We start from the raw sequence: 72089 nt of genomic DNA on the forward strand, positions 1-72089 counted from the left end.
TCGTCCCAGTTGACGGGTGTACGTGGTTGGTATCTTTATGTAAAATATTACTTATCACGATAACTTTTGTTAAAAATTGGTCACTTTAGTTTTTTATGAGTTTAGTGGCATTTAGTTAAAAAAATACAAATTTAGAAGAAGAAATAAAAATTATATTAATAGAAAAGAAAATTATTTATTGCTCTAAACTTGTACCCGAGTCGTATATACGAATTGGTTCAATTCATATATATTTTGATCAACTGCCAAAATCTTACGTTAGGTGTAGACGGCTCAACCAAAATCAAAATATGTTTATCTTGCGTGCTATCTATTTGATGTGATAACCTTAAGTTACATAGTGTTTCTTAATCTACTATCTTAGTAAGAATTTTGATTATTTTCATTATTTTTATTATTTTAGCTATTGATTAGTTATATTTTACCTAGACTCTTTATTTAGGTATTTAATTTTTATAATAATTTACTTTTTATAAGACTATATTTGATATGGATCCTTATTTTTCTATTATAACCCTAATTTTAATTTATTATTAATTTTATTTTATTTAGACTCTTTATTTACATATTTTGTTTCTAAAACTGTATGGAAATTAATCTGTTGATTTTCTATAATTTTTAATTTCGAATTTATGCATTTTTAATCTATTTGATATGGACTCTTCAGTTCCAAATTTAGTTATTTATTAATTATATTGATATATGCTCTTTGTTTTAATTTAGACGGTTAGATATTTATAACAATAAGTAGTCTAAATTATTTTCTTTTTTCTAATTAATATGGTAGTTTCATGATCTTAAGAGTGATGATTTCTTTTTCTCCTCAAATAATACTATAATAGATAGATTGGCCGAAATGCCCTACCCTTGTTGTTTCTTCTCTCTCACATTGTCTGTCTCCCACCCATATGTCTCTTACCTCCAAACCGAGTTACCACCACATCATGACTAGATGCACTAGTGCAAGAACGGCACCGAGGCCGAGCTTGAGGACAAGGCGCGGGAGGTGGGCACTGCTTGAGGACAACAAAAACTAGCTCCTAGTTTTGGCACTGCTAGCCCGGCTCGTCGGGGCAGGGAACACCGACATCCGATTGCCCACGAGGTCATCGTTATCGGAGTGGGCAGAAGAGAGGGTGGCCGTGAGCAGCAAGGAGTGGAGATGGAGTTCGGCGGCGCGCGGCCACAGCAGCTCCGATCTTAGCCGTCCGGCAACGATTCCAAACAAGATGCTGACTGCGTGTACAATCGAGTTAGCTTTGTTCTTGGATCGATTCCATCCAATTTCTCCAAATCAAAACCAAGCTCAAGAACGTTAATTTTGTGCTTAGTTTTCTGATTGGACCAATTAATTCCATCCGATTCCCCCAAATCAAACCAATGAAGATGATCCACGCGATGACTCCGATTCCATCTGGTCTTGGTTCTTGCTCATGCTCCGTACGTCCCCTTGTCCCTGGCAGTGTCCTTGATAGAGAGGGTGGGGCGGTACAAGGGGAAGCGGCAGAGTCGGGCTGTTCACGAAGCAGATCCGATGTTGGGCGACTCACGACTTTGTGAGTGCAGGGATTGGGATTAGGAGGAAGAGTTCGTTTTTTCCAAAATAATTTAGGAGGAAGAGTGAACATGAAGGGGTCACGGCGAGGAAGAAGACCAAGGGGTATGGATGACTTTTTTTTTTATCTCAGTTAACAGCTATTTGATGGGATTGGCATGAAGGGAAAGACAAAATAGAAGTAGTGGTATATAAGAAAACTCTATTTTTTTTATGACTTTTCCTCACGGCGCGGTCTTCTTTGATTTGAGAGGTGCGGGACGGGGTTCGAACACCTGTCGGCTTGGCTCCATCCAGAGCATTGTCACCAAACTACGTACTCATCCGTAAAAAAAAAGTCTATAACATAGGATAAACATTCCATAGCATAGGAGGGATTTCTCTTCTTTCTTTCCGGTATACTTAGTAAAGAATAGTCCATCCATGGGTTCTGATCTCCTCAACGTGCTGGGTTAGGGTGGCAACACGGTTGGGACTTGGGACTTCAGAGTTCCCAGTATATACGCAAACATGTCACTGATCTGGGATTAAATGTGGGCTCAAAAGTTGGACGCGCTGGCGCGAGTCTTGGATGCTTTGAAGCAGATATGTCCAGCGCTGACATGCGTGCTTCGGAGGGGAGATCAAGAGACATAGATGATACAACTTGGAAGTATTCCCGGAAAATCCGATGGGTGATGATACAACTTGGAATGTTTGATTATCTATAGAATGGGGTTTGAATTTGTGTTACTGGGCTAGATACACTCGGTCAACCCATGGTTCGATCGATGCTTAGTTTGGAGCAAGAAATGTGTGTGACCAACCTAACTGCATTCTTTTTCATTGTGAAACAAAGACTCACTAATGAGGATCGAGAGCAAATTTTGTTTTCTCTTTAGGTTCATAGAATTCTTGAAGCCGTGATGACAGTTGTCTGCAGACTATGACAGATGAGATATGCACCATTAGAAGAGACTCCCACGCTGAACAAGTGATTAGGGCAATTGGGTCGGGATATCTAGGTTGGATTGTAATAGGGCAATGATCATTTATGGATCCGAAACGTGGTGGAGAATAGAATTGGCACTGCTAACAGTGCCACAAACTATTTTAGAGCCTACAAGTTGTTCAGTGGTGTCATGTGTGATTTACAAGTCGAAATACCAAATATCGCTTATTAATCCGGGAGTTGCTGGTGGTGTAGTGGAAAAGTAAAATAGCACTGCTAATGATGCCAATGACTATTTTGGAGCCTGCATGCCGTTTTGTGACCCGAGTTATCGTTGTGTATTCATTACATGTTAATTCACGAGAGAAACATGAGCGTAAGTCCAAACGTTGGATGGTTATTCATGGATCCTGGGGCTGCTGGTTCAGTAGCCCAGCGGAGAATAGTATCGCCACTGCTAATACAGTACTGTCGCAAACTCTTTTGTAGGCTGTGAGTCCTCGTATTGCATTCATTGTCATGAAAATAGCGAAGAAAAGAGAAGCGGAAGTTGACATGCAAGCGATCATCTTCATCACAAAATATAGAACTCATTAAGATTTAAAAAAATTGAAAATATTTTTTGAACATTAATTTTATTTTGTAATATATTATCAATGGTGCAAAATCAATATTGTATTAAAAGATTTATGAAATATGGATATATTGATATAACTTTATACATTAAAACAGACGTATAGTTTGACTAATTATTGGTTAAAATTTATAAAGTTTGACTATTCCAAATTCTAATATACCCTATATTTTGGAACGGAGGGAGTACTTCATCTGATCATAAATAAATGTCATTTTGGATAAAACATGGTCTCCGATACATAATTTTGACCACTATTTTTTATTCCCTCTAGTCATAAATACTTGACGTTTTGGACAAAATACAGTAAAACTTGTAAAACTTTGACTATCAATAACTTTTAAGATATTTAGTTTAAAAATATGAAAACTATATGCATAGATTTGTCTTGAATTTTTTTTTTCATAATCTTGCAAGTTTATTAGATTTTACAAATATATTTTAATAGAAAAGAGTGATCAAAAGTATGTATTGATAACCGTGTCATATCTAAAATGTCAAGTATTTTTGTCCGGGGGAGTATTAGAATATGATAATGATTTGTGAACCGTCGATCTAACAAACTTATTGAAAAAATAGGGGATGATTTGAGTGGACGGATTGCAGGAGAACATATGGATGGTTTTATATAGGTTCGGATCACCCTAAGGATAATAACCCTACGTTCTATTTGTCATTGTATTGATGTGAGCCTATTACACGATGTTAGTAACTAGCCTTGATGGATTTAAATCTATGGCCGAAGATGCCGAATGCTGTTAAATTGGTTCGAATCCGGCGAAAGGATTTTTCTGGGCCCGGATTTGGTCAAAGAGGCAGAAAAGCATGTTCTGACTATTCGGAAGTGTCTTCTCATGGCTCAATCACGATATAAGAGCTATGCGGATCGCCGCTAGAGAGAACTTGTGTTCGAGATTGGAGATTTTGTGTATCTTAAGGTTTCTCCTCTCAAAGGAGTTCAACGCTTTCAAGTCGGAGGGAAGCTAGCACCTTGATATGTGGTACCTTTTCAAATTGTTGCCCGGCGTGGAGAGGTGACCTACCAATTGGACTTACCTTCGCCTCTCTCCGTTGTGCATAATGTGTTCCACGTCTAACAATTGAAGAAGTGCCTTCAAGTCCCCACCGAGGTCATTGAAATGGCAAATCAAGACTTGTAACCCAATCTGACATATTGTGAGCGACCCATCCGAATTTTGGATGAAGCGGAATGCAAGACTCGACGTTGCTCAATTAAAATTCTCAAGGTTCAATGGAGTAATCACTCCAAATATGAAGCGGTGTGGGAACGAGAAGATCGGCTTCGTGCCGATTATCCTGAGTTTTTCGCCGACCTGTGAGTATTGCATTAGATTCCATTTCTCACAAACATGGTATCTGCTTACAACATGACTCCTAAACTCATCGTACCCTTCTCCGACTCGTACCAAATCTCGGGACGAGATTCTTTTAAGGGGGGAGGTTTGTCATGGTCCGAAACCCGTAATCACTTAGTTAAGCATAATCATGCTTCTTAAGCATCGTGCTTAAGTTTGAGCAATTTTATTTGGAGCAAATGAGTGTTTTGTTTTGAGTCAATCGGATGAGGGAAGAAAATTCGGGAGAGAAATGATGGAATTCACAGTTAAAATATCTTTTTCCTCTAAAATGTGGGACCCACCGGCCGGCCTCACACCTCACCCACTCTCTCTCACTCCCACCAGCAGCCATCTCTCTCTCACCCCACCCACTCCCTCTCCCTCACGTGCTCTCTCTTTCTCTCTTGCTCTCCCAACTGGTCTGGAGAAAAAGGAGAGGGGGAGGAGAAGAAAGGAGAGGAGGAGAGGCAAGGGGAGGCCAAGGAGGAGGTCTCCAGCAAGCTCCCCCACTAGAGGTGTTCTTCCCCGTCGAGCCCAAGCTCCTTGGCAATGTCTTCCTCCTCCTCAAGCCATCCATCACCTCCCCGATGGTGATTTTGAGCTCCGGCCATTCCCCAACCTCCACGATAGAACCACGGGCTTGCTAGGACATGGTGAGTACCCTAGACCCCCTCCCATTCCTTCCCCATGGCTAGATCAACTGGATTTGAGCTCACCGAGCTCAACAATGGCTTCCACTGCTATTAGAGGCAATAGCTGAGTTTCGGTCATTTTTGGTATGTGCTTGTTATCCTATGCGGCAGAGGAAGTCAATATGATGCTCTAGGTCCAAAATCCCCACCTCAAAAGTCGTCAAAACCATCGCCCAAGAGATCCCAGGTGAAAATCCGCAGTTTCTGACCTCACCCGGAGTATCTGGGTCACAACCCGGAGGATCCGGGTGATTCTAGCTAAAAATAGCTGAGAATCCCCACCCAGAGATTCACCTGGAGACTCTAGTACCCGGAGTATCTGAGTCAACTCGGAGTATCCGAGTCAACCCGGAGTATCCGGGTGTTTCTTTTTTTGTTTTCTTGGCTGAAACTTGTAAAATTCATAATAAATTCTCTATAGCTCAAAAAATTATGAAACCAAATTCTGTAGCTCCAAAAATTATGAAACCAATTTTATTGGTTTCATAATAACCTCATCTATCTATTAAAAATATCCCATCCATGAAATAACTAATTAACTTTTGAGGTAAATTAATTAGGTTAAGGCTTCATTAAATCACCGTTAATTCTTTACGAGTCCAAAAATTGTGAAACCAATTTTGCTAGTCTTCTTACGACTTTTTCTACTAGGAAAAATATTTTCATGCATTATAAAACATATTTTATGGCATTTCATATGCATATTGTTGTACTTCATTTATGCTCATAATTGCATGTGTTCTTCTTTAGTGAATGAACAACTGGAGCATGGTGTGACCATGGTTGAAGGTGACACCAACCTCTCGTAGTTCTGTGAGTGTTGTGCAGGAAGTATCAGGCAACCGCCAGAGCAGCAAGGCAAGCATCTAAGCATATTGCACCATTTGAATTGAAGTGTATATTCTAAAATTGATAAGATATGCTCTATGTATGTTTGCATGTGTAGCGAGTCAATGTCGAGTTTATGTGGGTAGAACCTATGTTGATTATATTACCTCTAACTTGAGTTGTTGAATATCCACATCATTGTAGCCTTGGCGATATTGTTGATGTCTAATTTGCAAGGTCATTCGAAATGCTTAGCAATGCATAGGTCACTGGTAGAAATCGAGTAGTGGAGTGTTCCATCACTCGCAAGCTATAGGTTTAATTACGGTTCACTATGATAATATTGATGATGTTAGTTGGGTGAGTTGTGAGGATAAGACAAGATGTGGGCGGTATTAGGGGTGTCTTCTGCTCCGAAGAAGTTCCTCGAGGTAGTTCAGGAGAGGAGCCCAGGCACCATAAACCGTTCTGCATCATTTAAGCACCGTCTGTCGGTGTCGTTGGCTTTAGCACTTTTTGTACTTATTACATGTCGCATTATGGGAACGACAAGCCAAATACCTTTGTAGCTATGGCATTTTAGCGTGCGAGTCGATGGTGTGAGCAAACGAGCTTGTAGGGGTATCCAGTTTGTTCCAGAAGTAGTTCTGGATGACCCCCACACCTATCGACGCATGAGCAAACGGTTATGGCTTATTGGAAAAGGTTGACTTAGGTACCCCTTGCGTGGGCCCGTGTGGACACGTGAGCTGTATGATATTCAAGTTGTGTAGGTAAAGGAGTATCCCTCTATAGGGTGTAAAAACAATTTAAATTGTCGCTCTTTTGGTCATAAGTATGCTTCTGTCCATCCGCATCGGTCATTGTAAGGATCAGTGACATCCTAAGAGGGGGGAGAATTAGGACACTTAAAACTATTTTAGCTCCAAAAACAACACAAGATAAATATATATCAATTTCTATCTAAATATTCTCTAGGTTATCTAGTGTGTCTACTACCCATCAAAGCACTTGCAACCTATCTAAGAAGTTAAATTGCAAATAAGTAAATGTGAAAATGTAAATAAGGTAGAGAGAGCAAACTCGGTACAAGGATTTTTTTCCGTGGTATCGATGGTATGAATGCCACCCTGGTCCATATTGGAGCTCCACAAAGGATATGCTCCCGGTCGGCACCCGGTCACGACCTTTAAGCCACCGAGTCACAAAGATAAGGCCTCCACTCGGATGAGTCACCAAGCCACCAAGGCAAGGTCTCACCACTAGCCTCTCTTTTGGTTCCTCGCCATCGTGATCACTTTGGAGCTTGAGTCACAAAGGCAAGGGTCTTCGCGTCCCCGCACAATCGCCTTGCCGCCGCTCCACACTAAGTCGGAGGGTAAACAAGCTTGCCGGCGAATTACCAAGACTCAAAGGTACCGACGTACCAAGAGGTACACTGTTGAATCATTCATTGATCCACTTTCTCGGCAGTAATCACCTAGCAACTCACTCTCTAGGCCTATTAGCACTAATCACTCACTAATCTTGTATTTAATCTTCTTAGATGATCACTTTAAGCACTTTGATGGCTTGGATATCTTCTCAGGTGTACATGAACTTCTCTGAACTCTAGCCTGCTCAAATGACTGAGTGAAGGGGTATTTATAGCCTCAAACTTGGGCACTAGCTGTTAACCCAACGGCTCTAAAAAGCTATTAACACCAGATGATCCGGTGAGAACAGTAGTACCAATACCGGATCATCTGGTGAGTACACTCTCACAAACTAGCTGTTTGAACCCCACTCAAGCCTCTGTGAACACCAGATACTCTGGTGTATACTCCATCTTCATCACTGGACTTTCTGGTGAGTATACCTTAGCTATCCGAGCCAACATCTTCTCTATATAAATTGCTCCAGTATATTCTTTGGTGCACAACACATCATCACCGGACCATCCGGTGCGTTATCCTCCACCAGCCGAGCCAATGCAACCCTCTCTAGAAAATATGCTACGGTGTACAAATCTTCACAGAACCAAACCTTCCGGTGAGGTCACTGCATTCTCCCCTTTGTCAACAATGCTCCGGTGCATTCCTCCGGTGTGTTCAAATCAATCACCGGACTATTCGATGGGGTCTTCTTCTCCTTCGTCTTTGCACTGTTCATTGTCCGATGTATTGTCCTGTGCACTTTTCTTCATCACCGGACCTTCCGTTGTGTTGACCTTCGTTCTTCAACAGCTGCAACCTTCTCTGATGAACATTCTCCGGCGTGTATCCTCCTCTGAGCACCGGACCATCCGGTGAGGTCAAATGCCTCTGGACACAATGCTCCGATGTGTTCAACCATGTGAACACCATACCATCCGGTGAAGTCATTTCTCTTAGGACTTCTTCCAATTCAACCAAATTTTGTCCCAGCTTCGGTGGCTTCTTCATGTATTGTATCCATGAGATCTACTAATATATATTCTTGATAAACATATTAGTCCCAATGACTATATTGTCATTAATCACCAAAATCACAATCATGGCCTAATAGGGCCATTTTCGCTATAGTCATAGAGTTAAGAGTATGGGACGATGGTATGGATGGTCTGTTGGGAAATGTTAATGTTGGCTATTCATGTATTACTATGTTTCCATTTATATTTATGTGCAAGTTGTTGGTTACAGGGTATGTTGGTTTAGCATAGGTGCTCACACATATGTGTCTAGGTTGCTTAAGCATATTAATGTACTTAACCTTGTGCCTTTTTTTGCTAATGGCTCAATGCATGATCCTTGGAGTCGGGTTATTTATATGTACTCTATATAGATTAAGTATTGTGAGTATCTTCGTACTCAGCTGCTCTATAGGTTTTGCAGGTGAGTAAAAGGCGGTGTTTAGCTACTTCACGCCTGTCGAAGGTGGCGGGCATGAGTAGGCAACTACTTGATGGTCGCACTTTTGGGGTGAAGCCTAAGGGCATATGGCTTCACCCAACTTTTGTGGTCTATAGCTTTTGTTTCCACTGCGTAGTTTCTCTTTTGGCTAGGAGTTGATCTATTTTAGTATCCTCCTATATCTCTTTTGATGTAAATTGTTAAACTTGTAAATGCTTCAGAACTTGTAATATAATTTAATTACTTGCTTTTTATTAAGCTTCGTTGTGATTGCTCATATTGGAAAGGCGTGTGTTTCGATTTTGGGCACAAAACACATGCTGGGATTACCAGGATAGTATTTTGGTTAATCGTTGAAGTTGTGATTAAATAAATGATCGACTTAATGATTAATTAGAATATTGTTTGGACAGTTCCTCACATTAGCCAAGTCTCCAATGCCATCTATTTCATCTATTGATCAATTTTGAGATTTTTGTCCCAACATTGTTAGGTCCTAAGATATTAGTCACAATAGGCTTGGTAACACAAATGACTTTTTTTTCCTTCAAGCCACTTTGAGTACCAATCAATTTAGCAAACACATTGTCAATTTTATTATTTTTAAGCAAACAATTATTATTGACGATTTGATGCTTAAAATAGATACCTTGGGGACATGATGAAGACAAATGTCCCTTATTGCAGCATATTTTGCCGCCTAGCCTCTTCACTTGAGGCTTATCACCTTGATGATCATTTGTTTGACCCCTTCACTTGTATGATCTTGAAATGGCTTGGGGCCTCTTCTTTTGATGTTGGTTATCATGATGAGAATTTCCTTGACCTCTTCATTATGAAGGAGCTTATTCCTTCATAGACCTCTTGTCTTGTTATTACTTGATCAAGTATCTCTTTTTCTTCTTCTTAAAAGAGCAATTCCGAACATGATGATCCTCTTTCTTGCACTTGAAGCAAGTCATGAGTGTGGTGGTCTTCTTTTGATCTTGACCCTTCTTCTTGACATTCTTGGACTTGTTCTTGTTGGAATTGAATCCAAGTTCAATTTTATCTTTTGGATGTCTTCGGTCAACTAACATCTCATCAAGAGTGGTCTTTCCTTTGAAGCAACAAGTCAAATCTTTCTTTAAAGAATTGACTTGATTCTTGAGCTCCTTAAATTCCTCTACAATGTTAGTTTCACAAGTAGAACTAGAAGAGACAATTTTGTTAAAGCAACAAGGAATAGATAGTTCATCATTGGATATAGAATTTTCATTAGATGAATTTCTAGAACTAGCACTTGTTAAATCTACATTATGCAAAGAATGTGTGCTATTATCCATATGAGGTTCATCTGATTTTACCTTTGTGAGAATTACCTCATTAGCTATTTCTAGCTTGATATGAGAAGATAAAACATTTTAATGAGTGCGCAAAAGCTTATTATGGTTTTCTTGTAGTTCCACATACTTACTAGTTAACTCCTCAAGTTGAGCCCTTAGCTCAACATTTTCTTTCTCCATAGATGTTATATGAGAAATAGAGTTAGAAGTGTAAGCATCATCAATATGAGAGATAGTGGATTTATCCTTAGATAAAGTATTACAATTAGGACATGATATTTCTAAATCCACTAGAGACATATCATCTAATTTATCAATCAAAAAAATATGCTTAACTTTAAGATCCTCACAACAATTAGATAAAGAATTATGAGATTCTTGAAGTTTTTCATATTTCACATATAAGGTTTTAAGTTCTTCAATTTTCTCTACGAGGTATTCATCTTGCCTCTCGAGGCTTTCCTCTTGGCCTTCTATTATGCGTATAAGTTTGATAATTTTAGTCATATCCTTTTTGCTCAAAAAATCAAACTCGAGCTCATCACTATCACTAGCATTAAAACTAGTATTATCAAAATTAATCTCACTTACCGTTTTTTTCTTACCTTTTGCCATAAGGCACAATGGAGCATCAGAGTGAGGGGATAAGCATCTTGAGGAATGGATGCTTCACTTTCAAGTTGAGGACAATCCATGCTATAATTTCCACATAGATAACATGTATAGCACTTCCTCCTTGATCTTCTCTTAGGTGGACTTCTCTTCTTGATTTTCCTCGAGGCATTTCCACCTAAGATTTGTCTCAAGTAAGCTTCTATTTCTTTTAAAATATTAGTTTCACAAATACTAATAAAAATAGATGCATTACAATTAGGATAATTAACCATATCATCATAATAAATAAATAATTTTGCACTAGATGATATGCAAGTGTCAACAACACGAGCGGATATGGAATTTTCATTACTAGTGTTGTAGTTGGGGTCTGAAGAGAGAATTGAATACTCACTTATCACACTCACCATTTCATTACCTTGCTTGTTGTTAAATGTTGGTGAAGTGGATGATGGAGTGATATCCTATTTGATAAAGGAGAGAGTCATTTGGTGCTCTTCATGATATGATGATGAAGTAGAGCACTCTCCAAATGATGTCTCCAGAAGAAGAACCTCATCATTCCATTTGGACTTGTCGTATCTTTCTTTAAGCGTTGTCCAAATGAGATGAGCGTCCTCAAGAAGCATGATCGTGTTAAATGCATCTTCGCTCAAAATATTAAATAAAGCATTAGTAGTTTGAGAATTGAGATGTATGCATTTCTATTCCTCGTCAAATAATATGAGTTTATCACTAGGAGAAGAAATGCTCACATCTACAACTCGCTCTATTTGACGACCCATAGTCCTAAAATTATGAAACATGAGAGTACTCCACTCAAAATAAGTAGACCCATCTAATATGAGTGGTTCTATGTACACTAATCCACTTGTCAACATCTTTACTCTCTAGACAGTAAAGCTATGAAAAAGAGATTTGGCTCTAATACCAATTGAAAGGGCACTGATGTCGCCTAGAGGGGGTGAATAGGCGTTCCTACAAAATTAGAACTTCGCAATGGATTATACAGAATCTGGAACTTCCAGGTTTAATTCAGAACTTCCAACTTAAGAGCTTTGCAGTAGATTATACAGAATACGGAACTTCCGAGTTCAATCTGAAACTTTTGGGTTCAGCTCAGAACCTAAACACGCTGGGTTCAACTAGTTCTCTAACACCCTAAATCCTTGGGTGATAGACACGCCTAACAATTCTAAGCAAGATATGCAAGAGGGTTCAAGAATTGATATCACAAATATAGATACAAGCATGCAATTCAATTCTACACAAGATATGCAAAGGGAGATAGAATGAATTGCAAGCAAGCATATAGCAATTAAGCACAAAAGTAAATAAGACATGAATACACTTGATTTGTTATCGAAGTTCGGACACCTCTATTTTAGGTTCCTACGTCTCCGCTGAGGGGCTCGGTCACACTTGAGCTGGGTCTCTTTCAACCTTTTTTCTCATCAAGCTCGGTCACACTTGAGCTTGGGCTTTCACTCTTAAGTGTTTCCCTTGCAGAGACGAAATCCAAGCCTTCACAAACTTCCCGCAGCACACCATAACCTTCGGTGCTCACCGGCGACGCCTAGCCACCTAGGAGCTTCTAGCTCCAAGAGTAACAAACTCCCGAACTTGTGCACGATCAACGTCAAATGCTCAAACACACACAACCTATACAGTAATCTATAGGCTACCAAAGCACCACACCCTCTCACACCTCTCTCTCTCCACTCACTAAGCCGCTAAGCATTGATTCTCACGAAATCTTGTTAGAGAGGGAGAGAGAGCACTCAAAGGTGGAACAATAAGTTCAAAACACCTCACACCACCAGCACAAAGCCAGCCAAGTAACCTCCTCCACGCTAGGAGGACAAATAACATTTATATCCTACTCTAAAAAACTAGCCATTGGATAGATTTTGCACAACTCGGAACTTCTAGATACCAAAAATCTCAACGGTCGAAAACTAGCCATTACACAGCTTTCCAGGTACAACCCGAAACTTCCGGGTTGGCGTGAGACCAAGGTGACAGAGAACCCCAACCCGGAATTACAGGGTCCGGATAAAGATCACAAGAATCTAGAAGTTCTAAACCCATCCGAAACTTTCGGGTCCATACACTAAGAGCACTCGAGAACCCCCAGTCTAGAATTAATCCAGAGGTTCTGGTGTAGGACACTAGAATCCGGAGGTTTCGGATCAATCTAGAACTTTCGGGTTAAACTAAAAAGCTCAAACCGAACACCCTTGCCCAGAACTTATTTGGAGGTTTCCGCTACCTGGAATTTCCAGATCTCACCTGGAACTTCCGAGTTTACCACAACTGATCCTTAAAAAAATGGTGATAACTTTTGATCTCAGAGTTCGATTTCGATGATTTGGACAGTACGTAAAGCTTATTCAGAGGGCAACCTGTCCCAATAGAAAATATGATCTCAAACACATAAGATCAAACTAGGAACACTCCGAAACCCAATTCGAACACTTCCACACTTTCGGCACCGGACTCCTAAAGTGAACTCTCAACATAAACACATTTTGCACTAAGCACATCGTTTGAGCACTCGACACCACAATCAAGTAACACTTTTGGTAGTCCCTCCAGATAGTGTGGCAAACCTATAACCCGGTCTCCCACCATATTCTTTGAGACCGGCAAAACTAGAAAACATAGTCTAGTTATACATTTGCCTTGAGCCATCCCATCGGACTTAACGAACATATCATCCAAGTCACGATGCTTCTCGTAGCTCTTCAAGGCTTGTCATCAGCTCTTCACTTAAGCATGAGGATGATGTTCATCCTCACTTTTTAGCAAAAATGGCCCTATTAGGTCATGATTATGATTTTGGTGATTAATGATAACATAGTCATTGGGACTAACATGTTTGTCAAGTATATGCTTTAGTAGGTCTTATGGATGTAATACATGAAAAAGCCAGTGCAGCTGGGACAAAGATAGACTGAATTGGACAAGTCCCAGAGAAGAGAAGCCACTGGATAGTTCGGTGCAGAAGAAATTGAACTCGCCGGAGCATCTCTGACAAAAGGAGAGAATAAGCAAGAGGACATCACTGGATAGTCCGGTGCTCAGCAAGGTGTAGCACCAGAGCTTTATCTATAGAGAAGAGCAGAACTGAAGATGCCATCGGATAGTCTGGTGTTGATGAAGAATGTGCACACCGGAGTATTTTAGCTCAGGACAGAAGAAGTTGAACTCATCGGAAGGTCTGGTGATGAGCGGAAGATATACACCGGAGAAATTCTTGCAGAGAGGGTTGCAGGTGTTGAAGATCAGAGAATAACAAAATAGAAGGTATGATGATGGGAAATGAGTGCACCGGAGGGTTTACCGAAGCATTTCTTGCAGAGGCGATTCCAAGTAACGAAGAACGAAGATGAACTAACCGGATGGTCCAATATCAAGAGGAAGTGCACCGGAGGCTTACACTGGAGTGTTTTTGCATAGAGAAGAAGTGGTGCGGTCTGGCTCAGGATAACTCACCGGATTATCCGGTGATGGAGATGAAGTATACACCGGAGTATCCGGTGTTTAAGATGACTTTGAGTGGGAGTAACGGCAAGTTTATGATGATATACTCACCAGACGATCCGATGTTAGTACTACTATTCTCACTAGATCATCCAGTGTTAACAACTTTTCCAAGTTGTTGGGAAAACAGCTATTTTGCGGGTATGAGGCTATAAATACCCCTCCACTCAGTTATTTGAATGTGTAGCATGCTGCTGGAGTCCAAAGAAACATAGAGACACTTGAGAAGACATCCAAGCCACCAAAGTGTTTAATGTGATCATCTAAGGCAATTAAGCACACATTTAGTGAGTGATTAGTGCTTATAGGCCTAGAAAAAGTGTTGTTAGGTGATTGCTTCTTAGAGAGTGGATCAAGGAGTGATCCTAATTTGTACTGGGTGGTGAGTTGCCGACACCTTGAGCTAGAATTGCTCAAGCTTGTTGACCCTCCAACTTGGTGTGAAGTGGCAGCAAGACACGTGTACGGGGACGCGGAGATCCTTGCCTTGGTGCCTCAAGCTCTAAAGTGAAGATGACGATAAGTGATTAGAAGAAAGGCTAGTGCTGAGACCTTATCTTTGTAACTTTGTGGCTCATCCGGGTTGAGGCTTTGTCTTTGTGACTTGATGACTCAAGAGCCGTGACCGGAAGAGCCTGACGACTGGGAGTATATCCTTGGTAGAGCTCCAATGTGAACTAGGGGTAATATTCATGTCATCGATACCATGGGATAAAATCTCTTATGCCGAGTTTGTTTTCTCTACCATTTTTACACTTTCGCATTTACATTCTTGCAATCTACCTTTGTGCGTTTACTTTCCTAGAGTAGTTTGCTAGGATTGGCTATAGGTTGCAAATCTTTTGAACGGTAGAATAGACATACTAGATAAATCTAGAGCACATTTATATAAAAATTGATGTATGTTTATCTTGTGAAGTTTTTGGAGCCAATTTGGTTTAGCCTTTTAAATGTCCAAATTCACTCCCTCTTAGAAATTCATCGATCATTTACAGCTTTCTTTCTTATCTTCATATGATTGATGTGAATTACTCATAGTTTCCCATGACATCGCATGATCTATTGGCGTAAAGTTTTCACTCACCCTTCACCTTCGGTGCCAAGCCATTTGATTTTCCTTCACCACCGAATGGTCAATCACACCCGAGTATTGCTTGCCCTTCACCGTCTTATCATGGAAAGCCACTTTGTATCCGGCATCTTCACGCTCTTCACTTTGTTCACCACCAAGACATGAACCGCAAGCATTCAAGCATATAAGTTGTCCACTAAACTTGTCTTGATCTTGCTTTTCCAACTTGACATATTGAATATTTCAATTCAACTCATGCCTTTTAATGAAACTTAACCCCAACTCACTCTCAAATACAAAACATATGAGTTAGTTCATAAAACGTAATTGACAATCTCATATCTTTAGTCATTTAGTCTCCATAAGTGACTTAGTCTTTACTCATATCGTCGATTTTTTTGAGCTTCTCCTTCTTCTCATGAGCATCACTAAGAGCTCAATGATAACGATGTATTGTCACCATTTACTGGGGCATCACATAGAGTTCATTCATGTTGATACATATCTTTTCTCTATGCATCACTAACATGTTTAGTCCATATGTATTATCATTATTTACCAAAGCCACATTTAGAGACTAGATGCACTTTCACCTACGGATAGTTTCATTTCATCCAGTGATCCCCTTCCTGAAGATAAAAATATACTCTGATAATTACGGAAAACCCTAGGGTGTACGGATATGCCCAGAATATGTTTACAAAATCCATTGAATTTGTGATATTATGAAATTATTTTTCTAGACAAATCTACATATATGGTTTCAAGGTTTTCAAACTAAATGTGGTGAAAACTATTGTTAGTCAAAGTTTTAAAAGTTTGACTGAACGTTTTTTAAAATGACATGTATTTATAACTGGAGGGAGTAGTAAAATACCCCTGATTCATAAACAGTAGGTGTATTTTGTTTGGACTCGGTCTTTAAATTTAGATTTTAACTAAGGTTTTTATTACAAAATATATCATTTATAGCTACAAAACCTATATAATGTGAAATCATTTTGAATTGTGATTTATATAATTTTTATACACTAGATGGTCTTATAATTTAATTAAATATTAGTCAAAGTATATAAAGTTTGACTTTTTTCTTAAAAAATATGTTTACTACTCTCTCTGATTGCAAATGTAGGTCATTTTAGCCTCCTCAACTATTCTCTAAATATAAGTCATTCTCAAGTTCCTATGCACTTTTTTCTCTTTTGTTCCCTTTTTGCCCTTGTTTAATAAATGATATCACTCTCACAAATAAATGAGTTATCTTTTTCAATGCAGAATAAATAAGAGACAACAAGATCATTTGATCTACTTTCTTAATTCTTGTGCATAAGTCTAAAACAACCTACATTTGCAATCGAAGGGAGTATTTCTGAATGCTGAACACAGGAAGTAATAGAGAAGAGAAATAGCAGTACCAATAATGCCATGAAGTATTTTGGAGCCTGCCAGGTGTCTAGTAGTATGAGTTATGTCTATGATGTGAATCAAATCTGGCCAAATGGCCCCCCCGACATGACACGGTTCAGGCTCATTTAGGCATGGCCTGGTTAACTTTGTTAGCCAAGCGGGCTGTGTCGAGCCTTCGGCCTAGGCACGATCCACTTAAGGTCAGGTTGTGTCGTGCCGGCCTGTGGCACACCGGGCGAGGCGACAGGGCGGGAGAGGCGGCATGAGACAAGGTGGGGCGGCGTGACGTGGGGCAAGGTGAGGCAACGGTGGGGCGATGCAGGGGGACCGTCGATAAGGCAAGATGGCCGACGAGGCGACATAGATGGGCCATGCCGTGCCGGCATAACGTGCCGTATACTTAGCCCAGGCACGATTTGTCGCCACGTACCATGCTAGTTCGATCCGACTAAGCTCAAGTCAGCCCAATAGATACAGGCTAGTTAGCCAAGTTTGGGGGTGAATTATCGCTTTGCATTCACTGTAGCGAGTATTGTGGTAGAGAAGCGGAAGTCGAAATGATAGATAGTCGATTATGGATTCGAGAAATGGCACTGCAAAATGCTCAAACAAATTAGGGGGCGCGCAAGCATTTAGTGATGTGACTTATCGTCTCCTTTCATTGCCACGAGAATCGCGTGAGAGAAGAGAAGGCATAGTCAAAATCGTCGGAGCACTGTTGATCTGAGAACTGTTGATCCGGCGGTAGGAAAGAGAAATGCCACTACTAACAACACCACTTACTGATTTAGAGGAGATAAAAGGGCCGGATTTGAACCGAAGTGGACATTGCATGACACATGATTAAGACAAGACGCCTATGGTGAGAATCATGTTGCGGCACAAATGAAGCATGAAAACCAAATGCGTGCGCTACTACCGATCTGCCATCCACTCATTCGGAGAGTTGCTCTTGGACCAATCGTTGGGTGGGTGATGAACTTTGAATGGAATAGACCAATTGCCAATTTGCCAGCTACAAGTTCCATGACATTGATGAGTTACGACCAGAGCAAGTAGGCATCCACCAACTGGTGGCCAAGCCAACACCTTCCGGCATAAAACCAAACCAGCTCGGGCAGCGAGCGAAACCCATCCCATTTTGGCATTTTCATTTTTTTTCATTTTTTTTCTGGGCCCGTAGTCAAAACTCAAAACCCCACCCCTCCTCTGCTCTACTTAAGGTGTAATTAGTTATCCGTATGGGTTATTATCTGTATAGATTGTATATGCAGGCTGAGAGAAAATAGATTGATAAGAGTTATTTAAAAAGAATAGTATTTAGTTGGTTATATATGTCTTGATATGTTGAGCTGTGTTTCTGTTGATCGAATTTGAGGCTGTATAAGCAGATGCAAGAGTTGAGATCGTAATTAATTACTCGTGCAAATGTGATTTTGTGACAGTAATAAGTAGACTCACCTGCATGAGCAGATGTAGAAACCTAGATCCACCGAGCCAGACTAGAAAAAAGCTTGATTTGAACTTTTCTCTTAGATCAGACTATGAGCGTATATTTACATCTACTATACCAGGTTTAAATACATACAAATAATCAATACACTTATCGCTAAAATTACATGTATTCGTAGGTCATACGGGCAACCAATCAGACTCTTAGTGCATATTTGGTTGCTCACATTAGGAGCATCCTGGCTCTGCTTGTGCGTATATTCTCACGGAAAAGATCGTTTGGTTGCCTATATGTAATGTTCCTCCCTACATTTGTTGATACAATTATACGGTTAGAGTTTAGCAAATATGGCCAAATGGGCCGTTCGTGCCGGCCCGGCACGGGCCTGACTCGGCACGGCCCAGCTACGGCACGGCCCAAACGGCCCATCTACAGTAACGGGCCGTGCCGTGCCGGCCCGCGTGCCTTCCCCTCGGCCCACGGCACGGCCCGTCGGTGACCGTGTCGTGCCGGGCCGGCCCGGGCACGATTTCGGCCCGACGGCTCGGTTGGCCCGACGGGCCGAAATAGATAAAAAAATATAAAAAAATGAAAAAATACATAAAAAATATATAGAAAATAGATAAAAAAATAAAAAAATATTTAAAAATAGATAAAAAAATATTTAAAAATAGCTAAAAAATTAAAAATATAAATAAAAAATAGAAAATAGTGCCGGGCCGAACCGTGCCGGGCCGTGCCGGCCCGTCGTGCCGCGCACTCGGCCCAGGCACGGCCCGTGGCGTCGTGCCGTGCCGGCCCGGCCCGTCGGTAATCGGACCGTGCCGTGCCTGGACCGTGCCTACAGTACCGTGCCTCGGGCCGGCCTAGTAGGCACGGTCTATTTGGACGTCTTTAGAGTTTAGTCTATGGATACGTCTGCATCGAGCTTCTCTATAGAGTATGATCCGATTGATACATTATATCTACTGCAATGCTGTAATGACCCACTTGTTACTCTCGAATGCTAGATCATTACATCCATTCATATAGATAATTAAATATCTTCATATAATTATTACATCTACTTATACAATCCATTATATCTATCCATAGATAACTAAACAGAATTAGTATATCCACACCGAATCTCTTCTTACTTAAAATATATATTGTAGCTCTAAAAATAACACCCAAACACACCCTTCTCATCGGTGATGCTCTGCCTGCCTCTCTGTCTCTCTCCTGTCTCTGTCTCTCAGTGCAGAGGTCAAACCAAAAGCCGCACACCGCCGCTACCCAGCCCGACCCACCGCCGCCACCGCTCTCCAATGGCGGCTCCTCTTTCCCTTCAAAACCGCCTCCTTTCCCTCCCCCTCCCCATTCGTGTCTTCCTCTGGTAGTGCTCTCATTCTTCCCACAAGCGAAGGCAAGGAGTTTATTAGGCGAATCTGCGGCCGCAAGAGCGTCCGAGAGCAAATGGAGAGGGTGTGGAGGAAGGCCAAGAAGGCGCTGGGCGCCGGCCTCTGCGTGCACCTCCCCACCATCGCCGGCGACCGGGAGGACGGCGCCAGCGAGCGCCGCGCGTCGGATGCGCACTCCCTGGACTCCTCCGCGGCGGCGGCGGCGGTGCACGCGTCGGCGCCGAACACGCCGGCGGCGGAGTCCGGCGCGCTACGGAGGTCCAAGTCCGGAGGCAAGTCCTCCAAGGTGAGACCTTTCTTCCCCTCCCTTCTCCGAGCAAGGTTCTCCCGTCATTCCGAGTTAAGATTTGCGCCTGGTTCGTTGGCATGCGGGGGAGGGCGGAGCTGGGTAGGCTAGGTGTGAGATGTCGCAGAGATGGAGGCCGGCTTGCCGCGGTCTGGATTTTTTTGGTCGGGTTTAGGTACGGATTGGAGCAATGTGGCTTCACCTGCGAACGATTTTGCTCCAGATGCGGTTCTTCTAGTCGGCAATCTTTGGCAGCAGCGATGGACGTTTTGGTTTGGATGTTCTTGCTTACGGCCAACATTTTTGTATGCATCTAATTTTTTGATGTCGTTCTTTGTCTTAAGCTGCTCCTCTACTAGTTGGGATTTGTCATTTGTTACTTTGTCTCGAGTTGAAATCGTCTCATGTTGTTTTTGTTGAAATCGTCTCATGTTGTTTTGTTGAAATCATCTCATGCTGTTCTGCGGGAAGCATGTGTTCATCAAAAATCCTTTTTCCCCCTGCAGATACTGGTGATTTAGTGAAGCTTATTCCCCCCTTAAAATCACCTAAGAAAAACATTAAAAAAGATGCACCTTTGCAAGATGATGTGATCCTCTATTGTTAATATTTCCGTTTCATGGTATTTATGTACTACATCTTTTTGTCATCATTTTCTTCTCTCGTCCAATGCACAGAACCCCCAATTTCTTTTCTCCTCTCAGATCTCAACGTTTCAGAGATTCTTAGGGATCTGAGGATGCGGTCAGTTTGCTAGTTTTGTCAGGGTATCATTTAAGGCACTTTGGGACGGGTCAATCCCAAAGTGCATCTTTGTGTGATATACGCAGCTTAACGTAAGCTTCTTTTCCACTGCCTCTACTTGCTCTTCCCCGAAAGGGAAAGTTGTCTCCTTTGCCGACCAGCTTGCCAACTTCTCATTGTGTTCACGTGTATCATCTTCTCCCCACTACCACTCGCCACCAAATTTCTTATTTTTTAATGTCAACCATATTTTCCAACTCGAAGCTGCTGTTCATTGACAGGAATGCCGAATTGGCAGCATTATTAGTATATTTATTCATCTGTTTTCCTAAAGGACGTAACTGGATATAGTTGTCATGGTAGGCGCGTGATTTCTTTGAATGGTCCAAGATCTGAAATTTTCCTGATATAATCTTCGTGTGGCTGGGACGATGCATGGATGCCTTTATTGATGGTTTCACACTTTTTTGTTTAATGGAATTATGCCGGACTTGGTTAGAGTTGTGTATGGGAGTGCCCTGATTTGACCAGCAACTTCACGAGCATTTCTCTCACAGGGTTGACATTTATGCGTGTCGTGTGCTTGGCTGTTCTAAACTTTCTTGACCTGGTCAAAAGTAAAGACTAAGATGTTAGGAAAATAAAAACTAAATTATTTGTTTTATTGTGAATTTTGCATTATTGCCTTTGCAAACATTAGTTTGTCCATGTTTTCAAAGTTGACATTTTGGCAAACCAACATGAGATACACGGTTGGGTTGAATTTTATTGGCAAGCATGCAAGTTTGACTTTTTTTTTCTGTTTGTCTGTCTGGTCAGGCCTTGAATTTTCTGAAGCGTGCCGCGAATTGTGAGTGATTACCAATATTTTCTGTTTGTTTGTTTTCTTATACATTTATGGGTTGGAAATTTGTACCATATGTTGGTTGAAACAAGCCAAAGAATTGCCTTTTTTTGGGGTTTAGCTGTTGTCCGATGTGGATGGTTTTGATTGTTGTTTAGTCAAACTCCTTAAACAAACACCTTTGTTTTAGGATTTCTTATACAGTGATAATAAGTATTTATTTTATACACACATTTTGCTGTGAGGTACTATTTCTACATAAAACTAAGGATATCATACTGTTACTTGTGTTCCATTCCTTCCTGTTTTGTTTGAAGAAAGGAATAAGATAAGTTAACACACCTTTTGTTGTTTTGTCAACAGAGAATGTGCGCTATATGTTTTGATTCCATGAAGCCAGGTCATGGACAAGCTCTGTTCACTGCTGAATGTTCTCATATGTTTCACTTTCACTGCATCTCCTCCAATGTGAAACATGGAAACCATGTATGCCCAGTTTGCCGGGCAAAGTGGAAAGAGATACCCTTCAATCGCTCATTTTCTTCTATAGTTTCCCGTGGAAGAGGTGGGCTGAATGTGAACCCAGCTCGATTACCACAGCAAGATGCCTACATGGCTCTTCTCCACCAGGTTCCAAACCACCAGAGAGAAGCTCCTGTTTTGCATACTTCGGAACCAGTAGACTTCAATGATGATGAACCTTTGCAGAAGATGGAGGCTGCTGACAGTTGTGATGTTGGATCCAGTAGAGCTGTGGAAATTAAGACGTATCCAGAGTTTTCGGCTATTCCACAGTCATCATCTCAATATGACTTTGCTGTTCTGATCCATCTGAAGGCCCCATATGCTAATCCAGAGCAGGTCACAGGAAGACCGGTCAATGCAACCTCATTTGGGTATCCTACATCTCGTGCTCCTGTTGATCTTGTTACCGTGCTTGATGTTAGTGGAAGTATGGCAGGCACTAAACTGGCACTCTTGAAGCGAGCCATGGGTTTTGTTATTCAACACCTTGGGCCATCTGATCGCCTTTCAGTCATTGCTTTTTCTTCTACTGCCAGAAGATTGTTCCATCTGCGACGGATGTCACACTCTGGCCGGCAGCAGGCCTTGCAGGCTGTCAACTCACTTAGTGCTGGTGGTGGCACGAACATTGCTGATGCACTGAAGAAAGCTGCTAAGGTTATCGAGGACCGAAGCTATCAGAATCCAGTATGCAGCATCATTCTCTTGTCTGATGGCCAAGATACATACAATATTCCCTCTAATGTTAGGGGAGCCTGGCCAGATTATAGGTCACTTGTTCCATCTTCCATTCTCAATCACACATTTTGCTTAGTGCCTGTGCATGGGTTTGGCTTTGGTGTAGACCATGATTCAGATGCTTTACATTCAATTGCTGAGGCCTCTGGTGGTACATTCTCCTTTATCGAGGATGAATGTGTGATTCAGGATGCATTTGCTCAGTGTATAGGAGGGCTTCTTAGTGTTGTTGTTCAGGATATGCAACTAAATGTGGAGTGTGTGCATTCTGGTGTTCAGCTTCGCTCCATCAAATCTGGTAGTTACCTGAGTAAGGTGGCTGGAAATGGGCGAAATGGGTCAATTGATGTTGGTCATCTCTACGCCGATGAGGAGAGGGACTTTTTACTGTCTGTGAGCATACCATGTTGTCATGAACAGACCTCATTATTGAAGGTTGCTTGTACCTACAGAGATCCTTTGACAATTGAAGCCATCAAGATTCAAGGTGATGAGGTAAATATCTTGAGGTCTAAATCAGCCAAATCTGATCCAGTATGCATGGAGGTTGATCGTGAGAGAAACCGTGTCCGTGCCGCTGATGCTATTGAGGCTGCAAGGGCTGCTGCTGAGAGAGGTGCTCTTTCTGATGCTGTTGCTATTCTTGAAGATTGCCGGATGATACTGTCAGAATCCTTTTCAAGCCGTAGTGGGGACCGTCTGTGCATGGCCCTTGATGCAGAGCTGAAGGAGATGCAGGAGAGGATGGCTAATCGGCAACGTTACGAGGCTTCAGGGAGGGCATATCTGCTGTCTGGACTGAGCTCGCATTCTTGGCAGCGAGCTACTACACGAGGAGACTCCACAGACAGTGCTACACTTGTTTACTCCTATCAGACACCATCCATGGTTCAGATGCTGCAGCGCTCACAAAACCACTACCCTTCACCTCAGGGCCCATCACAGGTTGAACAACCTAGGCCTTTCTTGGCAAAACCCCAGCCAAGGTAGAAGGCTGTTTGCCATTATCTCGAGCAAGTGCATGGATGATGGTGAAGAAATCGCATTGGTATGGCTGCTTTGTAGGCCAGTGTAAACTTTAGCACCTCTTTTGTTTTTCTTATTTGCATGGTGGTGGTATACCGGAGGTGGTGGGGTGGGCTTGGAGGTAAATATAATCAGGGGGTATACTGGAGAGTGAGGGGCTTTGGTGGTAAATACATTGTGGGGGGTATACTCCTGTGATGTGAAGGAATAAGGGTTGGGAATTAAAGTAGACTAGTAGAGGAGGGGCTGGAGAAATTGTGTAATAGCTTCATTGGGGTAAGGTCTAGCTAGTTTGTCTAGGGTCTGGTCAGTTCATTGTCAATGTATCCTTTTCTCTTTGGTCTTTGGCGATGTAGATAAGAGGGTCTGGTCTGGGGTGGTATATCATGGAATCTAGGGAAATTTTGATTTGGGGTGCAAAGCTATTCCATGGATCCAAACTTTTGTTTCAGTGACCTTGTTCATCCCTGAGGCATGTTGCAAGTTGTTTCTTGTGTTGTTCGTGCCTGTTGTTATGTTGGATGGTCTCGAATTCGGTCAGACACTGTTGATTTGATTTGCTGTGTTCTTGTGCATAGGCTCCCCAAGAGAAATCAGACTAAGTGAGCTTTGTAGAGGAAGACCTGAGATACGCGTTTCACTTCTCTCGGGAGAATCTAAGTACTTATTCCCTCATTGATTTAACGCTTTTATTTTCAAAAAAATTAAACCGTTGAACTCATTCAGATTCATAAACAAAGCTGAATAGACAATAATGTTAATACTTAACACAATGGCAATCACGTACTTAATTGCTAACATTAGGTATAAATTGCAAGCTTATATCACTATCAGGCCTAGAACAGAATCCAGTTTTCCCTAAATAAAAGGATAACATACTTGGATATTGCTATTGAACAAATCTAAATTTCCACGAGAACTTAACCAAGTTGCGACTCGTAAAACTATTTAGCCTTATCACCGGTGCGCGGCTACATTAACTGCGCGCCTAGGGAGGGCGACATGGAGCTCGTTGACGTCGGCGCTGTGGCGCTGCGCGTCCCCGAGGGTGCCGGCCCCGCCGTGCGGGTGAAGAACCTCTACCTCTCCTGTGACCCCTACATGCGCAGCAGGATGTGGCTCTTCCATGGCTCATACATCCCCCCGTTCAAGCCTGGATCAATGAGTTCTCTGTCGTTAATTGCCTGAGAAATCAGGCGTGCCCTTGTCTGTTTAAAGTGGATTTGTTTTTTGGTTAGGCAATTCCTTGATCTGCCAAAGTAATTGAAGGTTTGTGCGTAGGGAGAGTGGTGGACTCTACTCATCTATGATTCAATGCAGGCGACATTGTTTCAGGGATGACTGGTTGGGAAGAGTACAGTATGATCAGCAAGCCTGAGCAGCTCAGGAAGATTCAAATGAGGTTTATGAAATTGTCTTCATGAGTTATTCTTTGATCCAACAAGCTTACACCTTTTATAATGTTGTTCCCCCACATGCATGCCTTGTTTTACAGCTTATGTTGAATTCTATGAAATCTGTTCACCAAAGGAAGGGGAATTTGTCTTTGTTTCTGCTGCATCTAGAGCAGTTGGCCAGATGTTGGTCAACTCGCAAAGCTCCATGGATGCTATGCTGTGGGAAGTGCTGGAAGAAATCAGAAAGTACTCACTCATACAGTCATACTTCTACCTTTTTCTTTTTTTTGAAAAAGTACTCGTACCAGTACTTGCCTGTATAGTTACATCATCCAGGGTCCACAATAATCTTTCAGGTTGAGCTCTTGAAGGAAAAGTTTGGATTTGATGCAGATTTGATTCGTGGCTGTTCTGAAACCTGAATTTTATTTTTGTTAGCTATTATTCATACCTCTAATAGGAAAGGAGTTTAGCCACTTTCATACACTGGAAAGGAGTTATTTTGTGATATATATTTTTTCCATTCTCCTTGCCTCTTTAATTGTTTGTAGTTGCAAAATGGCATTTTTTTCATTTTCCATTTCAAAACGTCTTTTTAGATCTATTTTCTTTATTTTTTAAGGCTCCTAGAATATTATCATGATATGATTATCAAGCTTTAAACTGAGAGCAATTGTGTTTCACTATAAATTTTTTGACATGTTATCAATTGTCGCAACCATCGAGGGTAATGACTGCTAAAGCATGATATATTAGAATTGATATGTGCATTTGGAACTCTAATTGTTGCAGTATGCAAATGTATCTTTGACATGGTTTTTCATTGCTTAAAGTGGATTTCCGATGCTTAATATTACATGGTGTGAGAAACTTATTGTTTATTCTAATAACCACAAGGATTTCATAGTACAACGAGCACATTTTTGTTTTGCAAGTGTGTGACACGCGTGCATAGTTACTAGTACCAAACTAGTATAGCATGCACGGCCGGTATTTAGCAGCGTCGTCAAAGAAATATTCAATGATCTCAGGCGCAGGATGGAGATCCAACAGCTCGTACATTTCTTCTTCCTCGTGATGTGTTCTCTCTCCACGCTTTTTCACCTCAACTCTTGTCAGTTCGCTCTCCCACCTCAATGCTGCCCAACGCTTGTCCATCACGTTCCGCCTACCACCGTTGCCAAGGGACAGTTTGGTTCTTGCCTCGAAGAGCCAAACCAAAATTTGACCATACCTAGGAAATTTGGCTTTTATTTGGTTCTAGGCCAAAATTTGGTTGTGCCCAATGAAATAATCGGTGACATCCTAAGAGGGAGGATGAATTAGGATATCTAAAACTAATTGGCTTCAAAATTTTCAAAAGATAAACCTAAATCTATTTCTATCTAAATATGTTCTAGGTTCATCTAGTGTGTCTACTCTACCGTTCAAAAGGTTTGCATCTTATAGCCAATCCTAGAAAACTACTCTATGAAAGTAAACATGCAAGGATAGATTACAAGAAGAAAATACGGAAATGTAAAGATGGTAGAGAGAGCAAACTTGGTATAAGAGATTTTTATCCCGCGGTATCGATGACATAAACACCACCTCTAGTTAACATTGGAGTAGCCACTAGCTCTCAGACGGCACCCGATCACGACCCTTGAGCTACCTAGGCCTCAACTAGGTTGAGCCATCAAGCCACCAAGATAAGATCTTACCACAACATCTTTTCCGATCACATGCCGCAATATTCAATTCAGAGCTTGAGCCACCAATGCAAGAGTCTCCGCGTCCCCGTACAAGTATCTTGTCACTGCTCCACACCAAGTTAGAGGGTCAACAAGCATGAGCCACAAAGCTCACTGTGCCGGTGAGTCATCAGGACTCAAGGTGTCGACGTACCACTTGTTACAAACTAGTATCACTTCTTAATCCTCTCTCTAGGCAGCAACACCTAGCAACAACTCTTTTTAGGCCTATTAGCACTAATCACTCCTTAATCATGTGCTTAATTACCTTGGATGATCATTTTAAACACTTTGGTGACTTGGATGTTTTCTCAAGTGTCTATGAGGTTCCATGGACTCCAGAACACTTAAATGGCCAAGTGGAGGGGGGATATTTATAGCCTCATACTTGCACACTAGCCATTGCTCCAATGATCATAAGTGACTATGAACACCGGATGATCCGACGTTAACAATAGTACAAACACTGGACCATCCGATGTGTATTACAGTAGAAAACTAATCGTTGAAATCCCACTCAAATACATTGTGAACATCGGATATTCTGTGTTAATTTGAACTCCATCACCAGACTATCCTATGTGTATATTTCATCTAGCTGAACTACTTTTTCTACAATATTCATTATCCGGCGTGTAGATCTTCAAGACACCAGACCATTTGGCATGTACAACCACGTCAAACTAGCCGTTGAGACCTTCTCCTCAAAAATACTCTGATACATTCATCTAACGTGTACACCTACAAACATCGGACCATTCGACGTGTAGATACCAATTGAAAGTGCACAAAGATACCAACTAAAGATGGATCAGTTGTAAATAAAAGATCATATCTTTATAATACCTTATTCTTACCTTCACTTTGTTCCCCTTTTATTGTGACTTTTATAGAGATAATTCTCCCACTTTGTCCATCGCCACTATCTCCCTTGATTGACTCATGCAATAACTATTTACTCTGCGCGCTTCTTTCCTTGATAGCACTTGTAATCCTTCTATGTGCACTTCTTGCATCATGCTTCTTCATTTCTCAATAATCTTCAATAATTTTACATCATGCAACTTCAACTTTCTTTGGTCATCAAAATTCTCCCTTTTTTTCAACAATCTCAAAAAAGCTACAAATATATGTTGAACTCAAGGGAAAATGTTAAAGTACACGGGAGAGATCTTTATGAACCATGATCCAATTAAGATGATACCACTTGTAGAAATCCATTTGAAATAAATGATACCAGCTGTAGGGTAATACCAATCGCGTAGGTATTCATACCAATTGTAGAAATCCAATTTAAATGATCTATGTGAATACCATTTGAAATGAAAATATATATATCACAATTCATGAAACTCACATAATATGATTTAAACTCCCTCTATATGTGTGCATATATATGATGAGAGTGAAACAAATGCACAATAGATAATATGTAGAGATAGAAAGTTTTAAGCCATATTATGAATGAAGGTAGCTTAAATGAACAAATGAATCGAAAATAGTACTAATTGATAAATAAGCATTGCATATCTCTGAGGACTTATAGATTACTCCATGAGACTACAAAAGATATCACTTGCAACACATGTTAGTCTCAAAATCATAATTCATAGGGTATGCTCCCCATAAATATGTGCATATAAATGTCGAATACTTGTGAGAGACTTACACTTGTCATTGATAACAATAAAAAATTTATCCTATAGATTGGATTCATAGCACATAAAGAAAAAACTTAAAAACAAGTGTCATATAAAGAACCTACAACTCATGAACCATGTATGTTGCTCATGAGTTAGAGATAAATACAAGCAAACTACCATATAAAAAACCTACACTAGGTATACTCATACAATCCTAGACAAGGCAAAATATACTAGATACAGAAACAAAATGCATAAATAAAAATCTAGCTACCATTAACTCTTTTACCTTTGGATGGGGATTTAGGTATATAATAATTAATACTTTCATCAATGCGCCCAATCTTGTAACTTGGCTTCTTGCTTAAACTTTCACCACACCTTGTGCGCCAAGTCTCCAAATCCCCTGTGCCAACTCATGGAATTCAAGTCTTCTTTAGAGCCTAAACCGATTGGAGCCTCTTAATATTGATGATGAATTCCTTGGGCACCCAAATAGGTTGGTTCCACCTCTAATCCTTTCTCCAAACGATGTGTGCAATCACTCTGCCATTGTCATTCTTTTTGAGCTTGTAGTGGTTGCTTTTGGTCTTGATCTTATAGTTGGGCTTGGTGTAAAAGTCGGAGATCTTGTTTAAGAAGTTCATCATCTTTTTCTTCTCTTTGTTTTCCTTCTTTATTTGCTTGCATTGAAAGGACTTGTGGCTTTATTGATGATACTTGAAACATGTCATGGTAAACCCACCCATAAGCTTGTTTACTATGTTGTCACAATTATCTTGAAGAGGTTGGACATGATTCTTGCCCTTTAATCTTGCTAAGTCCTTGATTTTTCTCCACTTCTTGCTTGAGCTCATTATTCTCTTATGCAGTAAAATCATTACATGATTCTACAATAATATTGTCAACATATGTCTCATTGCAAATGAGTGATCTAGGTAAATCAATCAAATCATCACAAGAAGTGAAAGTATTTACCTTAAGATTGAAATTAAAGAGAGAGAGAGAGATAGATTGCTTCAAAGATTCCTTAGATTGAGATTCAATGCTCTCAAGTTTTGCCTTAAGTTCTTCATGCTCCTTGTTTAGTAATTCAAATTTACTCAACAATTGTTTATAATTAAAAACAAAAGAAGTATGAATATCATTAAGGGCATTGAATTTATTAAGTTCTTTAGCTTGTTTCTTTAAGACCCTTTGTTGCTCATTTATCAATTCAAGAAGTTTTTCTTGAGAGGGTGAATTCTCATCGGATTCATCATCACTTACATCACTTTTCGTACCTTTGGCCATAAGATACTTGTGTGATGACGAATTGCGTGATGACGACATTGAGGAAGAGTTTCTCTTCGAGGAGTAGATGGTAAAGCTCTCATCACTTGAGCTTGAATCTTCATCTTCACTCACCCATCTTTCTATGCTTGTTAATATTTTGCCTCTTTCCCTTATCCCATTCTTGTTCTTGATCTTCTTCTCCTTCTTAATATGATCAATTGTGTTGACCAAGTTTTTCATGAAGATTGGATGATCAATCTTAGCATTGATCCTCTTGATATGAGCTTAGCGATCTTGAGATCCATTTCTTCATAACTTGAAGAGCTTTGCTCATCTTTTTCATCCCTCTCTTCATCTTCATCACTATCATATTCATTTGAGCTTGACTTTTGCTCTTGCCTTCTTATCATCTCTTTCATGTGTGAGCAAGGAGCTTACTTGCTTATGAGACTAAGGTTCTTGGCACCGAATGAAGATGAATATTCAACCTTTATGTTTATGGTCATCTCATGAGTGGTGATCTTGCTGAGAATTTGGCTTGGATTCATTTTGCTAATATTGTTGTTATTGTAAATGATGGAGACTATCGACTTGTACTTTGGAAGAAGAGCTTAAAGTATTATTATCACCACCTGATCATCTCTAATTGGCGTCAGACCTAGCCCATTAATCTCATTGACAATAATATTCAAATATGAGTACATGTCATTAGCACTTTCATGAGAAAGTTGTTTAATGCTATTGAGCTCAGAGACTAACACATTATATTTCTTATTGCGTGTATCATTTGTGTCTTCATGTATGAGGTTAGTCCAAATATCATGACCATTGGTGAGAGAATAAAGTCGATTAAATGCATCAATGCTTAGAGATGATAAAAAGATACTTTTTGCTAAAGCATTGAATTACTTCTCCTTGTTTCTGACACATTGAATCATCCCCTCCTCAGTGACTCTCCAAACATCTAAACATTTAGCTTACAAATAACAAGTCACTAGAATTTTTCAACGAGAGAAACGAGTGTCGTCAAAATGGAGCATTACCGATATCCATCCGAACCCCAGACGTCAGAACTCACTAGGCAGTGAAGCCTAACCGATCAAAATAAGAACACGGCTCAAATGCCACTTGAATTGGTGTATCCTTGTGAAAGGTGTGAGCCCCGGATCTGATATCAATTGAAAGGATCAATAATGTCCTAAGAGGGAGCGAGGTAAATTAGGTCATCTAAAACTAATTGGCTTCAAAAACTTTATAAAATAAATCTATATAAATTTCTATCTAAATATGATCTAGATATATATAGTGTGTCTACTCTACCGTTCAAAAGGTTTATAACCTATAGCCAATTCTAACAAACTACTCTATGAAGGTAAATATATCAGGATAGATTGCAAGAAATAAATGTGGAAACGTGAAGATGGTAAAGAGAGAAAACTTAGCATATGAGATATTTATCTCATTGTATCAACGGCATAAACGTCATCTCTAGTCCATGTGAGTAGCCACCTAGGCTATACGTTCCGGACGACACCCGGTCATGGCTCTTGAGCCACCTATACCTCAAGTAGTATAACATCCTAAGTTTTAGCATGTAAATTTATTACAAATTTCACTCCAAATTAAAAAATTTCTAATTATTTAAACCAATATAAAACCAAGAAATATATATTAGAGGTATATATACTTGTATGTATATATTCGAATATATTATTTGGGCTAAGTATTCCAAATAGCACCAAGACAATTTTTGAATTAATCCCTGATTTAAATTGGTTCATATGCTTTGGTTTGAGATCTTTATGGTTTTTGTGTGGAGATTTGAATTGAATGCCTCTCAAATTCAAATGTACTCCTAGATTCTATTCGGCTCAAATCCAATTCAAATTCAAATTAATTAATTCAAATCATCTTAGAAAGCTCAAGATTCAAGTTCAAATAATAATTCTAATATATTTATTTGAAATGATCCAAATCCAAAGTAAAATTCAAATTCAAATCTCTCATTTGAATTTAATTCTAAAAACCAAATTCTTTTCCTTTTTTTTCCTTCCTCGGGCCGGATCTTCTCCCTCGCACGGCCCAGCCAGCTAGCCCGGCCTCCTTTCCCCCTTCTCCCGCGCGCGCAGGCTGCCGTAGCCTCACGCGGCCCAGCTCCCACGCGCTCGGCCCACTCGCTCGTGCACCGGCTAGCCCGCGCTCCGCGCATCGCTCGGTCGTCCGTGTGTCCACGTGTCGTCCATCCGCCACTCGCCCGCGCCTTCTCCTTCCTCCCTCCAGCGTGGCGCCGCAATGCACTGTCCTGCGCCACCACGACAACCACCTCTCCTAGAAAAATCGCCACGACACCCGCCGCGATCTTTGCTCTCTCTTCTCTCTCGCTCTCTCTCTCTCTCTCTCTTTGCTGCCCATTCTTGCGCACCCACACCGTGCGACTTCCGCGCCCACACAAGCGTGTGACCAACGCAGTCCGACCATGCCACAAAAATAAAGGTGGGCGCCGCCTCGCTACCTCACCGTCGCTTAGCTCACCGACGATCTCGTGATGCGAGCGACTGCACCGCCTCGCTGCTCCCTTCCCCCTATATAAATATCATAGCCCCGGCCCCCTCTCCTTGCCCTTTTTCCCATTCACTGCCGTCGCCACCATTGCACGCCACCGCAGCTCACCGTCGTCAATCAGCTGGCCATGTGCTACCCAAGAGCTCGAGGAGGATGTCACCATCCCTGTGCCACCGTTCGTTCACCAGAAGCCCGATGGGAGCCCGCCCGCGCTGGTAGCCGAGCCGCCTCTGCCACCACCGCTCCATCGCATCATCGGTCGCTATCCAGCTTCTCACCATTTTCGAGCTCGGAGAGCTTCCCACCCCCTCGCACAACCCCCTAGCTAGCATGTCGTTCCCCCCGTGCTTCCTTCTCGCATGTAGCCATGCACCACTGAGCTTTAGCTCTGCTGCCATGTTTTAGCTTCCTACCGGTGTGCTTGTGCCTCTGATTGTGGTCCGACCATCGTGCCTCTAGTCTAGGGAGCCTTAGGCTCCTTTTTCTTGCAACGAAATCACGCGTAGGATAGGGGAAATGCTGCCCAATTTCTGTGCCGCTGCATAGACCTCCTTCGGTCGCCGTCTGGCGCCACTGTGGCCCCAGCCCACCGACGATAAGCCCCAGACGAACTCGTCATCGCGCGTAGAAGCCCGGTTACCATCCATCATCGTGAAACCCTGGTGGGTGAGTAATACCGGTGAGTCCACCGGCGTTGCTCTACCGCAATCGCTTGTCATCAATCCCCCCTTTGCAGCTCCGCTCAGGCCAGCGCGCCTACGCAGTCCAACCGAGCCAGCTAGCCCAGCCACTCGCAGGTCGCTCCCCAGTGGGCTGGCCCAGCTCCTCAGCCTGTTAAAACCGGCCAGCCCAACCCTAGTGGGCCAATACTGTGCAGCCCAAGCCTGGCCCGACCCATTCAAGCCCGGATCCGGCCCAATCCAAGCACATTTCGGCCCAATCAGCTACTGTTCATGTGGGTCCCATGGAGTCACTGTTCATATGGGCCTAGGCTATTATTTAGTGGGCCCCACCTGTGGGTCCCACCTATGAGTAGTATCATTTCATAATTTCCTAATTTAATTTCTGATTAATTCTTCAAGGAGCGATAACTTCTCCGTTCTGCCTCCGATTTCAGCGATTCTTTCGCTGAAATTCAACTAAAATCAAGATCTACTCATCTATCACATTGTGATATCTATTAGGATTCATTTGGATTTCCATTATTATTTAATTCTTCTCTAGTATAGCCATTATTGATCGTAGTCACAATTGCAGAGCAACCTGAGTTCTGCGAGTATTGTGCGTGAAGTGTCAGGAGCGAGGAGGATCCTGACTACAATCAAGAACTCGAAGAGAACTTCGGAGAAGGAAAGTCATATCTCCTTGATCAACTTAAAACTGGACTTATATCACATGTGCTATGTATTGAGGTTTTAGAAACTACTTTTAGTAGTTAATCATATTAACCACATGTCATGCCATAAATGTTATCGTCCAAAACACATATCACCCTGGGATTACATGTTGTTATCTATATTAATGACAGACGACGTCTTGATATCTAGCATGCGTAGGATTGAATACCTCTCCTCGAGGATGTCGCCTTGAAAACACCTCTCCATGGAGATAAGATTTACTGTTATCAATGATAACTCATATACCATGAATTCTTGATGGTTGTGAATTCTGTGATGGTTGTGAAATCCTTGATATCATGTGGGATATGGTGGGAAATGTGTAAAAATGGGTGAAAACTATTTTTGCTGGGGCAGGTGGAGTAGTACTCTGGTGGAGAATGCTCCTAGGGGCTTGAGTCACCTATGTGGTGTTCATGGCCAAAAGATACATACCCTGGCCGCTTAAGGACCGAGTATTGGGCCGTTATGCTTAGCCACCCCTGTGCAATCATGCGTCCTGAATGAGCAAGACTTGACTTTTCTTCACCAGACTGAGTTGGACATCATACTAGGAGGCTAAGAGCAGCAAGTAGTCAAGTGGCCATCTATCCCTCTGTTTGGAGGTTGCTAGTATCGGCCTAGGCTTAAAAAGGGGGCTGATCTTCAGTACATGGATTCTGACGCTTGGAGGTAAATCTCGTAGAAAAGCCCGGTAAGAAAGGTGATTGGAGTGTCTCGGTATGATTCGCTCATCCGCTTGCACGGATAGAGGCTAAGCTTATCGTGTGGGTACAGTGTACAACCTCTGCAGAGTGTAAACCTATTCGAATATCCATATCTACAGTCATGGACATGCTAAGGCATGGTCACACTTAAATAGACTCCGGCTGCATGTGTCTTGATGAGTGTGTGAGTGGACTAGATGTCTGTGAGATGAGGTTCCTAGCTCAATCCGCCAGAGACGTGAGGTACTAGAGGTACACCGGATGTGATGATAGGGACTGCGGAGTGAGGTGTAGCCCCTCCCAGGACCAAAACACCTGATATAGCTTGTTGCCTTGTTTTGACCTACTCAAACTATTTTAAAGCCAATCGTAAATGATACAACTGAATACATGCATAAACTGCTTCATGTTTAAAACTAAACTGTAAAGCGTCACCCTTGAATTACACCTTTATGCATCTATCGACACCTTGAAGTAGTATAGAGCTTGCTGAGTACCTTCCGTACTCACTCTTGTATCATTCAGATGAGGAAGTCGATATTGACTTCGCCGGAGGTGAAGGTAGGGATGAAGAGTAATCTTAGAAGTCACGTTCGTACCCTAAGCTGATTTTGGCTTAAGCTTTTACTTTCCACTGTGTTTTATTGGCTTCTCGGCCAGGTTTGTAATATACAGTATGGTTTGTAAACTTTTGTACTCTGTAACCTTAATAATTATGTTCAAAGTTTAACTATGATATTATAACTGTTATATTATGCGTATTAGCTACTTAATTCAGGGACTGATACAGGAGGCACATAAGAACTCGGGTTTGGGGTCTTACAAGTAGGTTGAGTCGCTAAGCCACCATAGCAATGCCTCACCACATGCCTCTCTTCAGGTCATTTGCCACCGTATTCACTTTGAAGCTTGAGTCATCAAGGCAAATGTCTCCGAGTCCCTGTACAAGTGTCTTACCGCCGCTCCACACCAAGTCGGAGGGTCAACATGCATGAGCCACCAAGGCTCACGGTGCCAGCGAGTCACCAAGACTCAAGGTGCCGACATATCATTTGGTATAAGCTAAGACCACTCCTTGATCCTCTCTCTAGGTAGCAACAACTCTCTCTAGACCTATTAGCACTAATCACTCCTTAATCATATGCTTAATTGTTTTGGATGATCACTTTAAGCACTTTAGTAGCTTAGATGTCTTCTCAAGTGTCTATAGCTTCCCTAGACTCAAGTACACTCAAATGGCTAAGTGGAGTGTATTTATAGCCTCAAACTCGCGCACTAACTGTTGCTCTAATGGTCATAAGAGAATGTGAACACCGGATAATCCATCATTAATAATAGTATAAACACCGGACTATCTGGTGTGTACAGCAGTAGAAAGCTAGCCATTGCAATCCCACTCAAACACATTGTGAACACCAGATATTCCAGTGTTAATTTGAACTTTATCACCGAACTATCTGGTGTGTATACTTCAGCTAACGGAGCCACTTCTTTTACACTATTTATTGTCCAGCGTGTAGATCTTTAGGACACCAGATCATCTGGCCTGTACAACCATGACAAACTAGCTGTTGAGACCTTCTCCTGAAAAATACTCCAATACAACCATTTGGAGTGTACACCTCGGAGCACCGGACCATCCAGCGTGTAGATCTTCAGTCTTTAATAGTTCTCTAGAGAAATACTCCAGTGTGTATATCCTCTCTGAGCATCGGACCATCCGGTGTGTACAAATCTTCTGCACCAAAATATTCCTCCTAGAATGCTCCAGTGTGCACATCTTGCTGCGTATCGGATCATCCGGTGTAGTCTTCACTGATTCCTCTAAGCTGAAAAATATTCTAATGTGTATAACTTTCAGAGCACTAGACCATCCGGTGTGTTATCTTCTCTAAGCACCTATCACATCCCAAATCTTGTACACATGTCATTAAGTATAATCATGCATCATGAGCATCATGAACATCATGTTTAATTGTTGAGCAATTGTTGAATGTCTTTTGTTTTCCTTTGGTGGCTTAACTTTTGTTAAGGGTTAGGAAAATTCCTGACCGTTGGGTTTTCTTTTAGTTAAAGCTCCGCTTAGGTGTTCTGGGTGAATCCTATTAAAATAGGATCATTTCGTTTTGTAATCGCTGCACACACAAAATGTGAAGAATTTTTGGAGCACTAGAGCACCTCGTTTTGGGTTAATATAAGGAGAGAAAGAAAATGAGGAGAGAAGAACAATAATTTTAGTTGAAATGGAGTTATTTGACTAGCGAGTGGGCCCACTTGCTGGCCCACCACCTCTCCTCCCTTCAATTGCAGCAGCAGCAGCCCCACTCCCCTCCCTCACTCCCTCTCACTCTCACATGCTCACTCCTTCTCCCTCACTCCCAACCAAACAGCAAGAGCAGCAGTCCCTCTCCTCTCCAACTCTCCTCCTTTTCTCCCCAAATCCTCCCTCAAGAAACAAGAATCAAGGTATGGATGTCACACCATCATGTTCCCTAACTCTGTAGCTCTTCATTCATCCAAGTTTCAGTTGCATGAATGAAGATTTGGAAGCATTTCAATCCATTGTCATCACCTCTTTTCTCTGAAATTTTCAGTAGCCTTGTCCCTCTCTTCCTCAAGCTTTTCATTCATTTTTTTCCTCACCCAACGGTCACCAACCTCCACAAGGACATGGGGTAAGTCTCCTAGGATCCCATGGCGAGAATGCACATTTTTAGTTTGGTTTTGGATAGCTTTTGGAGCTGTGTTTGAGTGGTTGCGAAGTACCATTTTTCTTGATGTTTTGGAGCTAATAGGAGTTTGGATGAGAAGAAGCTACAAAATGGTGTTGTTTTGTTGGTGGATGAAGTCTAGAACCAATGTACTTGTACGAAACCCTCTTCTCCTTGAGTTGGTGAGGCATGCAAATCGAATCGGCCAAGGTTTATTCACGAAATAGACAACACTGAAGCCACCCAGAAGTTTAGGGTATATCCCGGAAGTTCCAGATTAATCTGAGTGAAACTATCCCGAGAGCCCCTGTCCGGAAGTTCTGGCCTTTAACCTAGAAGTTCCTAATTAATCCGAGTTAAGCCTCTCGAGAACCCTGTTCAGAAGTATACTGGATGTTCTGATCCAACTCGAAAGTTCCGACCTTAATCCAGAACTTCCGAGTTAATAAAAAAATTGCAACTCAAGTACCCCTATTTGGAGTACCACCCAGAAGTTCCGACCATCCGAAAGTTCCGACCTCAATCAGGAACTTCCGGTTAAATAGAACTTACCAACCTGAGAACCCCTATTTGGAGTACCAACTGAAAGTTTCGACCTGAATCCTGAACTTCTGGTATTCTATCAGAAATTCAGAAGTTGTTTGGATTGGAAACTCCTTTGTTCTATTACGTGTCTTTGTATACTTAGCTTGTTGTACTACATCATCATGCTTTATACATCTTGTAGCATACTTCTTTGCACCTCATTCATGCTTATCGCATTACATGCACTCTTCTTTAGAGAATGAAGGACTGGAGCGTGACGCGGGCGTGATTGGGGGCGATCAAGATTTTGTTGTTGTTAATTGTGAAGCGGAGCACCCAGGCAAGCATATAAGCATATTTTACCTCATAATTTGGATCATGTGGAGTCGAGATTGATGAGTTATTGCTTTATGATGTTGTGCATGTTTAGCAATGTTTATATCGGGAATCGGATAACACCTATCTTATTGCATTTATCCATATCTTGTTATTGATTATCTTAATCCTTGTAGCCTAGGTATAACCATATTAATGTCTAACTTAAAACTATCTAAAATGCTCAGCTATGCATAGGTCTTCGGTAGAAGTCGAGCGGTGGTTCGGTTTGACCATCATTCGTGAGCTTAGGGCTTATTTATTAGTTTACAAAGATAATGATGATGTTGGTTTGTATGAGTTGTGAGGATAAGATGAGATGTGAGCGGTGCTAGCATTAGGTTGGGAGAGGAACTCAAATGCCATAGACTACTTGCATCGATTAAGCATCGTCCGTTGTTGCAGTTGGTTTTAGCACTTTTTCATACTTACCACATATCCGGTTATGGGGCAGATAAGCTTAATATATCTATAGATATGACCATTTGGCGTGCGAATCTACAGTGTTGTGGGCATAATAGGCTTATAAAGGTATCTAGTTCTAGATGACCTCCTCACCTGTAAGTGCATGTTCAAACGGTTAGGGCTTATTGAGAAAGGCTGTCACAAGTGCCCCCTTGTGTGGACTTTGGCGGGTAAAGATGTACATCCTGCAGAGTGTAAGGTCAATTCGAATTGACTTACTCTCGGTCATGAGCACACTTCTGTCCATTTGCATCAGCCTTAGAGTTCCGATGTGGGAAGTGGTTGTGATGGTTGATGTTAGTTATGAGATGGTTTCATGTACAATTATATTTATGATGTTGATCCCTGTATAGGAGGGCACAAATGGTTAAGTTGTACCCATATACTTGTGTCAAAACTACTTTGCATATAAATTTACTTAATTTTATGGTCGATTCTTTGCTAATTCATCCTAATGCATTATCATTGGATTCGGGTTATTATATGTGCATATTATAGATTAAGTCTTGCATGTACCTTCATACTCGCGTTGCTTTACTATGCAGGTGAGCAAGAGTTAGTGTTCGACTACTTCACGCTTGCCGATGTTGGCGACAGGCGAGAGTAGTGCTACCTACTCGTGAGATGTCGTTTTGGGGTGATGCTTATGGGCACATTGCACTATCCGTGTTTTGTCGTTCATGTATTTATTTTCTGCTGTATAGTAACTCTAACAAACTAGAAGTTAAATTATCTTTTGTCCTCCTAATATTCGTGCTATGTAAATTATTGTAAAATTGTAATAACTTAAAGGCTTATAATATAATTTTATTACTCGCCCTCTATTATACCTTAATGTGATGAATGATGTTGTAAAGTATTGTGTTCCAATCTTTGATATAAAACACTTGTTAGGACTATCAAGATTGGATTTTGATTAATTATTATGGTCGTGATTGTGTAAATGATCACCTAATAATTAATTAGAATATAATTTGTACGGTTCCTCACAACATCAAATCATCCGGTGAGTGCAATCTTCTTTAAACTTGTCCAATTCGATCTTTTTTGAATTCAGCTTTGATGGCTTCTTTATGTATTGCCTCCATAAGACCTACTAAAATATATTTGACAAACATAGTTATTGTCATTGATTATATTATCATTAATCATAAAAATCACATATATATTTTAAAAGAGCCATGTTCCTTACATCCGAAAAATTTGATCGGCTAAATTTTTTTTACAGTAAAGCTAGACAAAATTTTAGCATCAAAATGACTGCTTGATTTTTAATCGGCTAAAATTTTATTCTAATTAATCAAATTTTAATATAACTCTAATTTTAGTATAACTAAATTTTAACTTGCCTTCCTGTAGACGAGGACCAAACAGCCCAAGTCAATTTACCTCCGCTGCTTGCTCTCTATGCCTGGCACTCACACAAACCCCAAAACCATAACCCTGGCCTTGCCCGCCGGCGTTCAATCCGCCGTCGATTGAAATCGATATTGGTCTCGATCGACTTGAGGAGAGTTTTCCTATCTTGTCTCCTAGGATCGGGGCAACAGGCACGTGCTGATTGGGACGTGGCGGGAACGAAAACAGAATATGAGATGTGGCAAGTACAACTTAACCGCTCTGGATTATTGGGATACTGTTGCCGACAGAGTCCAACGCTCCCACGTCGCCCTCTTTTTCTGTTGACTTAAATCTTTAGGAATCGATGAGGAGCTCGTTCTCCTCCTGTACAGGTATTAAACTCGATACAGATGAATACAACGGTGTGCGTTGCAACATTGGCTGATTCAGATACCGTTATTCCGTTTCTGCTTCCTAGGATATATATATATATACACATCAATTCCCTACAAAAACCACAAAACCAAATCACCTTAACCAAGCCCTAGATCTGTGTACGGAGTTTACGATGGGCGCGTACGAGGAGCATCCTGTTCTTCTGCCCCGCCATGGCGGCTCCTCTCACCCGGAGGTAGGCCCGATCAGACCCTTCGTCTGCCTGGGCTGGTCCTTCGTCTGCCTCGTGATTTTCGTTTCCTTCATGGCGTTGTGTTGGCACGGGGACCAATCCAGGATCCCGCCGGAGTACTCGTTCGCCTTCACCGCCGTCTCCGGCCTCGACCCGGTGACGGACACGCAGCAGGGCCAGGGGTTGCTCAACCCGATGTTCAACCTGACCATCGGCATCGCCTCGAACAGTTGTGTGTACGGAGCGTGCATCGAGCCCCACACGGCGATCAAGATCTCGTACTCCTACCTCCACCTCCCGCTGGCCGCCGGGAGCGTGCCCAGCGTGTGCGTGGGGCCGCGTGAGTCGAGAGATCTGCCTTCCGTCGTCGCGCGCGGGCGCGACGTGGCCGTGCCGGGGTTCTTGATAGATAGCCTCGCCGAGGAGCTGAGGAGCGGGGAGGCCATGTTCGAGGTCAAGCTCGTCACGGGCAGTCAAGACGGCTGGTACGATGTGGTGACGCGCTGGGTGGGGGTGGGGGACGCCGCCGCCCGCCGTGGAGCCATGCACTCGGTCGGTCAGTCCTCGGAGCCGATTGGCAACATGCTCGACCCGCAGCCAGGGGATTCCGGTTATGCTCTGCGTCCAGTTCCTGCCGTGCAACGGTACTGAATGGACGTAGATCTCAAAGGCAAGTAGCTGAAATATTTTGCGTCAGATTCATTATTTGGTACTTATTGCTTGAGAACTAAAGAGTACACACCCTCCATCTGGCTAATCTGAATCTCAGTCGTGGCATTCGTTGTTGCTCGGTTAATTGAAGTTTGTTGCTTGAAATATTGTCACCAAGGCATTATGTTAGATAAACGCTGTTACAATGACACACAAACATTGGCTCCTGGACAATAAACACTTCATCATGCTATTCTACGCCAAACTTGTGTGAATGGCTGGTGGACACCGAAATTGTTTAGTCGATTGCTATAGGACATTGAAGCCATTAAAATATAATCTGGACGGAGAGACACGAGAGAAGGTGTCTAAACAGCGAGTTTTCCCTTAGTTTTTCTTTTCTTTTCTCCGGTTTCTTTACACCTAAAAAGGTTTTGATCAAAGCAACGCCCCCCCACCCCCACCCAACGATATATAAGACCTTCATCTTTAAGATTTTTTTTATAGCTGGCTTGAAGAGTTCTTTTTTGACTAAAAGGAGGGCACGACGCGTGCACAACACTACACATGCATACAACATACCACGCTCATGTTGTTTAAAAAGCTACAATAAAAACATAGATACCAATATCACTAAATAAAGGAACATGAGCAAAACGAGATCTCTCCATTACACATGATTTCGTAAGAGATTAACAGCAGTTTACAAAAGATAAATGCAGTAACCATGTGTACTGACGAAACTGAACAGCAAGAATAAACAACTAATATAAGTGTTCTCAGACTGTTTGTAACAATTGACACTAGGACAGATAAAATCATGCCCCTAATTATTACAACCTACACATCATAAATTGAGTTGGGTCTAAACCTTCAACAAGTTTTAGACTCCGCATGAAACTCTAAAAGAAAGAAAAAAAGGATAAAATTCAGATCGGACAACAACAGAGCAGTATCACATCAACACACTCATTGACTAAACTGAACAATGAGATCATGTATTTCATCGATGCAACAACAACAATTTGAACTAACAGCAGCAACTAGTCCAGTGCATCAGTCAAGAATAATCAAACAACTACAGAACTGCACATGTATGAAACTAATGCACTTAGACTACAACCACAATTTCAGTGTATTTGATCATTACATAACACTAAAATCAAGCCACTGTTCAGATCAGAGGAGAACCTTTATACTCACAGAGAAACATGCTGAAATGATACTCCAGCCGCTGGTCTAGAAAACCTATCACCTGTCGTTGCCAACGGCGAGAAAGAGATCAGAGATACAGAGTCTCAACTGCACTACTACGGCACGTGCAGGCGAGCCTAGGTGTCACAGCACCAGCCTCCATCACCAACAGCTCTCTCCAGCATCGCGCCCAACCGAGCAAGAAGAAGACCCCAATATTCAAGCGCACGCCGAACAGAGAGAAGACAACTGAGTGAAAACAAGAGAGAGTTGTTCCCCTTCTTCTCCTCTACCAACCGAGAGAAGAACAGTACAGATAAAAATAAGGCCCTCACCTTAACCACGCACACCAAGGATGGTTGCCTCAACCGAAATTCGTTCAGCCTCCCTGATCCTCTGTGCCGCTCGAGCCAATCTACATGGTCCAAGCTCAATCTAGAGGACAGCGATGAGCTCAGCCCTCTCGCGGATGCGTGCACGAGCACGGAAGACCCGAGCACAGCTACCCCACCACCACCGCCAACCTAGAGTCGCCTGAGGCCAGGACCAATAAGTCCCCAAATTCCCCCATTCAACCCCAGGACCAGCTCCCAGCTCATAGTTAGAGCAGCTCACGGGCTTGGACCGATTTTAGCATCACCCGAAAAGAGAAATGCCCATTCGGTTGGCCAATGATGGGATAATGTGTCGAGCCTACAGGAGTTCTCCAATATTCATTCATGGTGGCGAAAAGCTCAAAAGACAAGGAGAACCGTAGGGATTTCAATGGAGTTATATATTTTTGGTGGAATATTTGGAAAGAGAGGAATCGTCGTGTTTTTAAGAGCCACAGTCTTAACGATGCCTTAGTTGTTTGGAAAATAAAAGAGGATATCGACCAAAGGAATCATACGTGGATAATGTCTTAGGCCGTTTTTCTTTTCCTTTGTAGTTGTGCCGCGTCTTCTTTTTCTTGTTGTTGTGAGGCAACTGTTGTCTTCGGCCTCTTTATGCTAGTGTCTGTATAAGAACCAGTTGAACTCTTTGTATTTCGCTTTTCTCCTTCTGTATAATATTTTCGGCAACTCTCTTACCGTCCTTTAAAAAAAATTGGTTGGTCTAAGAAACCAAATTTCAACATTAAAGTTTATTAAATGACAACAACTCACACTACAGGAGGGTGCAATATCTAACACACATACCACCATGGGCACGCGCAGAGAATACACTCAACATTCTCACATTTGTGTGTGTACTGAACTACGGCTTCCTATAGTGTAAAGAGGCAAAAATCACATATGTTAGTCAGGGTCTGATTTCGTTTTGCTCAGGGCCCTCCTTATGTGCAGGAAGACCCTGGTACTGTAGCAGAAGATGGCACTTAAGCAACAAAATCAAATATTATAAACGGAAAAACAAGGGAACGAAATCCCGTGTGAGCTTGGCACGTAACGCATTTTTAACAAGAATCGTACTTGCAGTTTCATGTTCGGAGCTGGAAGCCTCTGGAACACATACTCAGTATCCCATCTGAACAAGAGAACCCGCGCGTGCCAACTGCGGAGCCCGGCGTTCCCCGCTGCCCTACGTGCAAATCGCCCAGGCGCCGTCTGATGGAAGAGGAGCATCGAATTCCTTGCCGACCTATGTCAAATTCGAACACCGGAGCCTTATCTCGTTCTCGTTGCCGAAGTTCGGAGCCGGAACACATACTCCGCAATACGTATCCCATCTGAACCCGAGAGTCCACGCGTGCGAACTCCGGAGCCTGCCGTTCTACATAAACCGGACAGATCCCAGTGCCCTACGTGCAAATTGTTCTAGCTCCTAAGGACATGTACAGTGGGTGACGTCAGCCGTCTAGAAGAGATGACAACTAGGAATTTTTATGCGGTGGAGCAAAGAAAAACGAGAGAGAAAGATGTTGTCTAATAATTACTTGAGAGAAATGCTCATATGGATAGTATTTTTCTCATTATATGGATATTATCTGTTATTCGTGGCTTCGTGTCATTTAATAATTAGGTATCAAATAGACTATAATTCATATAATGATTTATCTATTTTGTTGACTATAGATGAAAAGTAGCCGTCTGTAATACTATACATACCCTGCCCGGGAAAAAGTGATCTCGTTACCGACCTGAATCAAATTAAAGTATCAAACTCGAAGACCAGCCGGAATGCCCATCGCTGCAGGCTTAACAGCGAAGCCAATCAAGCAAAACGCAATCTAGAGGCCGGAGCACGCACGCAGCGAAAACGATGAGCACGTCACCGACGGCGGCGCCGCAAGAGTGAAAAGAGGAGAAGGACAAGAGCGGAGGAGGAACGTTAACTTTCTTCTCCTTAGTCTTCGTGATCGTCATCGTAATATTGGGCACCGGGTCCCTGGGGAACCCTGTTTACCACGTCGCGATCGACGCCGTCGCCGGCCTCGACCCTGCGACGGACCTAACCAGGCGCACGGTCGCCCCGGATTTCAACCTCACGGTGTAAATTGACTCAGGGTCGTGGGGCGACGGGTGCCTCGAGCCCGGCTCGGCCGTGGCAGTGTCCTACCACCGCGTCAGGCTCGCCGGCGCGGCCCTGCCGTCGAAGCTCTGAGCCGGGTCGGTGCTGAGCGGGCAGAAGAGGTCCATCTCCCTCATCGCGACTGGGAGCGGGGTGCGCGTGCCTGGAGCCGCTCTGGACGCGCTCGCGAAGGATCTGCGGGCCGGCGGCGGCGCTGGCACTGGCACACGACGGAGTTCGAGGTCACGCTCACGGTACCGTACAAGGGCAGGTGGGAGGTGGCGTCGTGCAAGGCGAGGGTCAGGGACGCTGCCGCGCCGCAGGCCACGTGAGATGTGTCCGTTGTGGATAGCGTCGCGCCGGCGCCGGCGCCACAGCCCGCAGACAGATAGGTGCGAGTGATAGTTGCGTCTCCATCATGTGGAAACGGCCAGCGGGAACTTCTTGGGTTTAAAGAGCTGCTCCGGGCCCCAGCATGTGGAGTTTGATGTCCTATAGGCATTTCATGCTACTGAGGGGATTATTATATTTTAACTGTTATTCATTTTGGGTATATTCTTGTAACATATTTGTTCATTTAGTTTGTTGGAGTTCATGTCACATAAAACTTAACTTCTTGGCCACAAGTGTTTTAGTTAATTTCAGTACACATGGCCACGGTTTGATTTTTCGTTGCTCTTCCAATAACTTCCATAAGAGATTTGGCCTCTTTTGCCTAGCACTACTGTTGATGACAGTGTGTGTATTTTCTACCGCGACGTCCAGCTCGTCGGCGGGGCCCTGCCAAAGCTCTGCGTCGGGCCGCGTCGGGCCGGGGAGCAAGGGTCCGTGGCCGCCTGGGGGGAACGGCGTGAGCGTGCAGCGGTGATGAGGTTCGCGCTCGCCAGGGACCTGCGGCGTAGCGCGGCCGAGTTCGACCTTCGACGTCGCGCTCACTGTCGCGTCGCCCGACTACGGGTGGGTTGTGGCGTCGTGCAGGACTAAGGTTAGCGAAGCCGCGGCGGCTCGCTGAGGTGTGCCCCGGGAGGATGCCCAACCGGCGGTGGCGCAGGCGGGTGTGGGGTCTGAGACCTACGGCTATCCTCCGCCGCCGGAGAATGGAGGTGCGGATTAATTAACTTGAGTGCCAGGTGACGGTGTCCGCTCCGGTGTGTGTATAAAAGATACGTCTGTGAGACATCGATCAGGATATTCTTATGTTTGGAACTTTTGTTCGTTTCATTGATTGATATCAGGACGTGTGTTTTTGTTCTGTTTCTCATTGTAGCAACAAACTAATTAACGTCAAACCTTATCGTTATCTCCCACGCGCCATAAGACTGTGATCTACACGACGCCATGTCATGCCTATGTCATCTGCATAAACCCCGACGTGTCCTTCCCCTTCCTGGCAAACACCCGAAACCAATTCATCAGCAAAATATCCCACCCCGGCGAAGCCTCGACGATGATGGGTGCCCCCGTGTTTACCCGCACCCGGCACCGGAAGACGAAAGACGGCATTCACATTGCTGCTACTGTCCACCAGGTATAACAGAAAAGGTCGTGATCATTTGCCTCGGATTCGTAGTGTTGGCCATTATCGCTGGGTTCACGACGTGGCAAGCCCTAGACAGGGAGCCGCGGTACTCCGCCGCGATCGCCTCCACGTCCGGCCTCGACCCGGCGACGGACCTCGGCCGCGCCGCGCTGGACCCGGAGTTCAACCTCACCCTCCGCATCGCCTCGCGGAGCCCCGTGAGCGGCTCGTACCTCAAGGTCCGCACGGCCCTGGATGTTTCCTACCAAGGCGTCCGGCTCACTGGCGCGCCGGCGCCGGCCCGGGCGGTGGAGGTACAGCGCGTGGCGTGGGGGACCGCGGTTCGCGTTCCATGGTTCGTCCTGGACAGCCTCGCCGAGGACTTAGGCACGGGGAGGCGGCGTTCGACGTGACGCTCACTGTCCCGTCGATATCGTCGACGCACGGGAAGCTGGTGCAATGCATGGCTAGGTAGGTCGGGGACGATGGCGCCCTGCGGGCTCCATGCCTTGTGACCGACGTGGACACTGCCGTAGATACGTCTGGGTGATGTCGATCGGGCCCCGTTCATGCCACCGAAAGGATAGGACATATGTGTGTTTTGAACTCAATATCAGATTTAGCTCTGTTTGTTTTAGCCACGAATTGTAAAAATCAATTTATAAATTATGGCTTATAAAAACTAGATTGATTGTAACAATCCAACAATTCTAATTTTCATAAGTCAAACTATTTATTTCAGTTTGCAAATTATGATAGTAATCTGCAATCTACAAACTAAAATAAAGGTACCTTAATCTATCATCGGGTTTGACTTAGAAACCATATAAACAACCACCAATCTGAGTCCAGCACACCAACTCCATCGTGAATCCACCCCCTCCCCAACGAAAAAAACTCCATCCTAAAAACTTATCTCGCACGCACCATGAGACCATAATAGATCGGCCTATGCCATCTACATAAACCGTGACGTGCGCCTTCTTGTTCTTGCCAAACCCCCAAAACCGAACCAGCGGAAGATCCCACCCCCGGCGACGCATCAGCAATGATGACCGTGTACGCGTTCCAGGAACGGGCATATGAACGATGGCATTCACGGTGCTGCTGCTGTCGATCAGACCTTTTGTGCATGATTTGCTTCGGACTCGTAGCGTTGCCCGCTATTGCTGGGATCGCGACGTAGCTATCTAGTCCTGTACTACATGGAGCCGCAAGCGATCGCCTCCATCTTCGGCCTCGACTCGGCGACGGACCTCAGCCAGGCCGGGCCACAGTGGACCCTGAATTCAACCCCACCCTCCGCATCGCCTCACGAAGCCCCACGAGCGGCGTGTGCCTCGAGGTCGGCACAGCACTGGAGGAGTCCTATCGCGGCGTCCGGCTCGCGAGCGCACCGGTGCCGCACCTCTGCGCCCGCAAGTGGAAGGCGGCAGAGGTAACGCCCATCGTGGCGTGGGGCACCGCGGTTCGTGCTGGACAACCTCGCGGAGGACATGAAGCGTGGGGCGGCCGCGTTCGACGTGACGCTCACGGTCCCTCGGTGTCGTCGGGGGACAACAGTCGCCAGGGAAGCTGGTGCGGTGCATGGCCAGCGGGTCGGGCCGTTACGGCATTCGTGCGTTGTGACATTACATGAAAAACAGAAAAAGAGATATTTAAAATTGATAAAAAAAAATCTTTAGTGACGGTTCTGTTACGACATATCATTTATATAGTTTTAGATCGAGATCGAATCATGATCTGTCACTACGAAGTATCATATAGTTACCTATTACTGATGATATTAGTAACTGATTCTAAATATATTTCACTAATGTATAACATATCAATAATAGGTCTTTTTAATTAGTTATCGGTGAAGGATTATCTGTATCTCATAACTCTTCCTATTTTTTCCTGGCGCAAAAAAAGTGTTTAAAACGCATGATTAGTCAACCTCGGTCTTCTTTCTTCAATCAAGAAGCAAGATTGAAAGAGCAACGAAAAGCAAGATTGAAAGAGTATCAACATGCGAAGAGGATCTGCGGACCTTTTGTTCACAGGATGCAGGCTATGGGTGGCTTCCTGCTTTTTCCCCACGCCTTATCCTTTTAGCTGCTGCTCTGTACTGCACTCACGAAATTTCCTGATGCACGATCTCTCCTGAAGCATGGAGAAGCACGTGCCAGGTTCAGAACAGCCCAGTATACGCCATCTCGTATTTGTTGTCGCGCCGGTATGCTACTTCGCACGATACAACACGCCAGCGGACGACGCCAGTTCCATGTTTTCTCCAATCCGACGGCTGCAAACAATCTGCTGACGTCGACTCTCCTCGCTCGAGTTTTCTTACGCGATTTCGGTCTTAAGATAGGGATTAGTCTGTGGAGCGCATAGAAATAACTGGAATATAAAAAGGAATAAAATAGTGATGCCGGGACGTCTCCCTGCCTCCCTGTCACTGGCACTGCACACTACCGGTCCTCCCAGTCTCTCTACGCCTAGAAACCTCTGAAACCCTTATCTCTAACCTCCTTACCGTAGCTCTAACCTCACCGATGGCGTGCAATTGGCCATTGACCGCAAGGATCTGTATATATACCACGATTGATCACCACCGTTTGAAGCAGCAGCCCACTCAGACACTTCGAGCAACAAACATGCGATTTGTACCAAGCTAGCTACTTGCTAAATACTCTCTCCGATCCGAAAGTACATATCATCTTAAATAAGATACTATCTTTAATGTATAGTTTTTACCACTATTTTTTTAGATTATATTTATAAAATTTATAATATTATAAAAGTATTTTAAAAATAAATTTACACATATAATTTTAAGTTTTCAAACTAAATATTTTAAAAACTAGTGTTAATCAAAATTTTAAAGTTTAATCAAATATTTTTTAAAACAACATATATTTATGACCGGGGAAAGTAATTCGTAAAGAATACAAAACTTTGAGGCAAGAGACGGCCGTAATTCCCTTGAATCAAAGCTCAGAAAGCTCCGTCGTCCATCTCAAGCTCCTCGCCGGTGGCCTCCTCTTCCTCCTCGCCAATGTACAGATATGGGTTCCTCTCCACCGGCTGGAAGTTGTAGAACACGAACAGGTAAAATGCAAAGCTAGCGGCCTCGACAGCGACGTTGACACCCCACTTGTACTTGTAGTTGAGCACCGCGAGGAACGCCGACACGATGATCCGTGTGAAGTAGAGGTAGCCGACAACGACCAGGTAGAAGCGTTTGAAGAGCGTGAGCTTCTGGAGGTTGCGCGCTGCCTTGCCGTCGGTCTTGGAGGCCTCGCGCAGGCTACGGATGGACCAGATGATGGGGAAGAAAACGGTGCAGCAGCAGATGACGTCGATCAGCAGGAACACCTCGTTCCAAACAATCCAATCCCGTCCTGTCGGACCGGTCTAGCCGATCACCACCAGCACCAAGTTCTCGATCACTTGTAATGGGATCACGATCATAAGCACGCTCTTTTCGCGCTCCTGGAACATTGGAAAGAAACCAGAACGAATTTCAATGCAAAGTTATTTGCATGCATTGATGCATTGCAAAAGTTGACCGACGATGGATTTTACAAATTAACCTGGAGGTACGGTTTGAGGAAGGACCAGCCGGTGCCGATGAGCACGATGACGGTGAAGAGCAGGACGCCCTTGAAGAATCCGAACACGTAGAACGCGACGTCCCAGCCGTGCGGCGTGCCCGTGCGCTCCACGAACCACGCGTCCTCGGCCGCGCACGCCGTCTTGAGCGCCTTGAACAGAAGCAGCGCGCCCATCACGGCGTGGATCCGCTCCAACGTAGCGCGCTGCCGCACGCACGTCAACGCCCACCCCATCAGGAACGCGACGTACACCGCTGACACGCCCGCGTAGATGGCCGGCAGCGGCTGCAGCCCTACGGGGAGGTAGTTCCTAGGCCCGTCGGAGGCGCCACCGTGCATGTTGTACATCTCGGTGCGCACGTCCATGGTGACTTCCACGCCATCCTGGCAGTTGCTGAACACGATGGCGTACTCGTCGGGGTCGTCGATGGTCACGGTGCTGGTGACCCCGCCCGGAGGGACGTCGTTGAGCCGGAGCACGGGGAGCGCGTATTCGCTCGTCAGCACGCAGAAGCCGACGCCGCCGCCTCCCGGGTCAGCGTCGGCGTATTCGGTCTGGTTTTTTACCTTCGGGAACTGGGCTCCGGATATGAACACGAACCCCATGAGGCTGGAGTCGACGCTGGTGAGGCGCGAGTCCGGCCGGAGTCTCCACTCCGCGCTGCTTATGGAGAGCGTGGCCTTGCCGCCGCGCGCGAAGCCGAACTGCTCGAAGAGGATGATTGGCCGCGGGTCGGACACGATGGGCGTGGTCTGGATCTCGGCATGGGCGACCCGCACCAGGAGGAGGACGGCGACGGCGACGGCGACGGCGAGGGAGCTATCCATGGATTTTGCCCGCGACGGTGCGTGCATGTCAATGATGTCATGAAACTATGTAGATTAATCGTTCTGCCTGCATCTCAGATTGCTCGTTCGGGATTAGGGATCATTGTTGCACATGCATGGTGGCGTGTGCTTGTGGAAACGCAATGGAGCATTGGAGATGGATAAGCGTCTTGTCGATGCTCATGGCGTGTTTTAGGGAGGGCCATGAGAGCGCGGGGGCGAACGGAGAAGGCGACCTTGTTTGCCTCGCTACCACACTGGTACGGGAGTTCTCCGTGTGGTTATGGACTTATGGGCCATGGGGGACGTCTTGTTCCCTTCATGGGTCGAATGAACTGGGCTAGGCTGATGTTGGGCTTCAAAATGTGAAATTTGGAGATATTTGCTGTTCAGACTTGGATTGAATATGCTGGTCATTTTTCTCTCAAACACTAGCAACCACGTATGTTTTACTTACATGTAAAATCAATAATATTATGATGGGAGAAAAAAACTCATAGGACAAAATTGAAAAATAAAAGGTTGAGGATGCACCCCTATAGATGGAAGAAAATAATGGTGTATTATTATTTTTTAATGCTAATATCACATATTAATTGTAGGTTTCCAAATTGATTAAAAATTTACAAAAAATTAAGAGGGGAGAAGATGGGAGGCCAACTTTGATTGTAAATTGTTTGATCTTGTAAGATATATGGTGAAGATCATTTAGATCTACTATAATTTATCCATTTTATAGAAGTATTGAAAAAATAGGTCTTCTGATCATCATGGGGAACTGGGGATAACCAATCTCCTTGCTGCCCTGCGTGGTTCTTTTGAACTATGATATTTTTACAGCGTGATTTTTAGGCAACCTTTTTCTTTTGCAATCTGAGATGAGATTTATAAGCCCATAAATAGGGTACGTTCAGCGCAAACAAGTTGTGTGATTACAGAAGTAGGATGTCAGAACCAAACAGCAGATGACATCTCTTGACACGCATATGTCACAAGTACATGAGCATTGTGTTCTCTACGAACATGCTTAAACTCAACCTCATGGAGCTTATTAGCGAGCAATTTAACTTCTTGTGTCAAAATGGCTAGACGTCCTATTGAAGATTCCCTGGATTGTAATGCCAAGCAGATTGAAAGGCAATCCGACTCTAGTGTCACTGGAAGGGATATCCACTTAATAGCAAGAATAACCCCTTCCCGGCAAGTTAGTAACTCAACTTCCTCAGTATCAGTATTGCTGAATATGACCTAGGTGGATGCAAAACCACCTCCCCCCTGTTATCTCTCGCGGCAATACCCAGGCTACAATTAACCTTGACTCTTTTGAATGGCGGAGCATCCCATCGGAAATTAGATAATACATGGCATTGTGTATACCCACGTGCTCCATCATTCCTTAACCCACGCATAGCTTTTCCTTTAATATCCGCTTGCAAGCTATTTTTTCTATAGTGAACAGTGATGATAAATAGCTTCTCAGAAAGTGTATAGACTGAATGATCATGCGTAAGTTGATTCCTGATGAACCAAGTACACCAGAACAATAGAATTGCCATAGTCTTTTGATACCATGAGCACTCAGCCAGTAACAACAAAAACCAATCCAGTCATGTGTTGGAGTAGCATGATTTCGCTGGTAACTCCCAAAACTCCCACATCATGTTCCTCAAATATATGCATAAGAATAGCTCACGAGAGCATGGAACTCAAATCCATTCTCCATGCCGCAAATAACACATGTTCTGATAGGTTCAAAATTTCGGTGTGATTTATTTTCCATGGTGGGAAGAGATCCTGTAGCTGCACGCCACGCAAAGTTTTTTACTCTAGGTGGAACAGAAGCTTGCCATATGTCGTTCCATAGTGAACGATCTCCATTGGGTGCAGAACTAGAAGTTCTCCCGCCATCACCATATTGCAATTGAAAGCCCAATTTATATGCAATATGAACAGAAAAAAAAATCCCTGACTTCTCATAGTGCCATGCAACAAAATCACTGCAACCCTACTTGGTAGTTGGATGTTCAACACCTCCTCCGCGTCAAGTTCATGAAACACAGAGTGGACAAATATGAGTTTCAGCTTTGTTTGTGTGGATGTATCAATTCTAAAACCCAACAGAGTCTATCCCGGCTCTTCTTACCTAGGATAGATAAAATAGCGCTCTTGGTATCCAATTGTCACGCCAGATACGTGTGCTTGTACCATCTATGATGCACCAGATCACACCTTTTTTAAGAAGTTATAGGCCATGTTCAACTCCTCGCCAAGTGGGTGAGGCATTACCACTGGAAACCGTGTCCAAAATATAGCCATTTGGGTAATATCAAGCTTTTAGAATGCGTGCACATATACTGTCCGAAGATACGACAAGCCGCCATGCCTGACGGGCGAGAAAGGCTTGATTAAAAATTCTCAAGTCACGGAACCCCATTCCACCTGTGCTTTACACCGCAACATCCGTTACCAAGTGACCCAGTGAGTTTTGCGTACACCACCTTCTCCACCCCACTAATATCGGCAGATTTTTCGGATCAGTTCATCACACGGGCCGGCAGAAGCTTGAACACCCCTATGCAATATGTTGGTACAGTTTTGAGTAACGGATTTAATGACAATTTCTTTACCAGCACCTGAGATATACCTCTCACTCCAGTCAGCCATCCTTTTGCCAAATATTTGTACTAGAGGTTGGAAAGCTTCTGGTTTCATGCGACCTTCCAGGGTAGGTAACCCAAGATAACATTCCTCAAAAGCCTCTTTCTCCATATGGAGGATTCGTCTTATTCATACTTTCGCATGATCAGCAGCTTGCATAGAAAACATAATGGAATACTCTGGGTTGCTAACCAATTGACCCATACCTTTTTCAAAACCATCAAGGATACTACATATAGCTGTTGCATATTCCTTATCTGCAAATAACAAATGTGAAACTGCAGAAACTCTTCAGCATACTTTCAATCCGTATAACTCTGGTTTCTTCTCCATGGCAAAGCACTCTTGAGAGGCTGTCGGCAACAAAGAGAAAGAGATATGGTGATAGTGGATTCCCATGGCATAGACCGCGTGACGATGAGATATGGTAACCTCCATATTAAGTTTTGCATAAACCAAAATGTTACCTACACGGTCTCTTTCTACTATCATTTATCGACACCTAGAGCACGATCGTTGTTTCTTTCTTCGTTAACAAAATATTCCGTGTACCCGTGACGGGGCACATGATCTCAGCCTGCTTCAAGATTACGGGTCCTCTTTAAGCAGAAAAGGATCGAAAGATTCTTGGACGAAGGCTACCTCTACGGCTCTACCAAATTACATTCTTTATGCTTTCGTGTTCCCTAGCCGGAATCTTATTTGTGCCGTTTTCCACTGCGTCCCACCGTGAGTAAATCAGAATATATGTCTTCCTAGGTTGCTTATGTGTCTTAGGCTGCCAATAGCTTGCTCTCTGAGATTCGTAAACCATTTCCATGATTACCTGCGATAATCGGTGTGACTGTTTAAGGTTGCTCAAAGGAAAGGCATAAGAATTTTATGCGTGTTTGGCATTTAGAATGCCAACCATTCGAGCTCTACAACTCAGATTCAGATTCCACGAGCATGCATGTCTCATCCATTTATTCAAGCACGCAAAGCTCTATCATTAGACCATGGCTAAGGGATTCACTTCACGGTCCAGGTTCCCGTCGTGAAAAAATTTTCGTTCTCTTTAGTGCTCCAATAGTTTCCCTTCATAGTTTTCGTCACGAAGAGATTCCCAAGGTCATTCTCTCTAGGACGGGATTATCTCTCATTTCACTTCACGATTCTCCTTAAAAGGAAGCTGTTGGAGATGAGAGAAAATAAAAAGAATACGAACGAGAAAAAAAATCAAGAAGGAAACAAAATGAAGAGAATATAATTGGAGATAGTCTTACGTTGTTACGGTGTAATAAATAGATCGCTCCTACCACAGAAGGTCTAGGCAACAACTGTTTCCCATGCATCTTGATACTCCATGTTTATTGATTACAGTCCTGTATTCTGTGCTGGGTTTGGAAACCTGCATTGCTTTATCCCATTTCTGCCAGGAGCTCGCTCGCAGAAGGGACAGATCATTCGTACAGGGCACGTACACTCCTTTTCACCAACAACTAAGATTAGATGCTTCTATCCTAGATCGCAAAGCGAGAAAAGCGAGAGGGAATTCCACCTGACGAGAGCAACTCTCGAGAAGCGGCAAGCAATCGCAAGCACTACTAAACCCCTGCAATTATATGCGGCATATACGCCGCAGACAGCACAGCGCATGGGCATTCCCTTTCCGATCCTGATCGAGACCGGCTCTACACGCCTCGCAACGCAGCGCCATTTAACAATCCCCCGCGCGGGACACCTGTCGCCGGCCGGGCGCGCATAAGCCTGTCCCCCCCCCCCCCCCCCCCGCAGCCCTTGCCCGAAACAGCAGCCACAAACGTCGCACTAGTTAATTGGCCTAGTGTGTGCACGAAAAAGGAGTTTGAGGTTTAGGTGCGAAAAATCCTGATTCAGGCTTGTCCGCGAGCGACAACTCGCACATCATGCGCGACTCATGTAATATTCCAAGACATGACCCGCAGAAACAAATTTCTCGATAACTTTTTTAATTTTTTTAAAAAAGTTTGCTGGGTAACTTTTTCTCGGTACTTTTAAGCAGAAATTTTTTTAAGAAAACTTTTTAAAAAAGTTGCGGAGAAAAAAACTCCTAAAAATGGAAAGTTTTGGATTGTCAAGGAGATATGCGAGCTGTCCTCTTGGCATGCATGAGAAAACTTTTTCAGTTTCCACTTGTGAGCGTGACCACATGGACTACTGCAGTGTGGGTCTACGTAATTTTTTTTCTAAATTTTTTTTTCTCAAAACTTATGAGCAAACTTTTTTCATTATTTTTTTCTCAAAACTTTTATAGCTAAACTTTTTTCATAAAACTTTTGAAGAAAAACTTTTCTTATGTATACTTTTCTAAATAGGGAAAGATACGAGAGAAAAAATTTCTGAAAAAGGAAGAGCAAGTGGCTATCGAGAGATTCGCGCGCTGGCTTCATGACACGTGCTAATTAGTGGCGTACGTTTAGGTGTTCCTGACTAAGAGATCTTAACATGCGTTTGTTAGCTTTGGATCAAAAGATATGCTAATAGTGAGAGTAGGCTTTGAAAAGAGGTAGTAGACAGCAAATATAATACTAGTTGTTGGGAGAAATCTTTCAGCTCATAAATAATATTAAGGAGATGTCATCAAGGATTTCTATGGACCTCTCGGACTCCGAACTCCCTGCAGAAGCTAAGGCTTCAGGAGGTTGTGAACCCCTCAGGCCACCGCCTCTCGAGACGAGGAAAGAAGTTACCCTCATGAGAGAATATCAGTAAAAACAGAGAACACCAAAGGCAATTGGCTTGACACGAACTGACCGGTAGTTAATACCGGTGCAAGTAGTGGTCACCCTAACCTCATGATGCAAGTGGAGGCCACTCTGACACCCGGAATACATTTCACGATTTGGTGGTGAGGCGTCCTCGGTGAAGCCTGGAAGCGAGCACACAAGCAAATAACGAAGTGGATATCAGGTCTTATCGCCGTCAAGTACACGAGAGAGCCGATCATTCTCCTATACTCCCGTTGATCCACCTCCTCGTCATCTTCATCTGGATCAAGCGCAGTCGAGGTAGCTATTGGTGTTGCCAAGGGCTTTGCATCACTCATGTAGAACTTCTTTAGCAAATTCTTAGTTTACTTCGTCTGGTGGAGGAATGTATCTTACTTGCTTGATTTGCAGCCCAAGAAAGAAGTTGAGCTCGCCTATCATCGACATTTCGAACTCCTTGCTCATAGTTTCTGCAAGCTTGGCCACAAGTGTATGAGAAGAGCAAAAAAATGATATCATCCACATATATCTAAACAAGTAAGAAATCATTACCATGCCTTAGAGTGAACAAAGTTTTATCAGTTTACCCCATCACATACCTATGCTCTAGCAAGAAAGACTTAAGCCTATCATACCAAGCTTTATGTGTCTGCTTAAGCTCATGCAAAGCCTTTCTAAGCTTGTAAACTCTATGTTGGTATTTGGGATGCTCAAAGTCTAGGAGTTGCCTAACATAGACCTCTTCCTGAATGAAATTATTTAGGAAAGCACTCCTGACATCCATTTGATACAACTAGAAACCCTTAGATGCCGCGAATGCAAGAAGGATCCTAATGGCTTCTAGCCTAACTACGGGTGCAAAAGTCTCTCCAAAGTCTATCCCCTCAAACTAAGTGAAACCCTGAGCCACTAGTCTAGCCTTGTTTCTCACTACAAACTCATCCTCCTCCTGTTTTGTTTTTGAAAACTCATTTTATGTCTATGGTGTGAACATTAGGGTGTGACTCTACAAGGATCCAAACTTGGTTTCTTTCAAAGTTTTCATGCATGGCATTGACCCAACTCAAATTAGCTAAAGCTTGTCTGTCGAAGGGTGAACTCCTAAAGCAGGGATCCGGAGGGACCCTCTTTGAGATTCGGCCGGGGGGATGATTCTGAATCTGTTTGCGGGAGAAATAAATAGGTGTAAATGAAATGGTAGGTGGGATGGAATGATCGGATGCAGAATACATTAAATGCACTGGAAGTTTTTAGACAGGTTTGGGCCGCACTGAGCATAATACCTTACTCCTGTGTGAATGCTATAAATGCATTGAGAATGTCTCTCAGGGATGTTGCTGATTACAAGAAAGTTTGTCTATCCTAGAGCTTCGGGCTCCTTGTTCTTCGGTGGTCTCAGCTTCTGTGCTTGTACTGAACCTTTGTCTTGGGTCTTCCTCCAAGAATCAGAGTGTCTCAGAGTCTTCGCCTATTAGTCTCCCAGAATCTGTTCTTGTCCGTGCCCACCGGCTCTCTTAAATACTTGCCGGCGGTAGCGTGCCCCGAAAGGGAGGGCACGAGTTCTAAGGCGCCATAAATGGAAAAGCAGTCATCATGGGCTCCTGCGCGAAGTGACGGGGGTTGAAAACGCGCCCCCCGCCAGGTCTCGGTCGTCATGATGCGCTTTGCAACAAGCACCGCGGAGAGGGCCCACTGGGCAGCCACAGAGCAGCCTGGCGTGCCCGCCCGGTCTTGTTCGCCTGACACAGCAGGGCGGCAGGCGGGGCACCTTGGGCCTTGCGATGCTATCCCGAGGCGCGCCGGATGACGCGGGATGGGACCCGTGCATTAAATGTCCCCACGCCCTCCTGCTAGGATGTGGCAGGGACTGACACCAAGCGTGGCAGGAGCAGTTGAAAGTGACAGGCCATGCGCCCTCTTAAATGCGGCATCGAGCCTCTCAGTAGCTGACACCTCACCGCTGGACCCTTGTGAGGGCCACCAGCGAAGGACTTCTTAGGCCGTCGGGGAACCGAGTGCTCGGGGGACACTGTTCACATCCCCGAGCACTCTCTCCCGGAAACACCCTTTCTTGGTCCTCGGGGAACCGAGTGCTCGGGGGCCACTGTTCACGCCCCCGAGCACTCTCTCCCGGAAATGAATGTTCAGATCCTCGGGGAACCGAGTGCTCGGGGCCGCTGCTTGCAGCCCCGAGCATTCTCTCCCGGAACTACCTTCCTTGGGTCTTCGGGGTACTCGGGTGCTCGGGGGCCACTGTTCGTAGCCCCGAGCACGCCCTTCCCGGTACTCGGCTTTTCTGATCGTCGGAGGACTTGGGTGCTCGGGAGCCACTGTTCATGACCCTGAGCACTCTCTTTCCGGCACTTGGTCTTCGCAGATCATCGGGGAACTCGGGTACTCGGGGACCACTGTTCATGGCCCCGAGCACTCCCTTCCGGGACTTAGTCTTTTCGTACTTCGCAGAGACGATCTCCGCAGGGGGTGCCACGTGGCAAATTGCTGACCTGGCCTCAGGATTCGGGGATCCCTTGTTCCTGATTCACCGACATTGTCCAACATTAAGAGGCTCAAAAGAAGCAACGAATGCAAAATCAATAAAATAAGCATGAGAAGTAGTCTTGGACCTCGTTACCCTCTCATCAAAATCTTCGATCATCATGTGTGGAAGGTCACCGATGATGTGTTGAGAGTCTCATGCCTAGAGGTGAACTCCCCCTCAACCTATGCTGGTGCATGCCCAAGAGCAGCTGAAGTGAAAGTAGACGTTGTAGGACCATCTGTTGAAGTAGAAGAAGTAGGTGCTAGCTCTGAAGCAAATGTGGTCGAGGAAAGTAGTGAATCATCCTCATCCTCACCGAGAGCTGAAAGGTCATCATCTACAAAGATGCTCTCGCTCATCTCCTGATTATTTGCACACTCAAAGATAGGACTAGCACATGGGTTGATTCATCAAAAGTCACATCACAGGACTCTATGATGGTGTTAGTGTCGAGATTAAAGATCTTGTAAGAATAATTATGAAGAGAATACCTCAAGGAAATGTCATTAGAAGAATATTACTCAAACTTGTCAAGGTTGATACGCTTTAGGATGAAGCAACGATAACCGAAAACTCTCAAATGTAAAATCTTCGACTTCCTCCCAAAGCGCAACTCATAAGAAGTTAAATTCAAGATCAAGTGCAAGAAAAATCTGATTGGAGATGTAGCATGCTATGCTAATAGCCTCAACCCAAAATCTCCTAGGAGTCCTATGCTCATCGAGCATCATCCTAGTCATATCCACTAAAGTGTGATTCTTTCTTTCAACCACGCCATTCTGTTGAGGAATGCATGGGTCAAAAAATTGATGCTTAATGCCATGATCAAGACAGAAAGTATCAAAGAGATAGTACTTGAAATCGATGCCATTATCACTGCGAATTGCTTTCAATGCACCAGAGAGTTCCTTGAATAATCTCAAAGCTAAGCTCCAAAAGTGTAAGAACACTTCATCCTTGCTAACAAGAATGAAGACTCAAGAGTAGCGAGAGAAATCATCAACTATGATAAGAACATACCACCTCCCACCCACCGAACGAACCCGAGAAAGACCAGCAGTGCCCATATGGATAAGTTCTCCCGGTCATTCAGTCATCACCAGATTAACTAGTGGGTGGAAGGCAACAATTATCTTACCATGCCGACAGGAGCACAAATAAGATTATTCTGAAACTTGAGCTTGGACAATGCTCGAATCAAACCGAGGGCACTCAAACGAGTAAGCAAATCAAAGCTCATGTACCCTAGTCTCCTATGCCATATCCAATGCTCAGAAGAAGATTGAGCAATCAAACAACGAGAAGAACCAAGAGATTTAGAAAAATCAGCTCTAAAAACTCTTCCAACTCGAGAAATCTTTCAACTTAAAGTGCCAGAAGAATCAAGAACTCGAGAAGTATCGCGTTTGAAATACACTTCTAAGTCCCATCCAATAATTGAGATACAGAGAGAAGGTTGTATCCCAGATGCTTCACAAAAGCTACATCCTTAAGAGTAAAACTCTTATTCATCTTTACCATACCTTTGGCTTTCACCCTTCCTTTCCGATCATCCCCGAATGTGATGTACTCATGTCGCTTCACGAGGGTGAGGCTGGAGAACCATGATGAATCTCCGATCATATGACGCGAATAACCAGAGTCAATGAGCCACTTGTTCTCTAGGTCTCTGCCTGTCACCTACATATGAGAAAAATAATAGGTGGATGACTTATACTGGGGTTAGTAAAAAACCTCTTGTGAATCCAGTATTGGATCATCCACCCTGAAGTAGTAAAAGCATGTGCAGGTAAAATAGGTCTAGTACATTGATGACGAGTACCATGATGAGAAAAATGTGGTTCACCAAAGCGCTGAGACTCAAAGCCTCTTACATGTGGACCAAAACCATATGAGTCATGACAAAATCCATGCCAGGTAACACCTCTAGGAAGAGCTGAAAAGCGTTAGAGACTCATGAGTGAAAGCGAGGAAAAGGCTCATATACACCAACAGAGAGGCAGTACATGCCCCGGGTGCTCCACTCCCACTCATGCTGTTCATCTCTCCTAGGACGAAAACAAAACCCAACCAATTGACCCTCTCTCTGACAGTAGATACAGTGGTAGCATCTGTCAGGAACTCGCCTGCCGGTCACTCGGGACTCTCTCACAGGGTCTGTCATCTTAGGTTGTGGAGCTCCCTTAGGTTGTGGTACAGATTTCTTCTTTATAGGTTGAGGAATATGTTTCTTGATGGGTTGTGGTGTGGCATTGATTTTGGACCCCTAAATTTCCTAATTTTTTTCCTAAAATACCTCTCTCTTGTAATACACTTCTACTTATCAGGCTACCATCAAGATCATTTTAGTCCATTTTCTTCTCCATTCATCGGATGGCCGCAACGCCTTTATGACTTAGATTTCTCTCGACGCAAGCTTCGCGATGGTGCCACGTACTCCTCCAGTCCTCCCACGGTTTTTAGGCCAAACCGCGAAACCCTATCACACTTTTCAAAGCGTGACTAGCAACCACTTGCTTCCACCTGAAGCAAGTGCTCGGATGATGATGTGTGTCCTCTATCTTGCAATCTTGGCCGCCGGTAAGGATCTCCTGCTCTCGATCACTCGGGCCGCCTTGTCACTTGCACCGGTATCCCCTTTACTTGACTTTGTCGACACACCATATTCATCCTCTATTTCATGTTTTGCTTGACCTTCATGTGTACAGCTAGGATCACTCTTGACTCCACCAAGCCCTCCTTGATCGTACGGCACCAAGCACCTGCTTAGCTCCGATCACTCGCCGTCGACCAACAAGTTGCATCCATCACCTACACACCTTGAAACAAGCAAACACATTTCTCCAAACTCCAAAACATCTCCCGGTTAGCACAAAATCAAAAACTTCAACTCAGAGCACATATGCAAAAAACGTGAACCTTGAATGTTCCGGTGTGTTCTGCTCTTAAACACCGGACCATCCGGTGAATGTAATACTATCTATTCTAGGATAATTTTGATCTTTGCAAGAAAATGTCTGATGAAAGCTTCCAGTGATCTCATGTCTATCACCGGATAATCCGATGTGTGCCAATGCACTGAACCACCCATTTGCAACATCTCTGCAACAAAAGGTCTGGTGCATTCTCCAGTGTTCACAATCTCAACACCGGACTATCCGATGTACATAATCAAACTTGATGCCAAAAATCTCCTCTTTGCAGAAAATATTCCGGTGCTCTCAAGATCCATCACGGGACCATCCGGGGTTTGCTTTCATTTCTGCTTCAACACCGAAAATACTCCGGTGCTACCCTCCGGTGTAGCCACCACATTCATCGGATCTTCCAGTGCATTGATCTCTAATTTTGACCAAAAAATTGCTCTCTGCAAGAAATAGTTCGACGAGTATATACTGTCCATACCGGAACTTCCGGTGAACACCAGAACATCCGATATTCACACCAGAACTTTCAGTGTGTGTAATTTTTCTGCGTACATAGAAGAATTCGTCAATTTCAAACACCACCAACTCGAGTTAGACATGAACAAGAATAAGCATCCACAAACACATACTAACTAAGTTCAAGACACATCAACTGTTATCATTGCCTCATCACATGCAAACCAAGGCACTTCTTCACTTGTTTTCTCAGATACTTTCGCTGCACTTTGTTCGTGAAACACATCTTCTCTTCTACCAACAGCGCATCATCCGTGAGGACCTGAACATAGAAGAACAAGGGGAGGTAGGACGACCACCAAAGTGCTAGCCCATGCGGTCGTTTCCATCGCCGCACCCATGCAAACGTATGCATTGCAGCCATGACCATCACACCATGTGCACCATCCCACCGCCACTAACCCAACAGCTTGGGTTGGCATAGAGGCCCAAGTCGGCATATAGGTGTTCCAACAATGGCGTAGTGAGGACCCCCATCACAACCCAGGGGGTTACGGCCGAGGCCGCAGCCAGACAGGTTGTCTTCCAATGGTTCTAGGCGCTCGAGCCTAGGGGCACTCATGCGTGGGCTCAACCCCTAGACGTCTCCTATGAAGACTCTCTGGGCACCTTCAACGAGCCAGTGTCCTCTGAGAGCTTGGTCGCCTGGCAGCCCTAACATCCTCCCCGTGTGGAAGCAGACACTAGGGAGACCACTAGCCCTGGGGGCGTAGATCCCGCCGACATCCTTGGCACAGACCACAAGCTCTGGAAGCACCGAAAGGGTACTGGTGCATCCTACATGGACCTGGATGTGGCCACAATATAGACGATTGCCAAACTCGTAGCTTCCTAGGAAGATTAGCTCAAGAGGCAAACAGGATACCCGGTAAGGGAAAAAGCTGGCGACAAGAGACCTAGGGGACACAAGCCTACAGCGGGTCGCCAAGTGGGCGGCCAGGCCTTACCGAGCCCCCTTGGCCCACTATGCCTCCCTAGGTTCTGCCGCCAATGGTGCAATACCCCAGTGATGAGGGCCAAGTAACAAAAAGGCCCTAGTCATAAATAGAGTTCGGCAAACCTCCAACGTAGGGGGCCCTGCCTAAGCCTCTGGAGCGGTTAGGACCCCCGAAGTGCCTCCCTGTCGGGTTTGACACTAGTGGGATTGGTCATGTTGAAGAGGTGCAGGGCTCCAACAATAGGACTCCGAGTGCTTCGGATGCCCACGCAGCCCAGACCCTTCGCCTGGCAGCCTAGGTCAGAGAAGCCAACCCTTTCGCTGCCTTCAAGCTGCAAAGTTCTTCCTGGCCTTTGACCTTTCTGTGAAGGCCTTATTTTGGCAAATGTAGGCTCGCTTATGGCCACCTATCAATAGCTTACCTAGATATTTAGTATTTATATAACAAAGTTAGCGTACTCTGAAAGTAGCTAGCCTATCTGATTGAAAGTTTCTAAGACAGATAGCTATAGCAACAGGATACCGTAAGATTTAAGTTATATCTCTGTTCAATAATAAATAGTAAAACCTAAGTTATATATACAGTTTTACATAAGTTATACCTTCGCTGAAATAATGCATAGAGATTAAAAAACCTCTCCACCGATGGCTTATCCTCGGTGGCAGAGACATCTTAAAACCTCACCACCAATGGCCTAGCCTCGGTGGCTGAGATATCTTAAAAACCTCCCCACTGATGGCTTATCCTTGGTGGCGGAGACATCTTAAAAACCTCCTCACCGATGGCATAGCCTTGGTGACAAGGACATCTTAAAAACCTCCACACCGATAACATAGCCTCGGTGGCAGGGATATCTTAAAGATCTCACCATCGATGGTTTAGCCTCGGTGAAAGAGACACCTTAAAAACCTCTTCATCCATGGCTTAGCCTCGGTGGCGGAGACATCTTAAAAAACTGACTCACTGATGGCTTAGCCTCGGTGGTGGGGACATCTTAAAACCTCCCCCACCAATAGCATGACCTCGGTAGCGAAGATACATTAGAAACCCTCTGACAGATAGTAGGCAAAAGCCATGATACCGTAGAGGTACTGAAAACCCTTCAACGGGTCATAGGCGAAAGCCTCGATGCCATAGAGGTACTTAAAATCATTCGGCGGGTCGTAGGCGTAAGCCCTTATGTTGTAGAGGTACAAAGAAACCCTCGACAGGTCATAAGCGTAAGCCCTAATGTTGTCAAGGTACAAAGAAACCCTCTAGCAAGTCGTAGGTGAAAGTTCCGATACCGTAGAGGTACTAAAAACCCTCCGACAGGTCGTAGGCATAAGTCCCAATGTTATAAAGGTATAAAGAAACCCTCCGGCAGGTTATAGACAAAAGTCCTAATACCATAGAGGTGCTAAGAACCCTCTGACAGGTCATAGGTGAAAACTCCGATGTCATAGAGGTACAAAGAAGCCCTCTAATAGGTCGTAGGTGAAAGACTCGATGTCATAGAGGTACTGAAAACCCTTCGATAGGTTGTAGGTGTAAGCCCTGGTGTTGTAGAGGTATAAGGAAACCCTTCGACAGGTCGTTGGTGAAAGCCCCGATACCTTATAGGTATTGGAAACCCTCCGACGGGTCAAAGGCATAAGCCCTAATGTCGTAGGGGTACTAAAAACCCTCTGACAGATCGTATGCACAAGCCCCAATGTCGTAGAGGTAATGAAAACCCTCTGACAGGTTATAGGCGCAAGCCCTGATGTCGTATAGGTACTGAAAACCCTCTGACAGGTTGTAGGCGTAAGTCCCGATGTCATAGATGTACAAAGAAACCCTCCGGTAGGTCGAAGGCGTAAGCCCCGATGCCGTAGAGGTACAAAAAACCTTCCAGCAAATTGAAGGCATAGCATCAATGTCATAGAGGCATGAAACCCTCTGGTAACTCAAAGGTGTTGGCCGAGTATCAAAGAAGTCGCCTCATCCTCACCATCGACTTCAGCTCTCACAAAACTTCACCTCCAGAGCCTCGCCACAGCTAAGGACCGAGTGGGTCATAGACTGCCTCCCTCAGCCTTGAAATTGGCTTCACCTTCGGCAACCTCCGTTGGGCTCCGGATAGCCCTACCTCCAGAGCCTCATCATGGCTAACGAACGAGGGGTCACACCCTTGGTCTAGCCATCAGCTTTACCTCCAACAACCGCCACTAGGCTTCGGATGGCCCTGCCTCCAGAGCCTCGCCACGGCTAAGGGCCAAGGGGGTTGCGGACTACCTCCCTCGGCCTAGCTATCGGCTTCACCTCTGGCAACCACCGCTGAGCTCTGGATGGCCTTGCCTCTGGAGCCTCCATGGCTAAGGGCTGAGGGGGTCACGGATTGCCTCCCTCAGCCTAGCTATCGGCTTCACCTCTGACAACTGTTGTTAGGCTCTGGATGGCCCTGCTTCTGGAGCCTCACCACGACTAAGGATCGAAGGGTTATAGACTGCCTCCCTCGTACTAACCATCGGTTTCACCTCCGGCAACCACTGCAGGGCTCCAAATGGCCTTGACTCCAGAGCCTCACCGTGGCTAAGGGCCGAGGGAGTCGCAAACTGCCTCCCTCAGCCTAGCCATTGTCTTCACCTCCGTCAACCCCCGCTAGGCCATCCGGAGCCTCACTGTGGCTAAGGGTTGAGGGGGTCATGGATTGCCTCCCTCGTTCTAGCCATCGGCTTCACCTCCTCTAACTGTCGTAGGGCTTCGAATAGATTGCTTTGAGTTAGAAATCCGGACCATATTTGGAGAGGACTCTGTACCGGCATCAGATAGAAGAATGTTTGTATCATGCTAGAACCTAGTGGCGACCAGGGATGAGGGGGTCACAAACTATCTCCCTCGGCCTTAATCGTCGGCTTTGCCTCCATCCACCACCACTAGGCTCCGAAACAACCTTGTCTCCGTCAAAGAACTCGTCTCATGGTCCCACTATCGACTACACCTCCTTCGCTAGGAACGACAAGGTCAATATCCCCATCCAAAGGCGTCGGGGTCCAAACCCTCCACACGTCGATGGCACCTACCTTGGTTGTGCTGAGACCTAAACCTGTGTAAGACTTCGCTGCTCCAGTAACCCCTAAAATACTAAAAAATACCTACAATCGCACTCTCCAGCCGCTAACAACCGTTGTGTGTGAGGGGACTGGGGAAGGTGAGGCACTAGAGCTTAGGTGAACACATAAAAAAAACATGTCTGGCTACATGCCAGAGGATCGCCATACACTTCGATCAAAGAAAAAACGCTACGCAGACCTAAGGACTTAGTTATATTAGTAAATTTCACATCCAAAAAATGCTTGCATGCCTTCCCGAGTTTCTAGTATCTGGACTACTCGGGACCAAAAGCATTGACAAAGGATGGGGAAGAAAACTACAAGCCTAACAGTGGCGCACGAAGCGACGTATGCGCTTCATTTGTGGCCTACCGTTGCGGAAGCTGATGTAGTAGCAAGCCCCCGCACTGTCAGAGGACAAAGAGGACTCCTCCACGGCCTTCTCTTCCTCCTCCTTGGCCTTCTTCTTCTCCGCCTGGGTTGCCTCCTTCTTCGCTTCCATCTTCTCTTCCTCTTTGATATCCTTCTTTAAAAGATACCAGTCGATCTCCTCTCCATCGATAGAGATATCAATAATCTCAGCTGGAGTGACCAATCGGACTGGAGATCAAGACGGAATGGCAGGGGGGAACTCTCTCTGCAAGGATGGAAGCACGATGGTTGCCAGCTCTAACCTTGCAAGCATGCACGCAGGACCTCTCGCCTCAGAGGCACCACGGTAAGCAGAACTGGCGCCAGCACCAGAGGTGACCCCACCCTAGTCAAGCCAGTCAAAATCATCGACATCTCCGACGATAAGGAGGAGGAGGACACCATGATCAAGCAAAAGAAGAATCACTCCCTCACACAGCAATGAAGGATCAATTGGATAGACCCCAGCTTTTATAGTCGAACCAATCATTTGCGTACTCCTAGAGAAGGAAACAAAACCGCCATGGGTGCCATCCCGTGGCCTTCCCAATTATTATTCTGAGGGGCCATGACCACATCCTGGTCAAATCTGCGCACACGTGACAACTCCCTTCAGCAGCGCCCTAGTTTTTTTCCATACACATCACGTCGCATTTATTATTTGAATCCCTTTCAGCACATGCAAGGGCAATTGGCACAAGACCCCAGGAGAACCAGCATATTACCCCATCAGACGCACTGATGTTACCACGCATCACTAAGTACTTATGTCAAAAAATGGGGAGAATATCTTGCCTCTACATACGGTCTCCATTATGATGGTTCAAATGGAAGAGCTTGCCCCTGAAGAGCTTGCTCTAACCCCCGTAGGGCTTCAAATGGCCTATAGCTCCAACACTTTACGCCTCTGATCTCAGCATGGGCTCTAGAGATCATTACCTCCGTTCAAACCTCGACGACCTTTGGCTCCAACGTCTCTACACCTCTGGCCTTAGCATGGGCTCTAGAGTGCATAGCCTCCACTCCAACCTTGATGGCCTTCGGCTCTAACACCTCTATGCCTCTGACCTCACCATGGGCTCCGAAGTGCATTGCCTCCATTCGAACCTTGATGGCCTTCGGCTCCAACACCTCTATGCCTCCGTCTTCAATATGGACCCTAAAGTGCATTACCTTCGTTCAAACCTCGATGGCCTTTGGCTCTGATGCATCTATACCTACGACCTTAGCATAGGCTCCAGAGCGCATTGCCTCCATTCGAACCTCAACGGTCTTCGGCTCCAACGCCTCTACGCCTCCGACCTCAGCATGGGCTCCGGAGTCCGGAGTGCATTGCCTCCATTTGAACCTCGACGGCCTTCAGATTTGATGCCTCTACGCCTCCGGCCTCAGCATGGGCTCCGGAGCACATTGCCTTCATTCGAACCTCGACAGCCTTCGGCTTTGACACCTCTATGCCTTCGGGTTCACTGTCTTTTTTTCTGTTTTTTGAAAATAACATCACTACCGGTTCCAAAAACGGTAGTAAAAACTAGTTTGGAACTGACAGTGAACCCATATTCTACAGTAGTGTATGGGTTGCGAATGTGGCAAAGATAGGGTATAGATGGAGGATTGGAGATGGGGAAAAAAGTTAAGTTTTGGGAAGAATATTGGTTATGATCACCAGTTTGGCTGTTCAATTGTGGGACTTGTATGTTATTGTCGACGCACAAACAACTACAGTGCTGATCTTTGGGATGAAAATAATTTGAAATATATATTTAGGAGATGCGTTTTTTATTAAAAAAAAATCTTTATTAACTCTTATCGTTATAACAAAGATACACTCCCGATCTCTGTAGAATTAAGATGCACACATCCCAATAAACAAAAACAATAACAAAAAAACAAAACGGTATCCTCATCTGATAGTGTAAACTAGAAACATGCGATATTATGGTGGTAGACTCATAATCCAAAGCCTAGAACTCCATTCATAGCTGATGAAGAGTTCTATTGTCTGCTCCATCACGTATATTTAGGAGATGTGTAGGAGATGTGTAGGAGATAATTTAATGAGGAAACGGGAGGAGGTAGTTCAGATAGCCTCTACCATAACTTTGCCTGACGAAGAAGATGCTCCAATCTGGCAATGTAACTTATCTGGGGTGTATTCATCTCAGTCTCTTTACAAAATTGTCAATTGTAGGGGTAATACCCATTTATACTCCTGCAGTCTGGAAATTGAAAATCCCACCTAGAGTACTTTTTTTTTGTGTGGTTGTTGTCAAAGAATAAGCTTCTGACAAGAGACAACCTTGGTAAGAGGAGAAAAGTAGAAGATGGTACATGCCTCTTTTGTACTGAGCAAGAGAGTATCCAACATCTATTTTTTGTCTGCGTAGTTGCTAGAAGACTAGAAGAGTATGGGGTAGGTACCATATCTGAGGTTGTTGGTAGTACTATGGGTAGTAGTTTTGAATCTGTATCTAAATTTTGGATCAGTGAAAAAAAGCACTGTCTAGTTAATATGATAAGCTCTGCAACTATGTGGGGGTTGTAGAAGCTAAGAAACAATTTTTGTTTTCATAATGGTTTTTGGAAGGATATTAACAGATTTGGCAGGGCATCATCCTATGCTCAGGAGCTGGGCGATTCTGTGTCCTCTTCGTCAGGAGGAAGAGCTGCACAGCATTTACCTGGCGCTTTGGAAGCGATGGTAACAAGACTGGATAGGATCTCACAAAGAGAAACTGGTCAGGACCTCTGCTGCTGAAGCCGTGCTCCTCATGGGAAGAGGGTGGTTTCTTTTAAGTAGTTGATCAATGTGATACCATATGAGTATGGGAGATGTGAGAGTGCTTTAAACGGTGTGTAACACTGAGCTGTAAAATGTTTTTTGTCATGCCTTTGCAATGCAAGTATGGACTGGGGCGCGCTCCTTAGAATTCTAAAAAAAATGTTCCCCTCCAAGTCGACGGCGGTGGTCTCTCCTAAGCTTCAGTGCTCCATGTACGGTTTCTAAAAAAGCAATTTGTAGCCGGGCTAGTTGGCCGTAACAAACATGTCCCGATCCCTAACCACAGCAGAAAGCGTGTAAGAAGACTAGATGATTTGACTACTGTCGCACTGTACCGGTACTGACATCTAATATGTGTTGAGGCACGCGTGATCGATCAAAGGTAGACTCTGAAGCTTTGGCAGCCTGCAACAACCGCGTATGATTTCCGTCCAACGCATTTTTATATACTCCAGCGTACGCTAATCCAAGACATCAGCGTATTAACGGCGGGTACGTGCATTGACAGTCTTCCTTTATGCTTGTTCCTCTGAATCTATCGTTGTCATCTATCTAGAGCGCCCGTTTTACCTAACTAAGCCTCATGTCTTCCGTGGAAAATATCAATGCTTTTCTCTTTTTCTTTCAGAAAGTCTGCTGGTCGGTCTTGGGATGTCAACTGGTGGGTTTCTCTTTTTGGTTCTAGCAGTAAAACAACCGTGTGACACGTGTGACACAACACAAAAATTAATCATTAACAGGTTTTCAGTTTCTTTCTTTTTTTTTCATATCCATATGGCATGATAAAAAGGCACGTGCGTAAATCCCAGACGTTTGGTTCTTTCTTGAACCACGCATTTGGTGTGAGTCACTTGCTCCGTATCTTCTTGCGTCATTTTAGCTGGCACGTTCTGAAGAGTAGATAAGTTATTACGGTTGCGTTTATGTCGAAAACAACTTTTTTTAGTTACTCGATGTACCTTAGGCCAATAAGTTCACAATGCATTCGGGGTTGCATGTTAATTTCTAGTTCAAAGACATGTCTCCCGCAAAAGAGAAAAAAATGTGTAAGTATAGATAAAAGAGGAATTACCTCATATGTCTGTAACAAAAACTATTTTGCTATAATACCTATTTATCTTTGGAAAATACTTAGCATTCGGACATCTTCAATAGTTATAGATGTTACTGTCTTTTAGCTGAGAGAATATATTTTTTAAAATTTATATGGATCCCACCTTTTACAATTCTCTATATATACTTCACAGAGAAGAGAGATGCTAAGATGACTTATAATTACTTAGCTCTTTATCTCTCTTCTTTAAGAGCTGGTACTTATTTTACTCTCTTCTCTATAAAGTATAAAAATTATACTAGTGATAGTATTAAAAAATATAATCTCTCAACTAAAAGATAATAGCTACATTTAATTATTAGAGATACTAGAAAAGTAGGCATTGAATAGACTCGACAGACCGTGAAACACATGCTGTGGTACAACCACGGGCGTTTTCAGATGTCACCAACCCCTCATGGGCGACTAAGCTAACCCACGGATCACTCTTGAGCCCCGAGCTAATTTCGCTTATCGTATCATGCCTGTCGTGATCCCAGGAGCAGGAGCCATAAACGACTCTGTTCAAGCTGCGTGTGCCTCGAGGGCCAGCTCGTCCGCTTGCGCCGAATGTTCCCGGTGCAAGACAGAGTTACATGAAGAGCTTAGCTTCTTTTATTCCGCAGCTTTAGATGATTTTGTTCTTTTTTCGTTGTCTTAAGGATTTTGTTTTTTTTCTCCTTTATTAATATAAAAACTGATAAAACTCCTGCCACTTTTAAAAAATTGAACACGAAAATTTTACTAGAATATATAGCTTATTAGTATTATTTATTTATATTGAAATTTATATTTAAAAATTAGATAAAAAACTATAAGGTATATAAAAAAAATTAGCAGATACATGAGTATTATATGAGAGATGGACGATCATATGTGCACAAAGATACACACGAAGTTGCATTTTCGTGTTAGATCGTTAGCTCTTTTAAGATCATCTCCAATAGACACTTAAAAATATATTCCTATAATACTATTATAGTATCTTCTATTTTTTTTATCTTCAACAGCTACCATATTTTTTACACTATATTACTCTCCTTCTCCCCTTAAACTTACAGACATACTCAGAGAATAGTGATACGGCTCCCGTATCCATTGACAAACTTGCCTATCAATGCCTCCTCCCGCTTCCCTGTAGCACGGAGAAAAACAAAAATGCCGATTATATTAGAGTTGTTTACATGCGTATGTGATCGGCAAAAGTACGACCGAACAAGGATACGGCAAAAATGCCATCCGGTCTAAAGGGAAGATCATTCGCTTTGTTTCTCTCCTGGCCGTGGACGCCCCGAACCGAGTGAGCGCGCGGATCGGTTGAGCCGAGCGGGCGAGCGAGCGAGCGCGTGGAGGCCGCAGTTGCGCGGCGGATGACCGACTGGCCCCGGGTCAGAGCGCGCTACGGCACTACGCTGTGGAACGCCGCAGGGCAGCGCTCGTGGGGTGGGGTTAGGCGGCAACCCCGTGTTGACGGCGAGGCGACCCGACCGGCCCGTACCGGAACGGGACCAGGTGACAGCCGAG

At 44.0% G+C, this 72089-nt stretch overlaps 1 protein-coding gene and 2 pseudogenes across 1 annotated transcript; 2 read left to right on the forward strand and 1 right to left on the reverse strand.

The window, feature by feature from the left end:
• The first annotated feature begins 19480 nt into the window (after nt 1–19480).
• On the forward strand, nt 19481–24359 carry LOC133921754 (E3 ubiquitin-protein ligase WAV3-like). The gene is made up of 2 exons (XM_062366759.1): nt 19481–19975; nt 21927–24359. The coding sequence occupies exons 1-2, from the start codon at nt 19745–19747 to the stop codon at nt 23814–23816; spliced, it is 2121 nt and encodes a 706-aa protein (XP_062222743.1). The 5' UTR covers nt 19481–19744; the 3' UTR covers nt 23817–24359.
• Nucleotides 24360–24624: 265 nt separating this feature from the next.
• LOC133922971 (2-alkenal reductase (NADP(+)-dependent)-like) lies at nt 24625–25671 on the forward strand (annotated as a pseudogene).
• A 23779-nt stretch (nt 25672–49450) lies between these two features.
• LOC133922972 (protein CANDIDATE G-PROTEIN COUPLED RECEPTOR 7-like) lies at nt 49451–50925 on the reverse strand (annotated as a pseudogene).
• Nucleotides 50926–72089: the final 21164 nt, after the last annotated feature.

Source organism: Phragmites australis, chromosome 6, assembly GCF_958298935.1.
Source record: "Phragmites australis chromosome 6, lpPhrAust1.1, whole genome shotgun sequence".
Lineage (NCBI taxonomy): Eukaryota > Viridiplantae > Streptophyta > Magnoliopsida > Poales > Poaceae > Phragmites > Phragmites australis.

Bases quoted from the DNA above. Each gene is read 5' to 3' on its own strand.
- LOC133921754 (XM_062366759.1), top strand. From the start codon at position 19,745: ATGGAGAGGGTGTGGAGGAAGGCCAAGAAGGCGCTGGGCGCCGGCCTC. The intron at 19,976-21,926 runs GTGAGACCTTTC...TTTTGTCAACAG, and splicing joins CCGGAGGCAAGTCCTCCAAG to AGAATGTGCGCTATATGTTT.